At 42.3% G+C, this 68,163-nt stretch overlaps 1 protein-coding gene across 4 annotated transcripts; it reads left to right on the top strand.

Moving 5' to 3' along the window:
• Window positions 1-10,663: 10,663 nt before the first annotated feature.
• cuedc1b (CUE domain containing 1b) lies at window positions 10,664-67,631 on the top strand. Of its 4 annotated transcripts, none has more exons than XM_060944070.1 (11): window positions 10,664-10,680; window positions 46,003-46,614; window positions 53,055-53,182; window positions 54,608-54,734; window positions 54,912-55,113; window positions 56,836-56,886; window positions 57,000-57,089; window positions 57,179-57,273; window positions 57,964-58,021; window positions 60,610-60,679; window positions 65,311-67,631. In XM_060944070.1, coding segments are annotated over exons 2-11 (1,149 nt in total). In that variant the 5' UTR covers window positions 10,664-10,680; window positions 46,003-46,287; the 3' UTR covers window positions 65,312-67,631. The 4 variants fall into 4 exon arrangements, with proteins under 4 accessions (XP_060800053.1, XP_060800050.1, XP_060800052.1 ...); XM_060944067.1 differs by lacking the exon at window positions 10,664-10,680 and adding an exon at window positions 16,805-17,051; XM_060944069.1 differs by lacking the exon at window positions 10,664-10,680 and adding an exon at window positions 17,856-17,902.
• The last annotated feature ends 532 nt before the right edge of the window (window positions 67,632-68,163 follow it).

Here is a 68,163-nt window from a genome sequence, read left to right as displayed (position 1 = left end):
AGGATTAGCAGTTAATTTGAAGGTGAAATTAGAGTCAGGTGTTTTCAATCAATGGAATGACAATCAGGTGTGAGTGGGCACCCTGTTTTATTTAATGAACAGGGATCTATCAAAGTCTGATCTTCACAACACGTTTGTGGAAGTGTATCATGGCACGAACAAAGGAGATTTCTGAGGACCTCAGAAAAAGCGTTGTTGATGCTCATCAGGCTGGAAAAGGTTACAAAACCACCTCTAAAGAGTTTGGACTCCACCAATCCACAGTCAGACAGATTGTGTACAAGTGGAAGAAATTCAAGACCATTGTTACCCTCCCCAGGAGTGGTCGACCAACAAAGATCACTCCAAGAGCAAGGCGTGTAATAGTCAGCGAGGTCACAAAGGACCCCAGGGTAACTTCTAAGCAACTGAAGGCCTCTCTCACATTGGCTAATGTTAATGTTCATGAGTCCACCATCAGGAGAACACTGAACAACAATGGTGTGCATGGCAGGGTTGCAAGGAGAAAGCCACTGCTCTCCAAAAAGAACATTGCTGCTCGTCTGCAGTTTGCTAAAGATCACGTGGACAAGCCAGAAGACTATTAGAAAAATGTTTTGTGGACGGATGAGACCAAAATAGAACTTTTTGGTTTCAATGAGAAGTGTTATGTTTGGAGAAAGGAAAACACTGCATTCCAGCATAAGAACCTTATCCCATCTGTGAAACATGGTGGTGGTAGTATCATGGTTTGGGCCTGTTTTGCTGGATCTGGGCCAGGACGGCTTGTCATCATTGATGGAACAATGAATTCTGAATTATACCAGTGAATTCTAAAGGAAAATGTCAGGACATCTGTCCATGAACTGCAATCTCAAGACAAGGTGGGTCATGCAGCAAGACAACAACCCTAAGTACAGAAGTTGTTCTACCAAAGAATGGTTAAATAAGAATAAAGTTAATGTTTTGGAATGACCAAGTCAAAGTCCTGACCTTAATCCAATCGAAATGTTGTGGAAGGACCTGAAGCAAGCAGTTCATGTGAGAAAACCCACCAACATCCCAGAGTTGAAGCTGTTCTGTACGGAGGAATGGGCTAAAATTCTTCCAAGCCGGTGTGCAGGACTGATCAACAGTTACCAGAAACGTTTAGTTGCAGTTATTGCTGCACAAGGGGGTCACACCAGATACTGAAAGCAAAGGTTCACATACTTTTGCCACTCACAGATATGTAATATTGGATCATTTTCCTCAATAAATAAATGACCAAGTATAATATTTTTGTCTCATTTGTTTAACTGGGTTCTCTTTATCTACTTTTAGGACTTGTGTGAAAATCTGATGATGTTTTAGGTCATATTTATGCAGAAATGTAGAAAATTCTAAAGGGTTCACAAACTTTCAAGCACCACTGTACTTCATCCCTTATTTTCTGTTATGCCACCAACTCACTCATCTTCATCCTTTAGGGTGTTAACAATTTACCAATATCAAAAAATAATAAAAATAATGTACAGTTTCTGTTAGATATTTGATGGGCAAAATAAGAAGCGATGAGTTCTGTATAATATTCTGTAATGTGCAGCTGATTAGGTGTTTAATATAATCCTGTTAAATATGAAGCCTGACAAAATGTAGTTCAGAAAACATTGGGAATTTTATAGTATAGTCTGCATTACGTAAGTAACAGCCAAAATATAAAATGCTTAGTTACTCAATTAGTCAACAAAACGTCGTTTTCTAAACCCTGCAATGCATCAACGACCTGCACAGGGTGTACGCCACCTCTCGCCCAATCTCAGCTGGGATTGGCTCCAGCTTCCCATGTGACCCTGATGTGGTATACGTGATGGATGGATGAAGTTTTCTTGATGATCTTTTATTAGATACAAGTGCACTGTCCACCTGCTCATTTATGCAGTTATATAATTAGCCAGTCATGTGGCAGCAACACAGTGCAAAAAAAAAAACATACAGACAGAGCTTCAGTTAATGTTCACATCAATCATAAGAATAAGTGAAGAAGAAAAAGTATGATCTCTGTGACTTTGATTGTAGCATGGTTGTTGGTACCAGATGGACTGGTTTGAGTATTTCAGAAACTGCTGATCTCCTGGGATTTTCAAACACATTAGTCTTTAGAGTTTACCCAGAATGGTATGAAAAACAAAAAACATTGAGTGAGCGACAGTTCTGTGGGTGGAAATGTTTTGTTGATAAGAGAGGTTCGAGGAAAATAGCCAGATTGGTTTGAGCTGCCAGATAGGATATAGTAACTCAAATAATTGCTATTTGCAACTGTGGTGAGGAGAAAAGCATCTCAGCATGCACAAAGCATCAAGTCTAGAGGTGGATGAGCTATAACAGCAGAAGACCACATCAGGTTCCACTCCTGTCAGCTAAGAACAGGAATCTGAGGATATCATAAACACAGACTCGCTGAAACTGAACAGTTGAAGATTCAAGGGAGGAAAAAATCACCTGGTGTGTTTCCAGTCTTCAACTGTCCAGTTTCAGTGAGTCAGTGTTGATGAAAGCCTCAGATTCTTGTTCTTGGCTGACAGGAGTGGAACCTGATGTGGTCTTCTGCTGCTGTAGTTTATCCACTTCAAGGTTTTGTGTGTTGTGTGTTCTGAGATGCTTTTCTGCTCACCAGTGCTTATTTGAGTTACTTTCGACTTCCTGTCACACCAGACCACTCTAGTCATTCTCCTCTAAACTCTCCAACAAGGTGTTTCAGCCTGCAGAAGCTCCACACACAGGACTTTTTTTTTTGTATTTTGCATCATTCTGTGTAAACTCCAGAGACTGTTGTGAGTGAAAATCTGGGGACATCAGCAGTTTCTGAAATACTCAAACCAGCTCTTCTGGCACCAACAAGCATGCCATATGGTTAAAGTAACAGAAATCACACTTTTTCCCCATTCTGATGTTTGATACGAACATTAAATGAAGCTCTTGACTTGGCTCTGCATTATTTTATACATTGTGCTGCTGCAACGTGATTGGCGGATTGGATAACTGCATGAATGTACAGGTGTTCCTTTTAAAGTGGACAGTGAGTGTATGTACAAACACTTGCTCTTAAAGAGTTATGTAATCACTGTCCTGGCTTTAAGGTTATGTATTATAGGTGCATAATTATTTTTTATCAGAATAACCTCTTCTTATATATCCCAAATTTTTAACATCATATACAGTACAAACCCCATTTCCAGAGAAGTTTGGATATTTTCCAAAATGCGATAAAAACAAAAATCTGTGATTTGTTAATTCACATGAACCTTTATTAAATTGACAAAAGTACAAAGAAAAGATTTTCAATATTTTTACTGACCAATTTAATTGTCTCGTCTCATTATCTGTAGCCGCTTTATCCTGTTCTACAGGGTCACAGGCAAGCTGGAGCCTATCCCAGCTGACTATGGGCGAAAGGCAGGGTACACCCTGGACAAGTCACCAGGTCATCACAGGGCTGACACATAGACACAGACAACCATTCACACTCACATTCACACCTACGGTCAATTTAGAGTCACCAGTTAACCTAACCTGCATGTCTTTGGACTGTGGGGGAAACCAGAGCACCCGGAGGAAACCCACGCAGACACGGGGAGAACATGCAAACTCCACACAGAAAGGCCCTCGCCAGCCACGGGGCTCGAACCCGGACCTTCTTGCTGTGAGGCGACAGCACTAACCACTACACCACCATGCCGCCCCCAATTTAATTGTATTTTGTAAAAATAAATAAAGTTAGAATTTGATGTCTGCAACACACTCAAAAAAGTTGGGACAGAGGCAAAATAAGACTGAAAAGTTTATAGGATATTCAAGTAACGCCATTTTGGAAGATTCCACAATAAGCAGCAAAGGCTCAGTCTTTGCAAACAAGGATTGGTCGTGACTCACTCCTTTGTGCCAAAATTCATGAGATAATTATTAGTTAACTCAAAAAGAACATTTCTCAATGCAAGATTGCAGAGAATTTAGACATCTCAGTGCGTAAAGGGCAAGATCGGAAACCACTGTTGAATGTGTGTGACCTTCAACCCCTCAGGCACCACTGCCTGAGAAACCGTCATGCTAATGTGACAAATATAGCCGCATGGGCTCGGGAGCACTTCGGAAAACCGTTGTCACTTTACACAGTCCGTTGCTGCATCCAGAAATGCAACCTGAAACTGTATTACGCAAAGAGGAAGCCATTCATCAATTCTATGCAGAAGCGCCGCCGATTTTTCTGGGCCCAAACTCATTGCAGGTGGGCTGAAAGACAGTGGAAACATGTGCTGTGGTCAGATGAGTTCACATTTCAGATTGTTTTCGAGAAAACTGGACGTCAGGTTCTCCGTGCCAAAGGTGAACACAACCATCCAGTTTGTTATCATAGAAAGATGCAAAAAACAGCATCTATGATGGTATGGGGGTGTATCAGTGCCCACTGCATGGGTGATTTGCATGTCTGTGAAGGTACCGCTGACGCAGAGGTGTGTATTAGGATATTAGAGAGACATATGTTGCCATCAAGATGACATCTCTTCCCAGGAAGTCCAAGCTTATTTCAGCAGGACAATGCCTGGCCACATTCTGCACAGGTTACAACAGCATGGCTTTGTGTGTGTGCTTGACTGGCCTGCTGCCAGTCCAGATCTGTCTCTTATTGAGAATGTATGACGCATCATGAAGAGGAGAATCAGACAACGGTGATCACAGACTGTTGAGCAGCTGAAGTCTTGTATCAAGCAAGAATGGACAAAAATTTCAATTGCAAAACTGCAAGTAGTATCCTCAGATCCCATACGATTAAAAAGTGTTATTAAAAGGAAAGGTGATGTAACACCATGGTAATAATGCCTCTGTCCCAACTTTTTTGAGTGTACACTACCGTTCAAAAGTTTGGGGTCACCCAGACAATTTTGTGTTTTCCATGAAAAGTCACACTTTTATTTACCACCATAAGTTGTAAAATGAATAGAAAATATAGTCAAGACATTTTTCTGGCCATTTTGAGCATTTAATCGACCCCACAAATGTGATGCTCCAGAAACTCAATCTGCTCAAAGGAAGGTCAGTTTTATAGCTTCTCTAAAGAGCTCAACTGTTTTCAGCTGTGCTAACATGATTGTACAAGGGTTTTCTAATCATCCATTAGCCTTCTGAGGCAATGAGCAAACACATTGTACCATTAGAACACTGGAGTGAGAGTTGCTGGAAATGGGCCTCTATACACCTATGAAGATATTGCACCAAAAATCAGACATTTAGATTACATCCACACGACAACGGCAACGAGATTTTTTTTTTTAAATATCGCGTCCACATGGGCAACGGATCAGTAAAATATCAGGTTCATATGGCAACGCAACGCTTGCTGAAAATGATGCAATACACATGCCACACCTCTACGTGCGCTGTAAGACGGTCCCATTGGAGACACCAGAACAATAGAAGTAGATGCATGCACATAACTGCGCATCCACACAGTGACTATCCCTGTCACTGTCACACGCACACACTTTCTCACTCCCTATCCTATGGATATAGTCCCTTTAAATCACATGCTCGTTTTTTGAATGGAGACGCGGAAAGAGGAATGAACGGGGGTAGATGGAAGCCGGTACGCCAACATTCTGATATCCTCCAGAATTCTTTAATGGTCCGGAATAAATTGAATGCTACACGTTGATGGATTACTTTGTTCTTCTATGCCCTTTTTGAGGAATGTATTGTCGGACTTAAACCAACATCTGAAGAGGTGAGATGGCTCCTTTTTTTCCCCTATTTTTGCTGGCGGGATTGACTCTGCCCTAAGGGCTATTTTCTCACTCTCTCTCTCTCTCTCTCTCACTTTGCACCATTACACAATAAATATTCACAGTGAAAATATTTTGTAAGCACGTTTCATGAACCAAGTTATAGGATTTGTTGACAACTCGCATCGAGTTCGTTACACTTCTACCCGGCGTGAAGCACATGTGGTTGTGACGTCATCGTAAACAAATCCGTTCTACTCATCCAGACAACCTCCGTTGCCAGATTTTTTCACTCTGGAACCCGTTCTCAAAAGATTTCATTTTGGGGCACCCAAAACGCCAGTGCCGTGTGGACGCCAGGCCGAAACGATAAACAATTTTATCAGATTCACCTGAATCCGTTGCCGTGTGGACAGGACCTTAGTAGAATTTAGCTAGAATAGTCATTTACCACATTAGCAATGTATAGAGTGTATTTCTGATTAGTTTAAAGTGATCTTCATTGAAAAGAACAGTGCTTTTCTTTCAAAAATAAGGAAATTTCAAAGTGACCCCAAACTTTTGAATGGTAGTGTATTTTAGGCATCAAATTCTAACTTAATTTATATTTACAAAATACAATTAAGTTGGTCAGTAAAACTATTGAAAATCTTTTCTTTGTATTTTTAGCAGTTAAATAAAGGGTCATGTGAATTAACAAATCACAGATTTTTGTTTTATTGCATTTTGGAAAATATCCCAACTTTTCTAGAACTGGGGTTTGTATAATTAGAAAAGATAATGCAATAATCTGTGTAAACAATGATGAAACAGAATGTATGAGACAAGAAGGCACACTTGAGTCCCATGTAATGCATGTAACCATGAGAAGGGTCATCAGAAGCCAGCATGATCTCACATCCTGTTCCATTTTCCAGCTCATTCCTTCAGGGGTGAAATGTCAGACTGTCAAAACAAAAAACTAGAGGCAAGAAAAAAGATAGTTTTCTCCCTAAGCAATAATCCTGTTCAATAAAGTACTGCACAAATGTCCTCAGCACAAGCATTAAACTGCTACTGCTGGAATACATTTATAACCACTATTACTCTCAGTCAAGCACAATTACGCTTCGGTTCTATTTCCTGGACACAACAGAAGCTCTATTAAGTTGCATAAGGCTGTTTTATTGGAGGTACTTGATAGAAAATTGTTTATCTTTAAACAGTTATTCATTACTTCTATAAAATTGCTGGCTTTGAGAGAATAAATTAAATTGATATTAGAAATGTTGCACACTTTACATGTTCAACCAGTCCATAGAATTATGTAAGGCAGCTATAAGCTGAATTTTAGATATCATTTGCAACTCAAACCAAGACTTATTTGTTGAGATGAATTTATGTGTACTTTGAAACAGATATGCGCTAGTTAACAAACAAGTTTGTGCACAGATTTGTCACTTAACTAACTACTTCCTACCCAAGTACAGTGTTGCCAGTTTATTACTGAGTGTATATTTATTCATCTTCTGTTACGGAACAGACAGGAGAAGAGATCAAGTGTGCTCAAACCACAGTTTATTAATAATAGGGGAAAAGGGAGTTGGGAGAATGTGTGAAGTCCAGAGGCAGGGATGGCTGGTGGTGGCATCTGAGGTCTCCCATCCAAGTACTGACTGGGCCCGACCCTGCTTAGCAGCTGAGATCTGACAGGATCTGGTGTAGTCAGAGAGCTGTGGCTGTAGGCAGACAGAACTTGGGTTCCAGGCAGTCTCCAAGCGAGCAGTCCCTCAGCAGGCAGGAGTTAGAGAGCAAACTGGAACACAGAGTCAATGGGACAGAAGGCAGATCAGGTTACCAGGGCTGGAGAGCAGACAGAGTCAAACGGAACAGAAGGCAGGTCAGGGTACCAGGGCTGGAGAGCAGACAGAGTCGAACAGAACAATTTCAGGAGTCAGAGTAGTAGGAACACAAAGCAGGTTATCAGGCTGAGAGTTGCAGACAATCTGACACAGAAGCTTGGGAGGACTGCAGCTTAAATACACAGGGGGAAAACAGGTGATCGGTAACAGCCAATGACAGCCACTGGGAGTTAATAAGAGGAAGTGAGTGCGGGCGTGGCCGGTAATGCTGAGTGGAGATGTTACCTGAAGAGAGAAGCCCACAGGTAGGACCATGACAGAACCCCCCCCCCAAGGGACGGCCCCAGAAGTCCCTAGCCACAGATCACCAAAGACGGGCGGGAGGAGGGGGAATACCGGTGGAGGGTTAGAACTCCTCAGACCGGTCAGTGTCCATAGCCTCCGCACCCTCTTCACCGTCAGAAGAATCGTCATCCCAGGACCCCTGCCCAGGATTCAGTTCGGTGTCAGGCTCAGGCGTTGGAGCAGGGGCAGGGTCCGGGAGTGGATCCGCACGGTGAGAACCCCTACGTCGGCCCTGTCGGATGGAGGGCTGGTCGGGGTGTAGCCGATGGAAGTCGGCGATGAGGGCAGGATCCAGAATCCTTCCAGCAGGAACCCACTTCCTCTCCTCAGGACCATAGCCCTCCCAATCCACCAGGTATTGGAGGCCCCTGCGTCGTGACTTCAGCAGTCGCCGGACGGAGTAGACCGGGCCACCGTCAATGAGACGACGAGGAGGAGGAGCAGCTGGGACAAGCGGGCTCTCGTGTACTGGCTTGATCTTAGAGACGTGGAAGGTGGGGTGCACTCTCATGGACTTGGGCAGTCAGAGCCGGACAGCAGACTGGCTGATTATCCTCTGGACAGGGAATGGTCCGACGAACCGAGGTGCTAGCTTACGAGACTCCACCTGGAGGGGCAGGTCCTTGGAGGGGGCAGAGCTGGCAGGTGGAGTACGGGGGGTTAGAGTGGCAGCTCGTAAGCAGGTCCGGTGGCAGTCCTTGCCCCATTCTCTTATCGCGCCAGTGGCCCAGTCGAGGTGAGGACTGTGTTGGCAGAGCCATGGATAGCCCAGGATGAGAGGTTGGTCGGGGGAACGGAGCAGGTGAAACTGGATGGTTTCGTGGTGGTTGCCTGACAGAGTCATCGGGACAGGGGCAGTGAGGCGGGCGATGGTGCCAAGAAGATGGCCATCCAGCACCCTGGCTGGAACGGGAGAGGATAAGTGAAGGCTTTGCAGACCCAACTGGCACGCAAGCTCGGTGTCCATGATGTTCACCTCGGCGCCAGAGTCAACCAGGGCAGCCAGGGTGTGGGTGGAATCCAACAGACGAAGACGAACTTTGAGCATAGGTTTCTGGCTGGTGGAGGACTGGATGATCATTGAGCCCAGCCGGACCCCTCCCATGTCCAGTGAGCTCGTCGCTTTTACTGGGCAAGAGGCAGCACGGTGACCGTCACCCCCACAGTACAGGCACAGATTGGAGGTGATCCGACGCTGGCACTCTGCCGGGCTGAGGGAAGCACGGCCGATCTCCATGGGCTCTGCCTGGTCCAGAAGGCTCGGCGGAGAAGCAGCAGGAGACGTAGAAGGGGCTGGGTTACTCCATGCGCTGGTGACTGACTGAGTCTGGCGGGCCCTCTCTCGTCGACAGGTCTGGACCCGGTGGTCGATGCGGACGGCCAGGGCAATGGCCTCATCGAGTGTCGACGGTTGTTTGAGCGAGACCAATTCGTCCTTAATGTAGTCAGCCAGGCTGTGCAGAAAGGCGTCCACCAGCGCCTGCGTGCCCCACTTGCTGCGCCGGGCCAAGGTCCGGAAATCGATCGAGTAGTCAGCCACTGTTTGTCTGCCTTGGCGAATACTCATCAGTCCTCCGGATGCCTCTACTGACGATGAGCCCAGGTCGAAGACCTTAGTCATTTCCGCTGAAAACAAGGTGAAGGAGGCACACGCCAGTGTCCGGCGTTCATACTCAGCAGTCCCCCACAGGCGGGCGCGGCCAGTCAGACAAGTGATGACGAAGGCCACCTTCACTGCCTCCGACGCGAAGGTTCTGGGCTGCAGGTCGAACAGCAACCGGCAACTGGTCAGGAAGGCACAGACTTGGAAGGGGTCACCGTCAAAATGCTCCGGACTGCCAACCTTGGGTTCCGGGGCCTCGAGTGTAGCAGGAGCGCCTCCCAGAGCTGGCGGGTATGACAGGGGCTGATGCAACGAGGGACTGCGGTGGTTGGGCGGTGAGCAGCTGGAGTGCTTGGTCCAGTCGTTGTTGCTGCTGATGATGACCAAGCTGGATCAGGGCTGCAATGTCGGCAGACATCTGACTGACCTCTTCTTCGATGCGCTGCAGCTGGTCTAGGGCAGAGGGTTCGGGCACTGACTCCATGTTGTGGTCAGATCGTTCTGTCACGGAACAGACAGGAGAGGAGATCAAGTGCGCTCAAACCACAGTTTATTAATAATAGGGGAAAAGGGAGTTGGGAGAATGTGTGAAGTCCAGAGGCAGGAGAACTGAGAGGCAGGGATGGCTGGTGGTGACATCTGAGGTCTCCCATCCAAGTACTGACTGGGCCCAACCCTACTTAGCTTCTGAGATCTGACAGGATCTGGCGTAGTCAAAGAGTTGTGGCTGTAAGCAGACAGAACTTGGGTTCCAGGCAGTCTCCAAGCGAGCAGTCCCTCAGCAGGCAGGAGTTAGAGAGCAAACTGGAACACAGAGTCAACAGGACAGAAGGCAGATCAGGTTACCGGGGCTGGAGAGCAGACAGAGTCAAACGGAACAGAAGGCAGGTCAGGGTACCGGGGCTGGAGTGCAGACAGAGTTGAACAGAACAATTTCAGGAGTCAGAGTAGTAGGAACACAAAGCAGGTTTCAGGCTGAGAGTTGCAGATGATCTGACACAGAAGCTTGGGAGGACTGCAGCTTAAATACACACAGGGGGAAAACAGGTGATCGGTAACAGCCAATGACAGCCACTGGGAGTTAATAAGAGGAAGTGAGTGCGGGCGTGGCTGGTAATGCTGAGTGGAGATGTTACCTGAAGAGAGAAGCCCACAGGTAGGACCATGATAATCTTCAGTAAGTTTTTTTTTTGTTTGTTTGTTTGTTTGTTTTTTTATCCTGGTCAGGGTTGCAGTGGATCCTGGGAACACTGTGCACAAGGCAGGAATACAAACTGGAATTTGCATTAATTGTTATAACTGCTTATTTCAATTGGGTTGAACTTTACACAGAAGAGTCTATTATTTCTATTTTTACTTACTCATCACAGGATTGTTGTAAAATACAAGAAGGTGGGAATGATTCAAAGAGATCCAAGTGAGCCCAAAGAATCATAATGAATTAAAATTATCTGGGTAAGGTGGCACAAAATTCCTACTGGCACCTCTGCTTATCTAAGTTACCTGATGTTGTATGTGTTTCAAGCTGGACATGTCTCAGTTTCTTTGTACTGATTGGTTATTTGCGTAACCATGTGTGAATAATAAGCAATTATTGGACGAGGCTAAACAAAACATTGTGATTTGTTAGTGAAGAGCAGGCAGCAATTTGCTGATGCCAAAGGCAGAGTTCAATAATTCAAAAGTTCAATAATTGTTTTATCATTCAATTTTTTTTGAAATACTGATTATAAAGTTGCCGTGACGAGTCAAACAACAAAGAAATCAGATGCAATCACTGTTTTACTTGCATCTCACAGAACTCAAAATACAAAAGTGTGAAGTAACTGTGCATGAGCAGACCATTATGTATAGGCAGTTATTTGCAGTTTGCTCAGCCAATCAAAATGGCATAAAAATAATTTGAAAAATAATGCAATTTGTATGTATAATTCTCTTTAGCAGTATAGTCACATTGTGCTTAATAAAATCTGAGACATGTTGGGGGTGGTTTCAAGATGCCAGATCTGGCCAGAATTATAATACTTACAGTGGTTCTCAATGTGGGGTCTCTGATTATTTATTTTTGTTACAGCCATGGGAATCACAACACGCCATTATCAAAGTTATATTTATTATTAAGCTCTTATAGATATTATGTTTGACTGGTCTCTTGAATTATTAATGTTTTACATCCATTATACAAGTATAAGGAGTAAAATCCCTTGCCACTGACTACTTCCATAGCAGCATGTGCAAATGCAATGAAATAAAAACAATAATAAAACAAACAGTACTCGTAAAAATATAGTAAGAAAACAATGCAGGGACAATACAAGACAGTATATGAGACAGAGACAATGCACAAACAATACAAGACAAGTCTGCTGGTCTGGGCACTGAGGCTGTGGTACCTCTTGCCAGAAGGAAGCAGCACAAGCAATCTGTTGTTCGGGTGATTTGGGTCTCTGATGATCCTGTGAGCCTTCTGGACACACTGCTTTCTGTAAATGTCCTGGATAGAGGGAAGCTAACACCCAGTAAACCACTGGGCTGTCCTCACCATCCTCTACAGTGCCTTGCATTTGAGGGCGGTGCCAGTTCCGGTACCAGACCATGATGCATCCAGTCAGGATGTTCTCAATAGTGGCTTGGTGAAAGGCCCGTAGGCTCTTTGGGCCCATGCCAAATTTTTTTTAGCTGTCTAGATGGAAAACAGGCTAAACAGATTTAATCTAAATCATAATAACGGGTAAACAATCCGAAATTAGAAATAATGTCGGCTTGTACCTAATGTGTCCTGTCAGTGGAAAGTTCAGGAATGTAAAGCTCTATAGCATCAATAAAGGGGCAGAATATAACTGTATATATTTTTTTTAAAATGAGCCTAATGTTTAATAGTTTATAAAATAAGTATATGCGTTTGTGATTTTTTGAAACATCTTAAAAGGTTTGAGTAGGGGAGAGCAGGGAGACTTGGGACAAGTTTTCAGCTTTTGTAGATTGTGTGAAATTCTCTGCAGGTAGCGTCACGTTCATATTGCATTATTTACTGAGAGTATTTACCGTACCCTCTTCCCACAGTAGTAGTTTCTCAGCTTGTCACATATACTGACCTTCAGGCTTCACTGTTACTGTCATTTTTTTTTTTGCAGGGAGACATGGGACACTATGTTGGGAGACTTGGGACATAGTGAGGAGACATGGAACGAAAATAAAATACCAAGGCCTACATGTTTAATTTTTATTTATTATCAAAACTTGTAACATATGAACTGTATGAACACACAATGCTGGTACAGCGATAGAAAAATGTCAGTTTACCCAAAACCTGACGAGACACAACAGCTCCATTCTCAAGAAGGAATGAAGTAAGTTTAATCCTCATGTAGGTACACTCCCATATTTTTAACAAAACATTTTAAACAATTTTATATTTGAAAACCACAAGAAAAAAAAAAACCCTAATATGAACTGTCCCAACTCTCCCAATGTGGGCATTTTGAAAAAAAAAATCCTTAAAATGTTCTTTTATTCTCCAGAAGTTTAATAAATAATAGCATTTTTTTTTTCACGGTCTGGTTTCCATCAAATCCTGCGCTCTGATTGGCTGGCGAGCAGGTCCGTATCCTACGATACGGACCCCGGTTACAGACCTCTGACAACTCGCTCATTCACAGCAACAACAAACATAGTAGCAATTTTTGTCAACATTTATTTTCGCATCTCTCAGGAGAATAGAATTAATTTTACATTATGGATAGTGATAACGACAGTGGGCGGCACGGTGGTGTAGTGGTTAGCGCTGTCGCCTCACAGCAAGAAGGTCTGGGTTCGAGCCCCGTGGCCGGCGAGGGCCTTTCTGTGTGGAGTTTGCATGTTCTCCCCGTGTCTGCGTGGGTTTCCTCCAGGTGCTCCGGTTTCCCCCACAGTCCAAAGACATGCAGGTTAGGTTAACTGGTGACTCTAAATTGACCGTAGGTGTGAATGTGAGTGTGAATGGTTGCCTGTGTCTATGTGTCAGCCCTGTGATGACCTGGCGACTTGTCCAGGGTGTACGCCGCCTTTCGCCCGTAATCAGCTGGGATAGGCTCCAGCTTGCCTGTGACCCTGTAGAACAGGATAAAGCGACTAGAGATAATGAGATGAGATGAGATAACGACAGTCTTTACAGCGAAAGCGAGTTTTACTACCCTGAGGAAGAAGAAATAAAAGAAAACATTTCAGGAGAAAGCTAAAAACCTGTAACTGTTGCTAATGCCGAGCAAAAACATGGCTGAATCCTGAATGACTCAATTTTGTATAATTGGGGGACTACATAGGTAGCAAAATGTAGTTTTTTTTCCCTGCCATGGAAGTGCACTTGTATACCAAGGAGGAAGCCATTTGCATTACAGCTGTGAATGAGGATTCAAAATGGCAGCTCAGCTCAGTTTTCCCTTTCAGGCGCTCTCGTTTTCTGTTAGAATTTGGTAAAGAAAAAAATAAATATATTATTTACCAGCTTAAGGTTGGTCCGTATGGTGAAATACCGTGACCTCAGCCTTGAGTACTTTCAAGACCTCGGTCACGGTATTTCACGATACGGACCTCCCAGCTGGTAAATAACATATATATGGTAACTCTAGGCTACATACTTTAATTCCTAACAAATCCCAAATTCACCAGTGTACGGTACATTACAACACAGAATGGAGGTGGAGGTGAAGTAGAAAATATAAGTTTTGATCTGAACTGCACAAACCAGGGGCGTAGCTAGGATTTTTCAAAGGGGGGTCCACACACTGACTGGCAGCCTGAGTACCTTATGTAACAAAAAATAATTACCATTGCTAGTTTTAGTTAGCTTAGAAACTGGTTCTTCCATTATTGCCATTTCTTCCACGTTTTCTTGATGTGTTCTAGAAACGTCACACTAAAACTTAGCTTCGAAGCCACAAAATGCAACTTTGATGGAAAAAAATATATAATAAATTGCTTACCTCTCTTCACATCAAAAGAAGGAGGAAAGTTTTGCTTGTTTTGACATGGCGAATTATTAACACAAGAGGAAATACCGTAGTCAGCTGGGATACACTGCAAAAAGTAAAATCTAACCAAGATTAAATATCTTAAATCAAGACAAAATATGCTTGTTATTTGTCTGCCAAGATAATTCTCCTTTCCAGGCAGGTTTTGTGTAAGAGTATTTCACTTACTTTAAGCATTTTTTCCCTCAATTATCTTAAGGTATTATAACTTGTTATTGAGATTTTATTACTGGTTATGAATAAGTTCTGTCTTAAAATGAGACTGACCATAATTTCATCGGTGTTATATTAACCATGACAAGTTTGTCAAAGTCAGAATTTCTTATTTCAAGCATCTTATCCTTTCTTTTAATCTCTTAACACAAAACAGATAACTAAATGAAATGAATTGTTGTATTGTCAATCTGGCAACAAAAATAGGCTACAAAATGGATTGGTTTGTTGTTTTGATTTTAATTTATTTGGCGGTCTCAGTTGGTATAAACACTTACTTAAACAGAGCACACCAATATGTCCAGATATAGTCAAACTGTTGGTTGGGGGACAAAGTATCTAGCATGTTAAAGTGAGTAGTAGAAATCTATTTGTTTTTAGTATAAATACACTAGTTTTAAGACATCTGTGGGGTTTCTAAAGCTAGATATATTTACTTGTTTTTAAAAATCTTGCCAAGTCAAATTTTCTTGTTCTGTTGGCAGATAATTTTGCTTATTTTAAGTAAAATATTCCTCATTTTATTACTTTTTTTCCCTTGTTTTTGTAAGCCGGGTTTTTGCAGTGTAGGCTCCAGCTTGCCTGCACTGCAAAAAATGATATATTGTTAAAAGAAAATATCTTTAAAATGAGTGAATTTATCTAACATTTCTTATTAGAAGATTATTTGGACTCAAATATAAGATTATGTAGCTTGCTTTTAGATGCTTTTCTTCATTTCAAGCTTTAAATTGTCTTATTCTATTGGCAGATAATTTTGCTAATTTTAAGCGTTTAATTCTAGAAAGAAGCAAAATTATTTGCCAATAGAATAAGACAATTTAAAGCTTGAAATGAGCAAAAGCATCTAAAAGTAAGCTAAATAAACTTGTATTTGCGTTCTAATAATCTTCTAATCAGAAATATTGGATAGATTCACCTATAGTAAAGATCTCATCTCATTATCTCTAGCCACTTTATCCTTCTACAGGGTCGCAGGCAAGCTGGAGCCTATCCCAGCTGACTACAGGCGAAAGGCGGGGTACACCCTGGACAAGTCGCCAGATCATCACAGGGCTGACACATAGACACAGACAACCATTCACACTCACATTCACACCTACGGTCAATTTAGAGTCACCAGTTAACCTAACCTGCATGTCTTTGGACTGTGGGGGAAACCGGAGCACCCGGAGGAAACCCACGCGGACAACATGCAAACTCCACACAGAAAGGCCCTCGCCGACCCCGGGACCTTCTTGCTGTGAGGTGACAGCACTAACCACTACACCACCGTGCCACCTATAGTAAAGATATTTCCTCTTAACAATATATCATTTTTTGCAGTGTGTGACCCTGTAGAACAGGATAAAGCGGCTAGAGATAATGAGATGAGATGAGACATTGAATTTAACTTTGTAACATGCATGAGCAACCACACTGAGTCCTCATCTCATTATCTCTAGCCGCTTTATCCTTCTACAGGGTCGCAGGCAAGCTGGAGCCTATCCCAGCTGACTACGGGCGAAAGGCGGGGTACACCCTGGACAAGTCGCCAGGTCATCACAGGGCTGACACATAGACACACAACCATTCACACTCACATTCACACCTACAGTCAATTTAGAGTCACCAGTTAACCTAACCTGCATGTCTTTGGACTGTGGGGGAAACCGGAGCACCCGGAGGAAACCCACGCAGACACGGGGAGAACATGCAAACTCCGCACAGAAAGGCCCTCGCCGGCCCCGGGGCTCGAACCCAGGACCTTCTTGCTGTGAGGCGACAGCGCTAACCACTACACCACCGTGCCGCCCCACACTGAGTCCTGAAAGGTGATATTTTTTTCTTGTGGGAACAAATTATTTTGTGCACACTAGAAAAGAAAAATACCTTTAGGGACTTCACACATTTTTTTTTTTTGCAGAAAGAATTTCAGGAAAAGAAGAGATGGTTTTGGTCGAATACCTCGTGGTTATGTAGTAAACTTTGGGGACAGGGATGCATTTGATGTGTGTGTCCACTAGGCAGCTGTCTGCGCCTTTGTTCCTCTGAAAGTCTGATTTGAGCCCCCACAGTCTCTTCTGGTGTGTTTGATTCACCAAACACACACAACGCAATGTCGCTCCGTCGCGGGACTGGAGCACTGGGAACCGCACACACACACACTCTCTCTCACTCTGAGTGTGGATCAGTGAGGGTTTAAACCCGTCCCTGTTTCTGTGCAGATTTATTCCTCTGAAGGAAACGAGGCTAAAAATAATATTTTTCATAGCAGACTGGAAAGCTGATGTTGTGCCGCTCACCAGCTGCTCTCTCAGTTCCAGTAAGTAGCCGAGTGTGTGTTTGGATGTTAGCTTGCTAACCTTTTCTCTCTAGGGTTCCTCAGCGTGCTTCCATTATTATTACTGAACTATTATTATTTCATTCCAGAGCTCAAGGTGAACAGTGTTTTTATATATTTTTAAACTAATTATCACACGACTCTTTTCAAGCAGAGGTCCTGCATGTGTTGAGCTTCTTGTAATTGTCCAAGTCGAATCGTGAGGCCTCCCTTCATACCACAGTGTCTCTCTGCTTCTTCTTTATCTGGTCCTGAAAAATTAAACAACGTTTATAATTTAGCCAGAAATATACCTCCAGTCTGTTTGTGCACTAAATCGCTGCTAATGTCAGTTTACAAGCTATTCCCTTAAAACCAATCTCTTCACTTTTTCACCACAGTCCCTAGGTTGTATCCTAAATACATTCCCATTGGATATAAAGCTTCCCACATAGGCTGCAGAAGCCATTATTTTATACTCCTACGTAGTGCACTCGTGCAAGCAGTCAGGAGCCGTTTGGAGCCGAGCCCTTATCCCGGTTTGTGCTAATGCTAGCTAGTGTATGACTGTTTATATTTACAGCTCTGATAGAGGGATAGAGCTATGCAGTGAGTTATTTAATTCATCTAACAGATTTAAATCGAACAGATAAAAGTTTAAAAAGTACTTTTCATTCATCCTGGAGCAGAGGTGGACAGTAATGAAGTTTACTTGAGTACTGTACTTAAGTACACTTTTTGAGTATCTGTACTTGAGTATTTTTTTTTTTTGGAAACTTATGACTTTAACTTCACTACATTTGAAAAGCAAATATCGTACTTTTTACTCCTAGGATGAAATATCAGCAATTCAGGTGTGTTGATTTAATTTACTGTATTTTTTTTTTCTTTCAAAGTGGGTCTATAACACTGCAGCTCATTTATTTTCATGTGTGGTTGGGATTTTTTTTTTTTTGGGGGGGGGGTGTTTGAGAAGAAACCTCTTCTCTTTTTCTCTAACTTTTGTATTGTTTACAAGCACTTTAGATGCCATGTTTACTGTATGTAAATGTCTATGAGAATATTTAGTGAGTATTTTATCAATAAATAAATATTCCTATTAGAAAAATATCATTTATGCTTTTGCATTTTTTTATACTTGTTCACAGACCTCAAATACTACTACTACCAGAGGTGGACAGTAACAAAGTACATGAGCCATTCCACCGAATCGGTGCCATTTCCGTCCCTAGAAAATTATATGTATAAATGCACATAAAAATGTACTTTAAAATACATTTCCTTATTACACAGAATGTCCTGCACATTGATCTGATTTCAAATTTAAGATATATAATTGTAAGGATTAATAAAAACTACCTAAAACACTGAAAAATAGCATGTGTTACCTGTCCCCGCACTCTAACTTTATACTTAACTATGAAACATTATGATTAAAATCCTTCAGAAACAGTATTTCTTTTGCACTTGTGTGACTCCATATCCTATCCATGGTTTAAATATATTTTTTTCATAAGAAATCCACAATATCTTAGTTAAAATACACATTTTTGTCGTGTCCCTGGGTTTTCACTCAGTCCTGTTACCTAAACATATTACCCCATCTGACAAATTTGGAACATTCCATAAATCACATGCTCAACAGGAAGTTACATCAGTTTTGTCTTCTGAAGGCCATGGGAAGACCAAAAGTTAGTTCTCTCATTTACTTTTCTGTATATTTGATGATTTTTTTAACTTTGACTGATGAGGCCAATGTCAACATACTGTCCTGTTACTTAAATTATTTCTTAGATGATATTTGTTTATTTTAAAAATACAGATTTTTGGTAAATCACTAGAATGTGCTAAGTGTGGTCATGCTATTAGCGATGACGCCATGTGGCTTAATTCCATGTATTAGCTAATCCTAGGCTAAAAACTCAGTCCTGTTATGGCCCTTTTCCACTACCCTTTTTCAGCTCACTTCAGCCCGACACGGCTCGCGTTTCGACTATCTCAAAACAGCACGACTCGGCTCGCTTCAGCCCTGCTTAGCACCCAAAACTCGCACGGTTTTGGAGTGGGGCTGAAGCGAGCCAAACCGAGCTGAGTGAGGCTGGGGGCGTGAGGAGACACTCCCCTGTGCACTGATTGGTGAGGAGGAGTGTCCTCACATGCCCCCACACGCCCCGCGAGCACGCTGGGATCTGTAAACACCGTAAACCCGGAAGAAGAATAATTACGAATTACGAGAATTTCTGAAGCCTTATGCGCCTCGCCTCATCTATACGCTCTTGCCAGTATCTGTTGGCGTTGTCGGTGACAACAAGCCACAGCACCAAGACCAGCAACACTAACGACTCCATGTCCTCCATGTTTATTGTTTACTATCCGGGGCGTGAGACTACCGCTTAAAAGATCACTGATGTCACTGTTTGCGCCGCTTAACGACATCACGTGACGTCACCCACTTTCGCTAACTCCACCCAATGTGTCCACCCACTTCCAGCCAGCACGGTTCAGCGCGGTGGTAGTCGAAATGCAACTCCAATAGCCCCGCTCAGCTCGACTCAGCCCAACTCAGCACGGCATGGCTCAGCCCAACTCAGCCGCGTTTGTAGTGGAAAAGTGGCATTACTTTCAGTCCTGTTACTCATATAAAGAGTATGCAGCCATCTTTGACTTCCAAACCTTGTAAAAAAAAAATAAATAACATAGCCTGAGGTTGACCAATACACATTTTGAATAGTTAAATATGTGTGTAATTATAATCAGTGTTCAAAAGATATAACAAATTAAGTTTAATTTGGGAGTGGTACAACAAGCAAATGGCACCCATTTGGTGGAATGTCCCACATTTACTTGAGTACTGTACTTAAGTACACTTTTTGAGTATCTGTACTTTACTTGAGTATTTATTTATTTATTTTTGGAAACTTATGACTTTAACTTCACTACATTTGAAAGGCAAATAATCGTACTTTTTACTCCACTACGTTTCGATCAAGGTCCTCGTTACTCATTACTATGAAGCAGCTTTGAAAGTGGATGTTTTTTATTTTCTAAAACATGATTGGGTTTTTTTCACTGTCAGTAATCACTAGGGTCACGTCACACCCATAGACTGTATAAAATCAAGTTCAGTTATTTCTCAGCAGCATTATTTAACATGATCAGTTGATGATAGAATGGAAGGAGGCGGTTCTTCTGGGGAATGTACTCACCCATGGCCCATGAGCCCATGTTTCAGTTTTCTGAAAGGATTAAAGATCAGGAGCATAGCTGGGGGGGTCCTGGGGTGCCTGTGACACCCCCCTCCCCCTTTGTCGGACCATAAATTTTTTCAATAGCCACATAAGAATATTAGAAAAGCACCCACTGTAATTTTTCTAACTTTTTTTTTTAAAAACTAGATTGTCACCTCAGCCTCATTAGGGTTTCTATAACCTTGACTTCCTGTGGTTTGGGCGCGAAAACTCAGTTTGTCAGAGTGTGTGCGGGAGAGACGGATGTAAGTGCAGATATCTTAAATAATATAAAGTGCGTAAAACGCACGCAACAGGCAAACAGTCCGAAACAGCAGGCAAAGTCGTAATCGAGGAAACAGGCAGGAGGTCAATCGAGGCGTGGACAGAACATCAGAGGCAAAACTGTACAAGATCAAGGGACGAGAAACAGGAGTCGAAAAACCAGGAGGCAGGGCTCTACATTAACTTTTGAAACCACTTGTCCTGTCGGGCAAGTTGAAAGGAAATTTACTTGTCCAAATGTGAAGTTGACTTGTCCAAAGAAAAATTTGAGAAAAAAAACACAAACTATTTGTAATAAACTAATTTCACCAGAATTACTTGAACACAAAAATCTATTCACTGCAGAAAAAAATTGGACTCCATCAGTCATTAATTTATTCATGAGAAATTGAAAGCCAGAAAATTAAAATTATATATATTTTCATTTTTAAATTATTAACTTTGAATATATATCCTCCACTGATTAATTGTTGTCTAATTATTCAGTGTGGCTCCTGTATGGTATTTAATGGTTGCGATGAAAGTTGCGGTGTTTTTGTTGCGATTACATTGTGGGAGGAAGTGAAAGTTGCGAGAAATTGTTGCGATTTTCTCTTTGTGTGATTAAAATTGAGTGATATGTTAAATATTAAGTTATTACTGAAAAACTATTGATTAAAAAAACAGACACTGAGAAATGGTCCTATAAACAACTTCACCAATATAAAAGATTACTAGGACTACAAAAATGCAGAAAAATAGGCTTTACTTATCCAAATGCACCTGTTGGTTCAAAAGTTAGTGTGTAGAACCTCACAGCACAACATGAAGTTACCTTAAAATATAATATAAATGCCTCAGCTTTCATGTAAGAAAAAAAACTATTAATACTAGTACTGTGTGCAGGCAGTCTCTCCTGAAGACTAAATTAAACAATAATTATAAACTAATAAAATAAATGGCTCAGGCTTCATAGAAGAAAAAAAACAATTTGAACAGAATCTCACAGTATGATGCTGAAGCTGCCTAAACAATGGAAAATAAAATACCATTTTGGCAAAAATGTTGGCATCCATTAATTTCTTGTGTTCAGTAAAAAAAATAATGTAAAGTGCACACAGTCCTTCACTGTAAACATAACACACTTTCAGTAACAGAATTTAAGCCTATATAAACACTGACTCGCACATGCTGCTTCTTTTGAACATGGAAGTAAGGTGGAAGGTAGTTTGTCGACGTCACCTCAAGACGACACCAACGATTGGTCAAATTTGCGGGAAAATTGCAGTGATTGGATATAATTGCAACACCGCCCTGAATTCATGGGGATTGGTTGAATTTGCGTTGAAGTTGCAAATCGCAAAATCCTGGAGGGTCTGGTAAATGACCGTTTACTTTTCAGTTCAAATACACGAAGCGGTATTGTCCGGTTTTGCAAGCGGAATATTGCGCATGCACACATCGCTCTTTCCGAAGAGAAACATCCGGCGATTCATCAAAACAACATGTCAAGTGAGATGCTTTGAAAATCATGTGAATAAACTGATAAATTTGATATGTAACCCGAATATCGGCGTATTTTGGCACTTGTCCAATCGGACAAGTAACTGAGACGATGACTTGTCCGACATAAAGTATCACTTGTCCCGGACAAGCAGACAACCGTTAATGTCGAGCCCTGCCAGGAGGTCAACAAGGACAGGAAACAAGGCTTGGTAAGGCATACTAGACGCGACGTAATACTTCACATTGTCCTTGCATGGGCGCAGTCCTTAAATAGCCCAAACACAGTTCATTGATTAAAGACAGGTGTTCTTTGTTAACGGTGTGGATGCCGGAGTTCGGTAGGCGCACTTTGAGGTGCACGAGCCAAGGCACGCAGGACTGAAACAGTTCTGCGCAAGCGCAACACGATTGCACTAGAAAGCATGGTCAAGCTGCTAGTGTAGCTGCAGTCTTTTTAGTTGTGAATTACAAGTATTTTCTCTTGTGTTAATAATTCGCCATGTCAAAACAAGCGAAACTTTCCTCCTCCTTTTGATGTGAAGAGAGGTAAGCAATTTATTATATTTTTCCATCAAAGTTGCATTTTGTGGCTTCGAAGCTAAGTTTTAGTGTGCCCTTTCTAAAACACATCAAGAAAATGTGGAAGAAACTACAATAATGGAAGAGCTGGTTTCCAAGCTACCTAAAACTAGCAATGGTAATTATTTTTTGTTGTTACATAATGTACTCAGGCTGCCAGTCAGTGCCCCCCCCGAAAAATCCTAGCTACGCCCCTGAAGATTCGTTTCGTTTCAAATGTTTGCCGAAAACAAACCACATCACGGCCTACAAAAGCTCGCCATCCAACCTGCAGAAGCATATTGAGGGATATAAACGTTTTATTCCAAGAGGAAGCTTGCAATGAAGTTGTCTGTGCTTTTAGAGCTAGCGATAATGCTGCAATAGCTATGCAGTCTGGTTAGCCAAAGGACTTTCTATGGATTTGCCCACCAAGTTGCCATCGCCTTGTCCATGGCTAACGTTTACACATAGCTAGTTAACTTGGACACTGTTGGTTAGCATGTAAAAACAGAGTTATGCTAACATGAATAACGTTAACTTATCTGAAGTCCTTTCAGAAATGTTTTAGCATAATCTTGCCCAATAAACAATGTAGAAATATTTCTTTGCTAGTAGCATTAGCTACCCAATATGATTTCGAGTTTGAAAAGAGTTTGTTAGCATGTCAGGTGGAGTTTCACTGACTGACTAGCTAGCTTAACATTAAAACGCCATGATGGCACAGCATAAGTTCATTTTGTGAATTCACATTTCTGTTTTTGGTAACAGCATTAGGTTTTGTAAGCATTGTGGCAATAATCCAACAATGCGTTGACAGAAAATGTACTTTTAATACTTAAGTATTTTTAAAAGCAAGTACTTTAACTTAATTAAAAATTTGACTGGACAACTTTCGCTTATATTGGAGCAACATTTGATCAGTGGCATCTGTATTTTGACTTAAGTAATGAAGTTGGGTACTTTGTCCACCTCTGTCCTGGATTATGTGCTACTGCTCTTCTGTCATTCAGAAATGTAGTTTGTCCTTTAATAAGAGTTTTCCAGATCTGTTGTTATTGTTTTCCACATTCAAAACTCAAGTCTTACGGTATCTCTTCTCTCCCTGCCTCCCCTAATTTCCTGATCACTGATTTGCCTTTTTGTCCATTTCTTTTACCATGCTTTGAGCTAGTCTTGAGCTAGTCTTGCCCACTTTATTTGTGATTTATGTTGTATTCTTCCATCCTAACATCTGTCAGGATTTATTTGCTTGTTTGTTTGTAGTTCTGTTTTTTGTGGTAGTTTTTTTTTAAAAAAATCATTCCTCTGTAAAGCGTCCTTGGGTTAGTCAAAGGCACGATACAAATTTAAACAAGTTGTTTTTGTTGTTATTGCAAACATTATCCATAGAGGATAGTGCTTTGGTAGTGAAATGCTCTATTATTAGATCTATAGTATATCCCTTATTCTCATATGCCCTGTTTCCCCTTTGTGAATTCTGTATACTGAAAATCTACCACATGAAAGGAAAATGTCTGCTAGTTTGTACAGACTGATCTAAAGAGTGTCATGAATTCATGGTACTTTTATTGTACATGGTTGCGCAACACATGTAAACTTCCATTAGATGTGATCTGGAGCCTGGTTGCCTTTGTATTTTAGTTTGGAGTGCATTACAAATTTATGAGGCCTTTTAAAGTCTTGTTAGACAGGCAGCTGGTGCCACACCCATTCCCCATTAAAAGCTGTCTGTTTGTGTATGGCTAGTGTTCCTCTTTTGTGTTGCTGAAAGATGCCAGAAAAGCTTACAGGTCCATCTACACAGCAGACCATCCACAATAAAAATCAGTAGAGGACTACTTTTCCGATTACGCCTGAGACAGGAACAGGATGTTGGTGGAATTCTTTTGATAACCTCCCTATTCACTAACAATCAGTTTGCTTCTTTGTGTTCTCCCAATATAGACCTAATTGTAGTTCCTGGAAAGGAATATGTGCTCAGCCCTGCCATGTACATGACGCTGAGGCAAGTGGGTCACCATTGTCCCTGTTTCTCTTTTTTAAATACTAATCACCAAGAACGTTGTCAGGGGCGTAGCTAGGATTTTTCGGGGGGGGTTACACACTGACTGGCAGCCTGAGTACATTATGTAACAAAAAATAATTACCATTACTAGTTGTAGTTAGCTTAGGAACCGGCGCTTCCATTATTGCTGTTTCTTCTACGTTTTCTTGATGTTGTGTTTTAGAAAGGGCACACTAAAACTTAGCTTCGAAGCCACAAAATGCAACTTTGATGGAAAAAATAATAATAAATTGCTTACCTCTCTTCACATCGAAAGGAGGAGGAAAGTTTTGCTTGTTTTGACATGGCGAATTATTAACACGAGGAAATACTCGTAATACGCAACTAAAAAGACTGCAGGTACACTGGCAGCTTGACCATGCTTTCTAGTGCGATCATGTTGCGCTTGTGCAGAACTGTTTCAGTCCTGCGCGCCTTGGCTCATGCACCTGAAGGTGCACCTTGACTTGCGCGTGCGCCTACCGAGCTCCGGCACGCACGCTGTTAACAAAGAACACCTGTCTTTAATCAATGAACTGTGTTTGGGCTATTTAAGGACTGCGCCCATGCAAGGACAATGCGAAGTATTACGCTGCGTCTAGTGTGCCTTACTGAGCCTTGTTTCCTGTCCCTGTTGACCTCCTGGTTTTTCAACTCCTGTTTCTCGTCCCTTGATCTTGTATAGTTTTGCCTCTGGTATTCTGTCCGCGCCTCGATTGACCTCCTGCCTGTTTCCTTAATTACAACTTTGCCTGCTGTTTCAGACCGTTTGCCTGTTGCGTGTGTTTTACGCACTTTATGCTCATATCACACTGTGTATTATTTAACATATCTGCACTTACATCCGCATCTCCCGCACACACTCTGACAAACTGGGTTTTCGCACCCAAACCACAGGAAGTCAAGGTTATAGAAACCCTAATGAGGCTGAGGTGACAATCTAGTTAAAAAAAAAAGTTAGAAAAATTACAGTGGACGCTTTTCTAATATTCTTATGTAGCTATTGAAAAAATGTATGGTCTGACAAAGGGGGGGTCATGGGAACCCCCCAGCTACGCCCCTGGCTGTTACTCTATAAGTGACTTCTCATGTGCTTATTTCTGTATTTTGCAAGAAAGTATTGAATTTTCCCTCTCGTCATCTTTTCTGCCTCTTTCCTGTTTTTTTGTTATTTTCCTTTCTTTCCCCACTCTTTTCAGATCCCAAGTTCTTACCACCACATTTTATTCCTCTTTTTCATCATGGTTCATCCTCTTTTCCTCCTATAAAATTGTGGAATAACATTTTGTAAAATCTCACGATCTGAATTTTGCCCCTGTAATATTCTCAGACCCTGTCTTTTTAAAACTATTTCCCAGGAGGATTTCACTTCATTCCTAGGCTATTTTTCCTCTCTGGGCTTTTAAGTTTTCAGTTATTTGTGCCTAATTGAAAGGACTGCAGTATAGGAGAGGGCAAGCATGGTTATTTACACCTTTGTTAGGTTTCTCTTTTGGCGTCAAGATACAAATTAGCATGTCTCTTTCATACTACCGAACCAGGGCGTTACCGAGATGTGCTTTATGCCACTTACTAAAGAAAAAGAGTCAGTTATTGTCATCATTGTAAGATAAATACATCTGAAGGCTCACTTGACTGCTCAAATTAAAAAGATCAGCAGACAAATGAGGACAAAGATGGAAATTAAATTAAAAACTGTGGACTTCACACAGGGACTAACTTAAAAAATGTGCAAAATGTACTCACTGCAAGCACTTCCTTAAATAATAATCAGAGGCACAGAGGGACTACCAGTAAGTGACTGTCTCCTCTTTTTCTGTTCTTTTTCTAATAATATGCCAGTCAGTTTCACTACGACTTACAAATTATTTTGTATATTTCCCTGATCCTGGATCAAAAATAACATTGCAGTGTTATGCAGGGATGTGTTTGTTCCTGAAACCTTTCAACAGTTTGCCAATGTTTCAGCCTTGACTGTACTATGTCGTCATATTCTGTCTTAGCTCTGTTTTGCAGTCAGTTATTTCTTGCCTGGATGCCAAGTGGATACCAGTCAAGCAGTATGCTCTGTGTGGAGAGTGTCAAAAAAAAAAGTGTGGTGAATCTGACGGCCGCTTTCCAAGATCGTTCCCAGTCAGTCTGTTTAGTTCATGAGTTTAGCAAGCAGGCACATTTCTGCTTCTGCCTGCTCTTTTTACAGTGACCTGCAAGTACAAAACAAATGAACAAATCACACAGGCAACAGAAAATGCAACAACAAAAACATAATTCAGAAAGACAACTTGAACTCAAAATGGAAAGGGTGGATGTGTATTGAACATCACCTACTCGCTGATTTACACGACATGCATGACAAGGAAAAAGAATTAGACTTCTTCCGGTCTATTATCTAGTTAGTCTAGTGAAAACTATGTAATGCCAAGTTATTTATTGTGGGAAGGAATAATAATTCTTCTGAAGAATTCAGCTTCCTTTAGGTAGGTGTTCAGCTTTCATAAACTCATATTAATGTCATGAAAAGCAGATGGCACATCTAAAATAACAACATATAAATGCCACTGATAAAAATAAGAATGAGTAAAGATTCATTTCGGCTCTTATTTCACATCTCCCAGCTCTCTGTTTTCCGCAGTCACTTAGACTGACACACTGTAGTCAATCATCAACAATCCCGATCATGTAATGGCCAATAAGCAAGGGCCCACCTTTTTTCCGTTACAAGTTAATGTTGATGTGGTTTTGCGCTGTTGCGTTTGCTGTGGCGTTTTTTTTGTTTTTCTGTTGCATTTTTGGTTTAACGTTTTGTACTCGCAGGCCATTCTGCCTTTGGCTTGAGCATTTTACTGAATTTTTATCTAATGGTTTGATCAGTTTGCTGTTAAATACATATTGTATTACATATTCTTGTCCTGTTTTTATGTCTTGGCACTCAGTCATCCTGTGAGGCATCAAAGAAATTGAGCAAAATACAAATCTACCAGAGTACTTAAATACAAATATAAGTATTTGATTTGTGCAGTGTATTATGTAAGATCTGGTTTCTGTTTTTCTCCTTTTTTCTTGCTTGCTTTCTGCTCTGTTCTAGCTGATAGTTTCCTTTTCTCATAATTTCTGCTTTCATTGAGGAATTAATGCAGAACAGACTCACTTGCCTTTTGTCTGTTATTTTCGCTTCTTCAATATAGCTTTGTTTCTGTTTTAGGATTATGATGTGATGCTGTGTAGTCTGTACATATCTGCTAATAATGTAATGTAATCTGCTTATGCTGACATTACGTAAGTGGCATCCTTCTCTGATAAAGCACAGCTTAATAGTACCCTGATTTGGGTGTGTGAAAACGGACCTTATCCGCTCTATTTTGTCTTTGACAGCTGTTGAAACATGCTGATCTACAGACTGTTTGCAGATGTGGAGGCAGGAGTGTTGTTCTCAGTTTGGAAGTTGCACACAACTCAGAGCTGGCACCGGTGTAAAAACTGTAGAATGGCGTTAGTACAAAGTTAAAAGAAATGGATGTGTTGGGCTGAGAATGTTCTTGTAACACTCTGACAGCTCAGGGAATGAGGAACAAGCAGACAGACTTAACAATACAAAGTGCACTTTTATTTTTAATCTGGGAGGTTACTTTTCAGCAACTTTAGTTTCTTTCACACATGCACACATACATAGTGCTGGGTAGCTCAGCTCTCTCTCTTCCTCTGTAAGAACACAAGCCACTCAAATAGATTGTCCGTAATCAAACGCAGGTGAAACTCATGACATTACCTACCGGTTCTACCTGACTCCTCACTGCCCACAGCTGATGCTCAACCCTGCCCCCGCTGCCATGTACCCCCACCACCCATCTCAGGCTGGGGAGCCGTACAGCCTGCAGTCAATTCTCGTCCCCTGGCAGGAGAGGTAATCTGCCACTACCATCTGTGCCCCCTGCCCATGGACCACCTCAAATGTAAAGGGCTGAAGAGCTAGATGCCAACGAGTGAACTGTGCGTTGGCATTCTTCATGCAGTGGAACCACTGGAGTGGGGTGTGGTGGGAAAAGAGTGAAAGGGCATCCTAGCAGGTAGTATCGGAAAGTGAGGACTGCCCATTTCCCTCCTCAGTTGTTATGCTATCATTATTAGTTACTATCATTATACTTCGTCTTCAATTGTGTTATACTATTGTTATTAGTTACTATCATTATACTTCATCCTCAGTTGTGTTATACTAAATCTCTTGCATTGAGAGGTTGTGGCTGACCACAGGTCACTTCGCCTCTTCCACCATCTGGGACAAAACAGCCCCCAGCTCTCTGCCTGATGCATCAGTCTATAAGATAAAAGGGAGAGAAAAGAAGACACTTTTATTCTCATTTCATACCAGACATGATCAAGTGGTGTATGCCAAGAGTCAGGTTGGGCATTCAAGGCTCATCCATGTGTTTTTTTTATTTATTACTTTAATTTAATTAAAGGGTGAAGAACTACTAGCATGCCATTTTTGTAAGACATCATTGACATTCAAGCATATTTTACTTTGCTGTCTTGGTCTAAATGCCACAAGGGAATATTTTGACTCTCAAAATACTTTGGATGATGCTTTTAAGAAGGTGCCACCACAAAAAGGCTTAGAATTTGTCATATGTATTTTTTTAAAGCATCTCTCTTATTTGTTTATTTAATTTTATTTGTTTTACTTATATAAAAGTAACTATAATACCTTTTTAGAAATGCTCGTAATGATATAGCCTCAGGTGCTGACATCTTGTCTTCTTCGGCTTTATCCGGGGCCGGGTCGCGGAGGCAGCAATCTGAGCATGGAAGCCCAAACTTCCCTTTCCCCAGATCCCTTGGCCAGCTCCTCGGGAAGAACACCGAGGCGTTCCCAGGCCAGCCGAGAGACATAGTCCCTCCAGCGTGTCCTGGGTCTTCCCCGGGGCCTCCTCCCGGGGGGACATGCCTGGAATGCCTCCCCAGGGAGGCGTCCAGGAGGCATCCGAAAAAGATGCCCAAGCCACCTCAGCTGATTCCTCTCGATGTGGAGGAGCAGCGGCTCTACTCCGAGCTCCTCCCGAGTGACTGTGCTTCTCACCCTATCTCTAAGAGAGCGCCCAGCCACCCTGCGAAGGAAACTCATTTCGGCCGCTTGTATCCGCGATCTTGTTCTTTCGGTCATTACCCAAAGCTCATGACCATAGGTGAGAGTCAGAACGTAGATCGACCAGTAAATTGAGAGCTTCGCCTTTTGGCTCAGCTCCTTCACCACAACGGACCGGTAAAGCGACCGCATCACTGCGGAGGCTGCACCAATCTGCCTGTCGATCTCACGCTCCATCCTTCCCTCACTCGTGAACAAGATCCCGAGATACTTAAACTCCTCCACTTGAGGCAGGACTTCTCCACCAACCTGGAGAGGGCAAGCCACCCTTTTCTGGTCGAGAACCATGGCCTCGGACTTGGAGGTGTTGATTCTCATCCCAGCCGCTTCACACTCGACTGCAAACCGCCCCAGTGCATGCTGAAGGTCCTGGTTTGAAGAAGCCAACAGGACAACATCATCCGCAAAAAGCAGAGATGAAATCCTGTGGTTCCCAAACAGGATTCCTTCCGGCCCCTGGCTGCGCCTAGAAATTCTGTCCATAAAAATTATGAACAGAACCGGTGACAAAGGGCAGCCCTGCCGGAGTCCAACATGCACTGGGAACAGGTCTGACTTACTGCCGGCAATGCGAACCAGACTCCTGCTCCATTTGTACAGGGACCGGACAGCCCTTAGCAAAGACCCCTGAACCCCATACTCCCGAAGCACCCCCCACAGAATACCACGAGGGACATGGTCGAATGCCTTCTCCAGATCCGCAAAACACATGTGGACTGGTTGGGCAAACTCCCATGAACCCTCGAGCACCCTATTGAAGGGTATAGAGCTGGTCCAGTGTTCCGCGACCAGGATGAAAACCGCATTGTTCCTCCTGGATCCGAGGTTCGACTATCGGTCGAATTCTCCTCTCCAGTACCCTGGAGTAAACCTTCCCTGGGAGGCTGAGAAGTGTGATTCCTCTATAATTGGAGCACACTCTCCGGTCCCCTTTCTTAAAAAGAGGGACCACCACCCCAGTCTGCCACTCCAGAGGCACTGTCCCCGACCGCCACGCGATGTTGCAGAGGCGTGTCAACCAAGACAACCCCACAACATCCAGAGACTTGAGATACTCAGGGCAGATCTCATCCACCCCTGGTGCCTTGCCACCGAGGAGCTTGCAAACCACCTCAGTGACTTCGGCTTGGGTAATGGACGAGTTTACCTCTGAGTCATCAGCCTCAGTGGAAGACATGATGGTGGGATTGAGGAGATCCTCAAAGTATTCCTTCCACCGCCCGACAATGTCCCCAGTCAAGGTCAACAGCTCCCCACCCGCACTGTAAACAGTGTTGGCAGAGTACTGCTTCCCCCTCCTGAGGCGCTGGACGGTTTGCCAGAATTTCTTTGAGGCCGACCGATAGTCCTTCTCCATGGCCTCCCCGAACTCCTCCCAGTTCTGAGTTTTTGCCTCCGCAACTGCCCGAGCTGCGGCATGCCTGGCCTGTCGATACCAGTCAGCTGCCTCAGGAGTCCCGGAGGTCAACATGGCCCGATAGGACTCCTTCTTCAGCTTGATGGCATCCCTTACTTCTGGTGTCCACCACCGGGTTCGGGGATTGCCGCCACGACAGGCACCGGAGACCTTGCGGCCACAGCTCCAAACAGCTGCGTCCACAATGGAGGTAGAGAACATGGTCCACTCAGACTCAATGTCCCCTGCCTCCCTTGGAAGCTGGGAAAAGCTCTCCCGGAGGTGGGCGTTAAAGACCCCCCGACAGAGTGCTTGGCCAGACGTTCCCAGCAGACCCTCACCATACGTTTGGGCCTGCCAGGTCTGTCTGGCTTCCTCCTCCGCCAGCGGATCCAACTCACCACCAGGTGGTGATCAGTTGACAGCTCAGCCCCTCTCTTCACCCGAGTGTCCAAGACATAGGGCCGGAGATCAGATGAAACGACGACAAAGTCTATCATCGACCTCCGACCTAAGGTGTCCTGGTGCCACGTGCACTTATGGACACCCCTATGCTCGAACATGGTGTTTGTTATGGACAAACCGTGACTAGCACAGAAGTCCAATAACAAAACACCACTTGGGTTCAGATCGGGGAGGCCGTTCCTCCCAACCACGCCCCTCCAGGTGTCACTGTCGTCGCCCACGTGACCATTGAAGTCCCCCAGTAGCACAATGGAGTCCCCAGTCTGAGCACCTCTCAGTACCTCTCCCAGGGACTCCAAGAAGGCCGGATACTCTACACTGCTATTTGGCCCGTAGGCACAAACAACAGCAAGAGCCCTCTCCCCAATCCGAAGGCGCAGAGAGGCGACCCTCTCGTTCACTGGGGTAAACTCCAACACATGGCGGCTGAGCTGGGGAGCTATAAGCAAGCCCACATCAGCCCGCCGCCGCTCACCATGGGCGACTCCAAAGAAGTGGAGAGTCCAGCCCCTCTCGAGGAGCTGGGTTCCAGAGCCCAAGCTGTGCGTGGAGGTGAGCCCGACTATCTCTAGCCGGTACCTCTCAACCTCCCGCACAAGCTCAGGCTCTTTCCCCCCCAGCGAAGTAACATTCCACGTCCCAACAGCTAGCCGCTGTGTCTGGGGATCAAGTCGTCGAGGCCCCTGCCTTCAACTGCCACCCAATCCACACTGCACCAGCCCCCTACAGCTACCTCTGTGAGTGGTGAACCCACAGGAGGTCGGGCCCACATCACCTCTTCGGGCTGAGCCTGGCCGGGCCCTATGGGGAAAGGCCTGGCCACCAAGCGCTCGCATACGAGCCCCAACCCCGGGCCTGGCTCCAGGGTGGGGCCCCGGCTGCGCCATACCGGGCAATGTCACGGTCCTTGATTGATTCTCCATAAGGGTTTTGGTGAACTGCTCTTGGTCTGGCCTGTCACCTAGGACCTGTCTGCCTTGGGAGACCCTGACAGGGGCGTAATGCCCCCGACAACATAGCTCCTAGGATCATTCAAGCACACAAACCCCTCCACCACAATAAGGTGGCAGTTCTAGGAGGGGGGTGCTGACATGGTATTAAAAAAAAAAAAATCACTCACTCTAGCATCCCTGTGAACGAACATACGAATCATGTTTTTCAGTATTTGATTAAATTGTTTGATCAGCCCATCCGTTTGTGGATGGTAAACGCTGGTACGATGTAATCCCCAGTAATTCGTACAATTGGTGAAGTTGGCGTGACGCAAACGTTGTACCTCAATTAATCAGGAATTCTTTTGGAATTGCAACTCATGAGATAATGTGGAAGAGTGCAATACTGCATGCAGAAATGTTGTGCAGAGGCGCTGCTTCTGGGTATCACATTGCATAAACCACTAAGACTAACACAAAGCAATACCCTCATGCAGATCTTTCCGATGGCCCCAGGAGATGCATGTCAATTCTTTCAAAAGGGATCTCAATCAAGGCTAAAGGGTGCAACGGTGCTTTTGGGGTGGCCAGTGGATTCACCAGCTGACATTTTCAGCAGGCTGTGCACCACTTGCGAACATCACTGCAAATGCTCAGCCAATAGAAGCAGGCCATGAGACGGTTCAGTGTTTTATCCTGACCTAAATGCCCCGCCATGGGATTATGATGAGCCGCATGAAATAAAAGTTCCTTATGGCTCTTCGGGGCCAGCAACTGGATCGTTTTCCATTTGATTGTCCTGCGTCCCTTGATAGGCTATATCTTTAATAACAGAGAAGTATGGGTAGGAGCGTTAGACTGGAGGTTTTGACTATCGATTACTCTCAGTTGGTCAAAAGTGCCCCACAGAGTTTCATCTCATGACTGTTCCAATGGGAAATCCTGAAGGGAAATCCCGATGTAGTGGCAGAGCCCTCCCCACTCTGTGTCCTCCTGACACAGAGCTGACACAGATGGACTTGGGACCGCCTCCTCAGATAATGCTGCACCAGAATCCCACCTCAAGGTGCACTACAGCAGGACCCATCCACAAATAAGTGCTTTATTAACATTTTATACTCGAGCCAATACTGTATGTCCGCAGGATTAGTGGACGGATGAGGCGAGGACTAGCCACCACCTCCACATTATGCTTTTCACCCCTGAAATGGATAGTGATGGGCACCAGTGGCTTGGCCCCCGTTTCTGTGGTGCAGTGGTAGGGGAGGGATGAGAAGGAGCAGTATCACCTGCTCCCAAAAATGCAGCCAGATAATCCTCCACCAGCCAGACCACCTCCTTCAGTGATGCTGCACGGTGGCACTGAACCCAGGCTGACATTTCTCTCAGTTGAACAACAAACTGCTCCAGTGCCACTCGGCCGATGATATCCTTGGCATCACACACTCCAGTCAGCAACCACCATTGGCAGGCGTGTCTGAGCTGTTGGGTGAAGGTGAATGGATGGCCGATCTCACTGTATGCCAGCACGTGGAAGAGCTGGCAGTGTTGGTCTGGTATGCGACTGACCTGCTGCAGAATAGCCCACTTCAGGTCCGGATACTCCAGCAGGCTGATGCAGGGGTGATAGCGTTCCGGTGCCGCGCCGGATTTCCGGCGTACCGTGGCTGGGGAAAAAAAAAAATCTAGTTCGCCCATTGTCCTGTGTCATTCTGAGATGCGCAGATAGACAGTAAAGGGAATTCGCATGATATGGAACTAGTGGGAAAAAAGTGCCGTCACGGACCGACGGCACTTTTTTCCCACTAGTTCCATATCATGCGAATTCCCTTTACTGTCTATCTGCGCATCTCAGAATGACACAGGACAATGGGCGAACTAGATTTTTTTTTTTTCCCCAGCCACGGTACGCCGGAAATCCGGCGCGGCGCCGGAACGCTATCACCCCTGCTGATGGCTGGGAGCTGTTGAGCTGCTAGCTGGGTTTCCCCTGACAGGAGTGACAATTGGTGAACTGTCCACAGCGAGGTTGACCATGAGCACACTTCAGCGACATGCTCAAACAGCTCCACAAATGCTTCTGGATCATGCTGTGGCTCCATCTTCAGCAGAGGGGTTTGGCCACAGTATTCACAGTAGTGGCTGCTGGAGTACCCACTAGCTGGACCAGGCTTGAGAATACCTGCTGGTCCTCTGCCTGGGCCAGGAGCAGAACCTGGAAGCACTGTTCCTGATCTGTGCACAGTACGATGAGGGCCTGATGTTGAGTTTGGTGGTTGCCGACGAGGGTCTGGAGCATCACTGTGACTGGTGTGGACTCCATTGTGGCATTTTTATTCCTCACGCCTAGGTTTCAGCACCAGTCTAACACTCAGACAGCTCGGGGAATAAGGAACAGGGAGACAGGCTTGACAACTCGATGTGTGGTGTGGGGTGGGTTGGTTTGGGGTTGGGCTTTTTATTTTTTAATTAATTAATTTTTTAAAATCTGGGCAGTCACTTTTCAGCGACTTTAGTTTCTCTCTCTTTCTACGCACACAAATGCACGCGTGCACACGGTGCTGGGTAGTTTGTCTCTCTCTCTCTCTCTCTCTCTCTCTGAATACCAGTTTCTCCTGCAAAAACATAAGACACAAATAGATTTCCAGTAATCAAACACAGACAAAATTCATGACGTGTTCCCTGCCGGTTCTACCTGGTTCCTCACCACCCACAGCTGATGCTTGACCACGCCCGCACTGCCACAGTTCTCTAATGTGGTGTGTTTATTGTTTCTCTGAGGTTTGTGCTGCAGTTGTGAAATGATTCGACTAAAGCTGAGGACATCCTAATTCACTCCTTATGGTCTCATGATTGAGGCATCTAAGGAATTTTTAGAGGATTCATTTACTGTCTAATTTCACCAAATACATGGAGTACACTTTATATTTCAGCACAGTTTTAATAAATATAATTTATATCCAGACATGTTGATTGGGATTACACAATGTCCATAACCCTTTAGAATGAAGATAAAATTTAGAAGTGAGCGAAAAATCCTGTGCATATGTTAAACTGATGGGTAATGGTGATGCTGGCAAAGTTTCTGACAAAGTCTGCATGGTATTAAATACTCCAACATCTGGAAAAGTTTCCTGGCCCACTGCTGGCTTACAGACAGGATGTGATAGGTTTTTTTTTCTTGTTCTCCAATAACTTGCATCACACACGGAGTCTGAACTTTTTCGATAGTGTTGGATGAATTGGCTGAATTTTACATTTACTGTCTCATGATAATTTGATTCATGAGGATTTTTTTTTAATTACTTCTTGTCCTTCCAAGTATTCTACACTAGATTCCAAGCAGTTCGACCAGCTTAATGGGTTCGTAAAAAAAAAAAAAAAAAAAACACAACAGATTACTTGGGCTGTTTGCAGCAGTGTTTTCTCAGTCAGTGACTTTACTGCTTGTTGTAGCTAAAAATACGCTCTGATGTGCTGTGGCTCTGCATTATTTTCTCTTTGCAGCTACCTTTGCAATTATTAATTTAGTAAATGCATTTATTCAAAACAAAAGCAGAAAGTGACCCATAATTAAAAAAAAAAAAAAAAAAAAAAAAAAAAACACCCACCTTAACTGCTTGGCTCTGTGCTTACCACCTAGAACTTTTCTCTGTGATGACTGTCAAGCTGCAATACACAAATTACTACTTGCTACTACTCCCCAAGTTACATGCATCACCAAATATTTTGATAAATTAGGCAAAGTAACAAGTAAGTATTAAATTGTCACTTGATATTAAACTGTTGTTATCTGACCAGCAATAATGAGACTATGAAGTTTGCTGTAAACTAAAGTTCCAGGTACTTGTCACAAAAACTTAGTGAATGAGCTTCGTTGTAGTGAAGTACTGAAATGTTATCACATCAGTGCTAGTAAAAATCAGTGTACATATTTTTGGACATTAGACTTCTGGGTATTGATGGAGAGAGTGGTAGTTTTTGTGAGGAAATGTAAAGGCCTGCCTACTTTAGCAAGAACTGGTCGCTGGACTAACATTTACCATTAACTAACCACTGACTTTTCCAATGGCTCATCAACAAATATAAAAGGATATTCTTAGTCATTCTGTGATAATTATAGGATTCTATGATAACTGATAATTCTGTATTCTGAGGTCATTGACACTTCATTTAATTTAAAAATTAAACAACCGTTTGTTCCTGTCCACTAATTTGATTGGACAAGCAACATTGCAGTTAGCAAGCAACGCTCCTGTTTAGTATAACGACACTGGGACATTTCAGTGTTTTGTATTATTTTGATTTGTCTGTGTTTGCTACATAAACTACTGCTAGAATGAGAATTTTATTACATTGAAACCATTACTAAACTTAGTAAGGGCTGTCAGTTAGTCTGTGCATTGCACTATCCAAGTGTAGCTTCTTTGGGAACAATTTTTGTTTATTGAGCAAAAATAGAATATTTGTCCATACTATGTCTGAAATGTCAGTTAAAACAACTTAATTTCTTGGTTATAGAGCAGGTGTATAAAAGCAATATCGCATGAGCGAGAGTGCTGCTGTACTGAATATCAGCACAGCTGTGATTCCCACCTTATGTACAGTTTTTCCAGCATGCACTCAGAATCCAGGATAAAGTGGTTACTGAGTGTCGTGTACTACCTTTTTTTTTTTTTGCCTCCCCAACAAATAGTAAGCTTGCTGGCAAATTATGTGACCTTTCAAGACAGCTGCAGAGATTCAGCTTGGCCAGTACATCCGAATCCAGTCCTGGGCCCTGGCAAGTCAAGAATAAACTAAGCCATGACTTTCTGCCAGATTTTTAAAAATGAGAACAATCTTCCAGAGAGAGAGAGAGAAGGAGAGAGAGATGGAGGTCATGTCTCTCATGACAAACTAGTTTCACCCTTAAAAAGTTTTCCAACCCCGTGTTGATTTCAGGACACCACTTAGCCAAGAACTTGGTGAAGGTTTCTAGCGTTGTCTCAATTTGAGTACTTCTGTACTTGCACTTGCTATTTTGTGCGCATAAATGTGTTCAAGCTGACGTGTGGCATGCAGTACACTGTTAGCCCTTTTCCACCAAATCAGTTCCAGGGCTGGTTCGGGGCCAGTGCTGGTGCTGGTTCACAACTCATTCAACTTGTGAACCAGCTGAGAAACAGTTTGCTTTTCCATAGCTCGGGGTGCTAAGGGGAGCCACGTCATAACGTCACTGTATACGTCAGTTACGTTGCTGCGTTTGCATAAACCTTGGCGCGAACATCGAAGCAACAACAACACTGAGAAGAAGAAGAAGAAGCAGCAACAACAATAATGGATGACTGCTGCTTTACTGCATCCATGATATCTTGTCGCTTATTTAAAAATGATGCCCTCTCGCGGTCTTGCTATTGTTGTTGGTCTTAACAACTCCCCCCCACCCACCCACCCACACTGACGTAAGCAGTTCTTTCCTCTAGCCCAGCAAAGAGCTGGTGCTACCCTGGAACCGGTTTTTCTGGCCCAGAGCCAGTTCTTTGTCAGTGGAAACAGAAAACCCGGTTCAAAACTAAGCACTGGCCCTGGAACTGATTTGGTGGAAAAAGGGCTATGTGAGTACCTGGATAGTGCACTCAAAAAGGTCAAAATGTTGAGGGTGCAACACTGCACATTTCTGACCCTCAGTGGTCGCCATCTTGTCGATGTCACGGAAGGGTAGGGACCACCGACCTACTTTCAGCCAGTCAGAGGAGGGCATGTCAAATCTTCTGCTTCAACTCTTCATGACATGGATTGCACAAGATGTTAATTTCTTTGAGATTTCAGTCCGTGTTTTTGGGCACAATTGCAGTGTCCAATTCCAGTAGATTTTTGAGGTTAGATGATACAAATTTCCTGTTCTGCCACATCCCAAATGTGTTCTATTGAATTCAGATCCAGTGACTGCGAAAGCTACTGCAGAACATTTGAACTCATCATGTTCATGAAAATGGTTTGAGATGATTTTTGCTTTGTGACATGGTGCATTATTATGCTGGATGTAGCCATGAGAAGATGGGTGAATTGTGGCCATGAAGGGATGCACATGGTCAGCAACAATACTCAAATAGGCTGTGGCATTCAAGCGACGATTGATTTGGTATTAACAGCCCCAAAGTGTGCCAAGAAAACATTCCCCACACCATTACACCACCTCCACCAGCCTGGACTGTTGACGCAAGGCAGGTTGTGTCCATGGGTTCATGTTGTTGGCCCTACCATGTGTGTCTCAGCAGAAATCAATATTCATCAGACTGGATTATGTCTTTCCAGTCTTCAACTATCCAGTATTGGTGAGCTTGTGCCCACTGCAGCCTCCAATTTCTGTTCTTGGTTGGCAGTATACTTGAACTGTCTTATCAACAAGGCATTTCTGTCAACAGAACTGCCACTCACTGGATTTTTTTTCTTTTTCTCTCCTTTATTGCACCATTTTAAGTAAGCTGTAGGGATTGTATGTGAAGTTGGTGTTTCTAATAAAGTGCTCAGTGAATGTCAAGTAAAAATTGTTCGGTGGGATCAAGGTCAGAGCTGTGTGCAGGTCATTTGAGTCTTTTTGCGCCAACCTTGGCACTCCATGTCCTCGTAGACCTCACTTTTCTGCACAGAGGCGTTGTCATACTGGAACAGGTTTGGGCCCCTTAATTCCAGTGAAGAGAAATCTTAATGCTACAGCATTACACATAATGGTGCGATGAGCGGATGTCCACCCCTCCTTGAATCACCACCTTAATGTGGTGGAGGGGTTTGAGTGTCTCCGTGATTCTAGGAGCTATGTTGTTGGAGGCATTTGCCCTTGATAGGGTCTCCCAAGGCAAACAGGTCCTAGATGAGCGGTCAGTCAGAGTGTTTCTGAAGACCCTTATGAAAGAAACAGCAAGGATCCGAGTGCCCTCGCCTGGACCAGGGATACCGGAGCCCCACCCTGAAGATGGGCTTGGGGGAAGGGCTCATCGGCGAGCGCCTGGTGGCCAAGCGTATGTCCGTGGGGCTCGGCCGAGCCTAGCCCAAATGAGCAACACGGAACCACTCTCTTGTGGAACCACCACCCGCAAGAGGTGCCATAAGGGTCTGGTGCATTGTGGATCAGGTAGTAGCCAAAGGCGGAGGGCCTGGCATACTGATCCCTGGCTGACACAACTGGCTTTTGGGACCTGGAACGTGGGAAAGGAGCCTGAGCTTGTACGTGAGGTTGAGAGGTACCGACTAGATATAATTGGGCTCATCTCAACGCATAGCTTGGGCTCTGGAACCAATTTCCTGGAGAGGGGTTGGACACACTTCCATGCTGGATTTGCCAACGGTGAGTGGTGCTGGGCAGGGGTGGGGCTATTGGTAGCCCCCCAGCTTGGTGCGTTAACATCGGAGTTCTCCCCAGTAAACGAGAGGGGTCTCTGACTGACTGTCATTTGCGCTTATGCACCAAATGGTAGTTCAGAGTACCCAGCCTTCTTGGAGTCCTTGAGTGGGCTACTAGACAGTGCACCACGAGGGGACTCCGTTGTTTTACTGGGGAACTTAAGTGCTCACGTGGGCAAAGATGGTGAGACCTGGAAGGGTGTGATTGGGAGGAATGGCCTGCCCGATCTGAACCCGAGCGGTGTTCTGTTATTTGGCTACTGTGCCATGCACGGTTTGGCCCTAATGAACACCATGTTCGAGCAGAAGGGTGTCCATAAGTGCATGTGGCACGAGGACACCCTAGGCTGTAGATCGATGATTGATTGACTTTGTAGTTATTTCATCTGATCTGTGACCGTATGTCTTGGACACTTGGGTGAAGAGAGGAGCAGAGCTGTCAACTGATTACTACCTGGTGGCAAGCTAGATCAGATGGCGGGGGAGGAGGCTGAACAGACCTGGTAGGCCCAAACGTGTAGTGAGGGTATGCTGGGAATGTCTGGCGGAGGCTCCCGTCCATCCGATATTCAACTGCCACCTCTGGCAGAGCTTCAAGTGCATACTGGGGGAGGATGGGGACATTGAGCCCGAGTGGACCATGTTCCATACCTCCATTACTGAGGTGGCCGTTCAGAGCTGTGGCTGCAAGGTTGTTGGTGCCTGTCATGGCAGTAATCCCCGAGCCCAGTGGTGGACACCTGCGGTGGTGGACACCTGCGGTGAGGGGAGTCGTCAAGCTGAAGGAGTCCTATCGGGCTTGGTTAGCCTGTGGGTCTCCAGAGGCAGCTGACAGATACTGATGGGCCAAGAGGAACACGACTCTGGTGGTTGCTGAAGCAAAAACTCTGGTGTGGGAGGAGTTCGGTGAGGCCATGGAAAGCGACTTTCGGTCAGCCTCGAAGAGATCCTGAAGGTGCTGGATGTTGTTGGGCTGTCTTGGCTGACGCGCTTCTTCAGCATTGTGTGGAGGTCAAGGACAGTGCCTCTGGATTGGCAGACTGGGGTGGTGGTCCCCCTTTTTAAAAAGGGGGACTGGAGAGTGTGTTCCAACTATAGGGGATCACACTTCTCAGCCTCCCTGGGAAAGCCTATGCTGGGGTGCTGGAGAGGAGAGCCCGGTCAATAGCTGAACCTCGGATTCAGGAGGAACAATGCGGTTTTCATCCTGGTCATGGAACACTGGACCAGCTCTTTACCCTTGCAAGGGTACTGGAGGGTGCATGGGAGTTTGCCCAACCGGTCTACATGTGTTCTGTGGACCTGAAGAAGGCCCTGTGGGGGGTGCTTCAGGAGTATGGGGTTCGGGGCCCACTGCTGTGGGCCATTCAGACCCTGTATGACCACAGCAGGAGTTTGGTTTGCATTGCCGGCAGTAAGTCAGACTTGTTCCCGGTGCATGTGGGACTCCACCAAGGCTGCCCTTTGTCACCAGTTCTGTTCATAACTTCTTTTTTTTTTTTTTAAATGGACAGAATTTCTAGGCGCAGCCAAGGGGCGGAGGGTGTCCAGTTTGGTGGCATCAGGATCGCGTCTCTGCTTTTTGCGGATGATGTCCTTTGGCTTCATCAATCTGTGACCTACCGCATGCGCTGGGATGGTTTGTAGCAGAGTGTGAAGCGGCTGGGATGAGGATCAGCACCTCCAAGTCTGTGGCCATGGCGCTCAACCGAAAACGGGTGGAGTGCCTACTTCGGGTCAGGGGGGAGTTGTTACCTCAAGTGGAGGGGTTTAAGTATCTCAGGGTCTTGTTCACGAGTGAGGGTAGGGGGGAGCGGGAGTTGGACAGACGGATTGGGGCAGCATCAGCAGTGATGTGGATGCTAAACCAGTCTGTTGTGGTGAAGAGAGAGCTGAGCCAAAAGGCAAAGCTCTCAATTTACTGGTCCATCTACATTCCTACCCTCAACTATGGTCATGGTGGGTGGTGACTGAAAGAATGAGATCGCAGATGCAAGCGGTCGAAATGAGTTTTCTCTGCAGGGTGACTGGGCCGTCCCTTAGAGTCAGGGTAAGAATCTTGGTTATTTGGGAGAGACTCCGAGTAGAACTGCTGCTCCTCCACATCGAAAGGAGTCAGTTGATGTGGTTTGGGCACCTTGTTAGGATGCCCCCTGGACATCTCCCAGTGGAGGTTCTCTGGGCATACCCCACCGGGAGGAGACCCCAGGGCAGACCCAGGACACGCTGGAGAGATTACATCTCTTGGCTGGCCTGGGAATGCCTCGGTATTCCCCCGGAAGAGCTGGTGGAGGTGGCCGGGGAGAGGGAAGTCTGGGCTGCTCTGCTTAGACTGCTTACCCCCACAACCCGGATAAGCGGCAGAAAATGGATGGATGGGCAGATGTCCACATACTACGCTATGTAGCGTATGCTGTGAGCATGTAGTGTAAGTCATTCCACATTTAGTGTGCCATCTTGTTTCTTATTTACTGTTTGCAGGGGACCTGAGGCTTGAGTATGTTTCAGGGAGATCTTCCCTGCTGAAATGGCCATTAACTGTACTGTGACCTCCATATCCGAAACAATGAGAAATGTAAATCAAAGTTTTAAAGGAAAAACATTTGCAGAAGTTAGTTTTAGCTGCAGGAGTTCTTTACAGAGAGCAGAATTTACATTCACATTGTTGGGGGGGGGGGGGGGGGAAGAGATGAAATTGTCATTTTAAAGTGACGTACAGGAATTTCCAGGAATTCTAAGGGCCTTATATAGAAAATCCCATTTGAAAATCCCTTGGGGCCCCCTAGCTGCTTTGAGAGGGAAAAAAACTTGTATAATAATCCAGTAGAAGGCAATGGGAAACCACTCTTTCCTAGAAATTTTGATGGTTGGAGCCGTCAGAGTGCCCACGTCCCTGCAGTGATATGCCAGATAGATAGATGGACAGAGAGAAAATCAAAGTACTCTAAAGGGTTTACAAACATTTTTAAATATAAAATTATCTTAAATCAAACTGAAGTTTTGGTAGCCTTTCTCTCTAAAGGCATCTTTGTGTGTTGTGGAGGTATCATACTCCCTGACCAGAATGATTAATTAGATACAGTTCAGAGGCCATTAGTTCAGAAGAGATCTTGGACAATATCTTTTGATTCCAAAACAACTCTCAAGCCACAAGCATGGCCAGGCAACTACAGCTTGCCTCACAGCTTGCCTCACAACCTCAAAACACAGACTACATATTCCCATTTTGCATCCTGTTTACATCACAAACATGAGGTTGGCAAGGCACACTGGGACCTGGCAGTGCCATGTGGGCCTGGCTTCAGCTCAGCCTGCCTTATTGTTTCCCCAGAGCCGGGATTTCTCTACCCAGTACTGGGGGAGGGTGAAGAGGGAGACTGAAATGGCCGAGGGGAACAGGACAACATTACAAGGAAGTTACACTGGCCTTCTACAGGCGCTCACCTTCTTATTTAATGTTGTTCTGGATGTGGTAGGACTTAATAGATGGATTCTGTTTCAGCAAGTTATTAGATATATGAAGATGAAACCAAAATGCACTGTTGTGTTGGTAAGACACTTCTTACTTTTCGAGATTAACTCTTAACGTTCATGTTTTTATGTATGGACACGGTATGTGCTCAATAATTGCTACAAATCAGGCACTATACAGTACGTATAACATGGTATTTTATAACCTCCTGAGATGTGTAGACTAAGAAACATGAATATATTCATTAGATTTGCTTACTGTAGCACTGTTATGCTAAAATGCCTCTCAGGTAAATGCACTATGTAGCTATATTGTATATTAACTTGCTTCTAGAATTGAAGGGCTTGTCCAGTATTTGGATAGGTACAATACTGTGTTTACTTGCTGGAAATCTATTGAACAGAAATGTCTTGGGCAAATGGTATCATGCTTTCCCCCCGCAATAGTGGGTTCCTTACTCCGAGCACTTGTCTCTACAGCTGTTCCACTTTGGTCTGTGGCACCAGGATGTAGACTTCTGTGGAGGTTTAATGTCTCACTCTGGTGAGGCTGATTGCTAATCTGGGTCAGTGTAATGTCATTTCAGGTAAATTCAGCTAAACTCGGTTTTGTGTAACCTATATCTTGCTGTACATTTTTAACATATTTAGTTAGTAAAAGTTGACATATTTTTTAGTGTTGGGCTATTGCATTTAATTCACACCTTTTCCCCAAATAATTTACTTGCTTCACCAGCCTCATTTTAATGGGGCTAAAATATTCATGTACATTTTCTACAAATGTAGCTGTTCTACAGTGGTCAGTCCTCCATAGTGGCAGGTGGGGCACTAAGCTTCTACCCCACCATTTATATCAGCTGTACAACAAATGTTAATCTTCATAAAGTCCTCATATACAACTCCATACATTTTAAATTCTGTGGAAGTATTGATTAGCTCTTTTGAGTGACCATCTGCTATTTGACAGATATTTGTTATTCCATGAAATCGAGTTGTACATGAGCTGGCAGCCTACAAGTCGTGTAGCACTGAGTTGGCTATAAGCCATGTATGACAAGATGGATTGGAATAACCTGGGGTTTTTTTTCTATCCACGTTCACTGGATTTTAAGAAACGGAGCATTTTTATTTTTTGCAAGTTCGATAAATAACTTTATCCACAACGTCCGACAAAATAATTTCCGCTTAGAATGTAAACAAACTGGCAAAATAACGTAGCAATTTGTGAAAAATGCTATAATAATAATTCTTGAAAAAAAAAAAAGATGCAGCTTACTATCAAATAATTTTATTCCATATTTTGTTGCTTTTATTTATTTTGGGGGGTTTTATTTTCGAGTAGAGTTTTTATGTCATCCTCAGTTGGTTCAGCAACACGCTTCACCATTTTGTTCTTTAGGGGTGTGGTGTGGGTTATTTATTTATTGCACTTGGCAAACCGAATTAAAGGTGCATTACCACCACTGACTGGGCTGGAGTGTGGAACAGGAGATATTGGGGGGGGGGGAAGCAAACTATATTCTGTTTACTGTTTCGGTTTCTTTGAAATACTTGATGACAAAGCTGCCATTTTGTTTTTTCTACTCACGGTATATGAGCTGATAGCCTGGTAGTAGAGTAGCTAATCGGAGTGCATGGATATCAGCTTTTATTAGATTTACATTCACTAGATATGAGCAATCAAATTAGATTAGATCAATAAAGTTTAATCTAATCTAATTGCTCATATCTAGTGAATGTGAATCTAATAAAAGCTGATATTCGTTTGATTACTCACCTTTCTAGATGTTGCACAATCATGGCGCAGCACACTTAATGTCCCACTTATCTCCATACAGTGATTATTGCACCTAGTGATCAAAAATGGGAGTTGTAGCAGTAATGCTAACAGAGGTCCATTGGGTCAGGAATCATGCTGCCCCTTGCTTGAGGGGGAAGAAGCAGTAGACAGGACCGCTGATGACAGGGCTTGCCAGGGTCACTTTTTTTTAAATGCCAAACTGGGCTTCAGAAACATTTTCATATTGAAGATGGATATTAGTTTATGAAATCATCATTTGTAATTTCAGCCTTATGTAAATAGCAAGCCATTTAGCTACTGCAATGCAGCTTGAAGAGGCCATATTCTGACTTGATTTCTTTAACATCTGGTTGAGAATGTCTAAGTGAATTTAAGGAGCAAGCTTGATTTGGCCAGGCAAGTTGCTTTGTAACTCCCAAGGATGTCGCTAAAGAGATGCTCCCCAGGGAACATTAATCTGCACCTTTTTCAGTTTTCATGCTGTTTTATCAGCTTGTGGAGAGAGTGACTCATTATAAGCTTTTTTTTTTCTTTTTTTACCATCTTTCCATCTGCTTCACTCTCTGGAGAGGAGAGCTTCTGTTCAGTAACAGTTTGTTGATTTGGTCTGTAGTCAGAAACCTTAAAATTAACTTTTGTGTGCAAACTAGTGAGGCACTAAAATGCAAAGCATTTCCAAAACCGCTAGTCGGCAGAGTTTATTTTTGGTAAATCTTCTGCTGATTGCTCTCTTAATCATGTTGTTTTCCGTTCTGCCTTTGAAGGTCCTGATGAAGCTCCAACTCTACTGGAAACTTTTGGAGTCTTAGGCCACTGCATGTTGAATGCCATTCTTCCTCCTTGAAGTGACGCCATTACTGCTATTTTGGATGCTGTTGAAAAAGCAGAAAAGGAAGAAGAATCCCAGTGGGTTAACCTAATTGGACAGTGATGAAAGAGTGAATAGGCTTGAAAAGCTGTCTTGCTCTAAGACAAATACAAGTGGATATAAGAAAGAAAATACATTGGAGTTTGTGCCATCATTTCCTTGGGTGGCTTAGTTGGTCAAGATGACTAGTCTGTTTCGGCGGAGCAGCAATGGCGGCTCTCGAGGAGGAGGAGGATCAGGTGGAGGATCAGGTGGAGGAGGTGGAGGATCAGCCACAGGAGAACTGAACAACAGTAGGCCTAACCGACAGGTGCGGCGGCTAGAGTTCAACCAGGCCATGGAAGACTTTAAGACCATGTTTCCCAGCATGGACTATGAGGTGATTGAGTGTGTGCTGCGGTCCAACAATGGGGCGGTAGATGCCACCATTGACCAGCTTCTGCAGATGAGCATCGATGAAAATGGATCAGATGACAGCTCAGACTCTGATGACAGCATCCCACCTGAGGTAGCAAGACGCACACTACACGCTGTCAGACATGTTAGACTGTATAACCCTCTCAAGCCACACAAGTGAGCTTTGTCAATTGTACTTTTACCATCATTGCATATAATTTTAATACTATATTACTACTTTACCTGAGTAAAAGTACAAATTGAAAATAAATATACTGTAAACCATAGATGTCAATGAATTTACATCATACATTTCAATGAATTTCAAGCCTTTTAACTAGGCATGTAATTTTGGGTTCAAGATGAAATTTTCCCCTGATATTTTTTGGGGAAAAAAAATTAAACAATTATTTTATTTCCAAAAAAGGCAACTTTTATTTTCCTATTCTTTATCAGCTTAAATATTACTTTTGTTTAATTAGGGGGGAAAAAAGTTTGTTTTTTTTAAATAGCCAACAATAATTATTTACCCACATGTAAATATTGGAGTAAAATATAATGGCCTATTAGCTAAAATACTAATTTTAGTAAAATTTAAATTAACAAATAGGCCTTTTCTTAAACTTTTATGAACATTTGTACTCCCTCCATTTGTTTTCTTTTCTATAGCTTTTGGCAGTCTGTAAAAAGAGCTCAGATTTCTTGTTAAATCTATTTGTACAGTCACTCACACAACAGCGCTTTCCCAATTTATAGCTGTTTTGTGTGTGTTCACAGCATTAGAGCTGTGTTACTTCTACCAAGGGTGAAGTCACACGCATTCCCGCTAAAGTACGTTATTAAGTATGCCCTCTGATGTCTAAGCAATGTAATTACAGCTCAGAAAAACTAAGATTACACAGCATGATGATGCTCACGGTTCATTTATCTTAATTGATTGGAATAGTCAAAAAATGTGATTTACATGATATTGCATGCCTACATTTAACTACTACCTGCACATCACAGAACCATGACTATATTAAGCCAGTCTACTAGTGCACTCAGTTGTGTTTCTGTGCATTTTTGCATTATTTATTAACTATCGTTACAGTATCTGCAGGGGCGCAGATACGTTTTTTGAACTGGGGGGGACAAAGCTGCCAGCAAACCAACCCCACCCCCAACATGTGTTGTGCGAGGAATATACTCTGATGCACACTGTGTAAAGTGTAAACCAGTGCATCCTGACTTTCTAACTATGCCTGTGTGTTGCGTGAGCGGCAGTCAGTCAACAACTCTTCGCAAAGTTTCCTTATGAAACACTATGCTCGCTGAAATTATGGCAGGGAACGCCAGATTAAACATTAAAACTGCCTTCTGAGCACTATATCTACAGGCTACCACCGAAAGAAGGAGGCTACCAGAAAGGCATCTCTACTCCGTATGATTTTACTTTCACTATGACATTACTTTGAACAGACTATCAAAAAATTGCAAGGTGATATGATAAAGTAAGGCACAGTTTACTTACAGTCGTTGTTTTTGAAAAAACGATGCAATCGTTTTCTGCCTTTTTGGTTTGGCACCCTTCATCATGCCGTGTTGGGGTCCTGAACTAGGAGATGTTCCCGATATGCCTGTCAAACTTGTTGTGGGTAACCATAGCAACCAAGCTCGAGCTCGCAACCTGTGCAGTCTGCGCAGCTCAACCAACCGAATATCAGTCTTTGTTTTGTTTTATGTGAGTTGTTGCAACTATGTATACACTGCTGTGCACCTCAATAAACCGAATGGTAATTAGTCTTTTGATTTTTCCATGAGGTTTGCCTTATGCAAAGAAAGACAGCATAGACGTTTTTTCCTCCCTATAAGTGGGGGCGACCGAACGAGGTGAATTTAAATCTGGGTGGGACGAATCCCACCCGTCCCACCCTCTGCGCCCGTGAGTATCTGATCAAACCCATACTGATTTACTGGGATACCCAAACCAGTCTTTTTTTTGCACTATGACCACCTGTTTGTCTTGAGCAATGTTTCCGGAGGACATCTGTTGATTATGATGCATTCACATGGGATTCACTCTGTACAAATCACAACGATGGGAGTGTCTTCACACACAATATATATATATAAAATGTGGCTATTACAGCAAAAGTTCTTTGCATAAGGATGTGCACCTTGTGTCTTTAATACAAACTAATGGTTGTAACCTTTTATTATATGCACTTGTAGTGTTTGTAGCACCATAAGTTGCACTTGATCACTAGTAGGTCACATAGTCATAACATGTACAAGGATGAGTCAAATGAAAACCATGAACCTAAAACTTTGACCTAACTTTTTTTTTTTCCTAGAGCTAACCAGGTACTTGTTCAGTGATCCCATTTGCTTCAGTGCAAGTGTTGATTATATAGAAAAATGCTACACTTTTGTGACATCTACTTGCAGTACATAATGCAAATGAGATTAAGGTTTTCTAATGACTCACCCTTGCATGTAAACTATACCTGTGCTAGTAACTTATCTAAAACCCCTGGAACTGCCAGTGTTGCCTTTTAAATGTAATTTATATTTTTCTGTTTAGTTTTTTAAACTTGGACAAAACTTTGATTTGGTTTACATGGGAGGGGATAGAAAAGAGTGACTACTCCATGGAGTGACTTTATACTGAATAAAAAGCACAAAACCTCTTTTTCAACAGGATATAAAGGAATTTTTACCGACATGTCAGTTCAAACGGTATACATTTATTTGACTGGTGTTCATTTCTACTGGTCATTGTATAGAACATAAAATACTCTAATCTTTCTAGGTACAGTGCTCAGCGTAAATGAGTACACCCCCTTTGAAAAGTAACATTTTAAACAATATCTCAATGAACACAAACAATTTCCAAAATGTTGAAAAGACAAAGTTTAATATAACATCTGTTTAACTTGTAACGTGAAAGTAAGGTTAATAATATAACTTGGATTACACATTTTTCAGTTTTATTCAAATTAGGGTGGTGCAAAAAATGAGTACACCCCACAACAAAAACTACTACATCTAGTACTTTGTATGGCCTCCATGATTTTTAATGACAGCACCAAGTCTTCTAGGCATGGAATGAACAAGCTGGCGACATTTTGCAACATCAATCTTTTTCCCATTCTTCAACAATGACCTCTTTTAGTGACTGGATGCTGGATGGAGAGTGATGCTCAACTTGTCTCTTCAGAATTCCCCAAAGAAAATAATTTCTTTACACCACAAAGGTGAAGGCTACAAGAAGATCAGCAAAGCTTTACTTATCAGTCAGAATACTGTAGCAAAAGTGGTACAAAAATTTAAGAAAGATGGAACTGCAACCATCTCACAGAGACGTCCAGGTCGTCCACGGAAGTTAACACCTCGACAGGAGCGTCTTCTAATGAGAAGGGTTGAAGAAAATCGGCATGCAAGTTCACTGGAGTTATCTAAAGTAGAAAGCCAAACTGGGGTGACTATTTCCCGTGACACAATACGGTGTACACTGCAGAGGAATGGCATGCATGGATGCCATCCACGAAAGAAGCCTCTCCTCAAGCCCAGGCACAAAAAAGCCCGCTTAGAGTTTGCCAGGGCCCATGCTGACAAAGATGAAGACTACTGAGACTCTATACTCTGGAGTGATGAGACCAAGATAAATGTTTTTGGAACTGATGGCTTCAAAACTGTATGGTGTCGCAAAGATGAGGAAAACAAAGAAAAATGCATGGTGCCTGCAGTGAAACATGGTGGTGGCAGTGTCCTTATGTGGGGCTGCATGAGTGCTGCTGGTGTCGGGGAGCTGCATTTCATTGATGGCATCATGAATTCACAGATGTATTGCTCTATACTGAAAGAGAAGATGCTACCATCACTCCGTGCCCTTGGTTGTCATGCACTTTTCCAACATGACTAAACACACATCTCAGGCCACTGTTGGATTTCTGAAGAAGAACAGGGTGAAAGTGATTCAGTGGCCAAGTATGTCTCCTGATCTGAACCCAATCGAACACCTATGGGGAATTCTGAAGAGACAAGTTGAGCATCACTCTCCTTCCAGCATCCAGTCACTAAAAGAGGTCATTGTTGAAGAAAGGAAAAAGATTGATGTTGCAAAATGTCGCCAACTTGTTCATTCCATGCCTAGAAGACTTGGTGCTGTCATTAAAAATCCTGGAGGTCATACAAAGTACTAGATGTAGTAGTTTTTGTTGTGGGGTGTACTCATTTTTGCACCACCCTAATTTGAGTAAAACTGAAAAAATGTGTAATCTAAGTTATATTATTAACCTTACTTTCACGTTATAAGTTAAACAGATGTTATATTAAAATTTGTCTTTTCAACATTTTGGAAATTGTTTGTGTTCATTGAGATATTGTTTAAAATGTTACTTTTCAAAGGGGGCGTACTCATTTACACTGAGCACTGTACGTCCACGGAGTCCAACAGGACCGATGTACTCCAGTAACAATTACATTACCTCACATCCCCATGTAAAACTAATCCAGTCCAAATAGGGCTCTGATTGCTGTTCGTGTATTAATACTACATTTAATGAAAGAACCTGAGCTCATGGAAAAAAGATGATACAAATCCAAACAAGGGTAGTGTGGTTGAATTTCATTTAACTTGCATCTAAATGTGAACACGCTGCTATTCTTAGCTATTGAACTTTTCATACAAATTGAGTTAAATAGTGAAGAATTAGCATTTGTGAGGCCATGTTGGAAAAATATCATTTCCAGGCATGTGAAATTTCCGCGAAAACCCGCGCTTTTGAAAGTTAATTTTCGCGTAAAAAGGTCATATCCGCGTATTTCAATCTCGTTTTAAAAAAAAAAAAATTATCGCGAAATTTCGTTTGGTATTCTCCGGATTTTAACTGGGCCCGGAATTCGACGAGATTTCACGCCATTCTAACCTCCGTACAGCGACGCTGTAGTGACTAAGACGAGCATTATTGAAGCACGCGGTGCGAGGAGTTTGCCATCATCAACATGAAAACATGGCGAAAGTCGAGTGGAAGTCCGATGTCACGAAAATAGTGCATGAGATCCTAGTGCTTACTGAGAAATTGTCAACTCCAGTGCTATTCATTGCACAAGTATGTACATGTATTTTTTAATACTGACAATGTTTTTGTTTTAGTGTTCTTTTAAGAGAAATATGTTAAACATTTTAGACAGAGTAGTTTCTATCAGTCATGTGTAATGCTTAGTGTACCTTACTTAAGTGTTCAATGTTTTTAGTGATATATTTTTCATGTCTCACTAGCTGTATGTTAACTATGCTGATATGATTGAAACATTTAATCCTGATGGACATAAATGTTAAGTTGTGTATGTAACTGGCAATTCCTTTTGTCACATTATATTGAGAAATTCTGCAACATAGTGTGTTCTTAATTTGAGTTATTGAAATGATTATGACAGTGCTTTATCAATTTTTCATTGATGGTTGTTTATGGTTGTTTAAGAAATCTGAATTGAATTCAAGCTAAATGATTCAATCATTTTACAGTCAATAAATGTTTTAATGGTTACTGAGACTTGTATTTTCACTGAAATTGGCATATTTTATTCTGTCATTTAGATTGCTCTTTAAATTGTCTTGATAAGGCCTCAAGTATGCTTTAAATGGCACCATTTAAGCTTCATTTTGCAAAACTTTTCCCAGGGGAGGCCCCCCGGACCCCCCCTATGGGAGGGCGCACCCTCCCATACCCTCCCCACAACAACTTGCGTTGTCGGGATGACCCCTTCGGGGTCATCATCTGACACTAAAAAAATTTTCCTCTTTTTTTTTGGAACCTTGCTCACATGCCTGCATTTCTAATTAAAGTAAAACTATTATTTCCTTTTTACTTTGAAATATCTGTACATTTAAGCGTGGACATTTTTTAACTTTCAGTTAACACTAGTACACATGCAGCATGTGCTTGTGTCTAAAACTGTGCATGTCTGTAATTATTTTTGGCAACATGGCTTACATTCGTGCCTTTTTTTTTTTTCCACCACCTCAGTATTCTGCTGGACTTGATATCACAAGCCTTGAGGTTGAAACTACATTTAGGCAGAATAAAACATGAAATAGAAGAGAGAAAAATAGACAGTAACTAATTCTGAAGCTTTTTAAAATATTTTTTGGCATAGATGGGAATGTCCAGCAATTTCAGACTTTGGTGCAGAGACACATTTTCCACTTTAACCCATACTGTAGCCTGTCTCTGGCTCTATATCCTTCATGCTTACATTTTTCATCATTCATCTATTTTTCATAGCTTGGTGAAGACACTGAGCCATGATTAAAATCACACAATTTGTCTCAGTGAATGTCATTTCAAATTCTGACGACATATTTATTAAGAACATATTACTTTAGTACATGCATTTGGGTTTTGATGTAGTTGTAGGGTTTGTTTTTAAGTTCATTTGGTGATGCAAATTGTTGTCGAAAGGAAAAAAATGTAGGGAGTATTATGTTTTGTTGTTTTTTTTTATCTGGTATTTTTAAGTTTTGAAATCTAATGCCATATCCTTTTTATATCTCATCTGTGTCAGATTCTGGACAGGACCCGCGAACCAGACAGCTCAGATGAAGAGCCACCTCCAGTCTACTCTCCACCCACATATGACATGCACATATATGACAGGAAATATCCTAATGCCCCGCCCACTCCTCCCCCCAGGTAAAAAATAAAATATGGAGATTATACAAATATGTTATAATAACAGGAACCAATTAAATATTTATTGTAAGCAGTTCTTAAAATTCTGGAATAAAATTGATTCACTTCTGCTCTGTGTGTAATGGGAATTTCCTGCTCTTTCCCTCCTGATGCCCCCTGGTGTTCAGGACTCGTACTGCTGGGTCTAGTCAGCACAGAGTTGCCTTTTTTGGGTGTGTGAGAGGAATAATTACCATTGTGCCACGGGTAATCACTGTCCATCTAAATCAGTTTAGCTGTGGTACAGGTACCCACAAATTTAGATAATGTCAGAGTAGCTCAGCAGACGTAAGTACTTTAGATGTGGGTCAAAGTAGCATCAAGCACTAGTTCAACAAGCTAGTGCTGAGGCACTGTTTCGACAAGTGGCTTGTCATACAGTACAAGATGAGAAATGTACTGGAAAATGAATTAACTTTTAAAGCTTTGCTCTTTTTTGGCAGGTGATAAATGTATTCCTAAGAGCATGATGATACGTTTATTTGTATGGCAAAAACAGCATGAGCAAACAAAATACTTTAATTTCATTAATAATAATAATAATAATAACTTGTGAAATTCCTCTCTGCATTTAACCCATCTGAAACAGTGAACACACACATGCGCGCACACATACCCAGAGCAGTGGGTAGCCATGCTAACAGCACCCAGGGAGCAGTTGGAAGTTAGGTGCCTTGCTCAAGGGCGCCTCAGCCCAAGGCCATCCCATATTAACCTAACCGCATGTCTTTGGACTGTGGGGGAAACCTATGCAGACACGGAGAGAACATGCAAACTCCACACAGAAAGGCCCCCACCGGTCGCTGAGCTCGAACCCAGGACCTTCTTGCTGTGAGGCGACCGTGCTAACCACTTACACCACCATGCCACCCACTGAAATGTAATATAATACATTTCTGTTCATATTGGGGTTTTTTTTTGTATATGAAAATACTCTTAACGTTGAGCTTTAATTTCTCCATTAGTACATTTAACGCTAGGTTTAAATAGGTTGAATTTCGTAAACAAGTAATTCTGATGCAGCTACTAGCAGCTGGATAACTAAACAGCCAGTTAGTGTTAATTCAAGCACTTTTCCTTGTCTGTCTTCATGATCTTCTGGCTTATAATGTAGTAGTGCTGCAATCACCTTTACTTTTGGTACTGTAAATTTTCATGAGATGGTGAAAGTCCTCAAACATGAAGTTCCTTTAGTTCTTTTTGGGTCTGTTCATTTTTTTGAGTGTGTCGTAAAACCACCCATTCACTTCTTCTAATTAACACTGATAGTTAATGAGTGAATTCATTGAAGGATGAAGCTCAGATTTAAATAAATAATGGTTTATACATGTTAAGTAATTAAATTTTAAAGCCTGATGTAAACTTGACATCGATGAAATGTTGCAGGTTCGAAGTGCAGCCCTCAGTGGGACAGCAGCACACACAAAGTTACAGGAACTGGAACCCTCCATTACTCGGTAACCTGCCTGATGACTTCCTTCGAATCTTACCCCAGCAGTCAGACAGTATACAGGTGCAGAATTAGACATTGACCTCATAAATGGTGCATGCTATTTCATTTTCCTAATGATGATGGGCTCTTTATCTTGCATATAAGCATTTCTGCTTCTCTAAGAACAGCACCTGTCCTTTAATTTTCTCTTAAACTATGCCTTTCTGTATTGTGTATCTATTACGTTTGTTTCTTTAGAGCTCCCAAAGCAGTGTGCGTGAGCCATCATCCTCCCTGGCGTTACTGCCTCAGCAGGCTGCCTGTGTTGCTGGAGCCTCTGAGCAGGAACGCAAGCTCAAACAGTACCTGGAAGATGAGCGCATCGCTCTTTTCCTCCAGAACGAGGAGTTCATGAAGGAGCTGCAGCGCAATCGCGAGTTTCTTGTCGCACTGGAACGAGGTGCTGTGAGGTGTACACTATAAAACTGCTTTCACAAGGACATCTTTCTTTGACTTTAAATAAGTGCTAAAATGTGTGCATTGGATTAAAATTGCACCCCGTAGTCAGTTTACAAGGTTCAGACTATGACATGACCATCTGTCAGCCAGTAAGAGATATTGGGACAGAACTTCATGCAAGTGTAGAGCAAAATGGGGAGATTTGTATAGTCCAATGATCCAAATATATTAGGACAGCTCCGATAGCATTAAAATAGTTAACCAGTGCCTTATGGGTGCTGTTCTATTATTATTATTATTATACCATATCAGTTTGAGACCGTAGTTTGAATTTGTATCTCAATTCCTCGGGGGGGGGGGGAAGAGAAACAAAAAATATTCACATACCGACTCGACAACGCTTTTCAGTGCATTTTCGGATTGTCCCTATAAAAGCAGTCAAGAGGCTCGGTGATATTTGGTACATCATACACACTACATGGATATAGTAGTGAGCACAATTACAAACAACTTTGGCTTTAAAAAGCCATAAACAATCGCTTTTAAGATTTTATTCATATTTGAACTGAAATACCGATTAAGCATGGGAATGTATTAATTGGGAACTGAGAAATAAAAATGTGAAGCATCAGCATATCCATATTCAGCACCCCCATTGAATTGGATCATCTCAGTACAGTGCAAAGAGTAATGTCATGTAGTATATGAATATGCACATTATCTAACAGGTATAGCAATTTTTGACTGTCGCGGGTAAAGCAGTGACGCTGCTTTAACTCAGATAAGCTTTTGCTTATCTGCTTTTGCACAGACTGCTGGTGCTTGGGATATTTCCATAGTCAATAAAATGACAAGTGTTTGAGTTATGATTTAGGAGCTGGCTGGCAACACTATGTTCAATTGATGTGTTGTCATATGGGTTCTCGCCACTAATGTCCTGGAAATGTGATTTAAAACAAATTATTTATTTCTGTACACAATGCAATAAGTCCCATAAAGTAACAAAACATTACTTTAATTATCTAATGTATGTGCACGATTGGCCCTTGCGCTCAGTGAAGGAATATATTTAACATTTTCTCTGTAAAGCAGTGTTAAACTGTATTGCATCATAATTATCACCACTTTGAGTGATTTTACATTTCCTTCAAATTACTTGTACTAAGACCTCTCTAACTGCTGTTTACAGAAGCCAAAAGTGTGTCCACTTGAATAGCTATAACAGAGTATCCCTCCAAGTATTGACTGATACTGACATCCTCACAGTGAGTGAGCTTGCGCTTCTCGTGTTTCAGCTTCAAAGTTATGCAAACCATCAAAGCCATGATGGCAACATGGATTAAAACAAGTTGTGTCCTGTGTCCACAAGTGACATCTGTGTTAATCATATGCATTTACAGCATAAAACATGTTCGTGAACTCAAAAATATCAATATGAAAAATCAAGTCCCTTATTAATCCAGGGTTTTAGGCCTTGATATTGATGCTAGGTTCCACAAAAAAGCAACCGATGGTACAATTTCAGGTTTTCACACAATACTTTCAGTTCAACAGTGCAGGTTCTATCTGTGTATATCCGAGTTAGAGCCTTGGCATTGTTTTTCTTTGATAGTTTTCTGTCCTTAATGTCACTAAAAGAGAATTTTCATGATTTTTCAAAATGTAGACCAGCAAACGGTCAACCTTTTTATCTCTAATACAACATTCATCTTGTCTGTTTCAGATCGACTGAAATACGAATCAAAGAAATCTAGGTCAGCTGGTAACTCAACAGGTAAATATCCTGCACCTGTGGTTGGATTTGTGTATGGTTTAGTGACAACATGGATATTTAAAACTTCAAGCAGGGTGCATTTTCAGTGACGTTGCATGTCCTCCATATGATAGGTAATCACTACACTCCTGGATCGTTTGAGGCATGCACGGTAGTGTCAGATGACGCTCTGTTCAGAGACAAACTGAAGCACATGGGAAAATGTAAGACCCTTAATTCTAGCAAAAGAAATCACAATTCCAGAAATGCAATGTGACCCATTTCTAATGTAACCGAAACATTGCTTCCATAGCAACCAGGAAGAAGCTGTTTGAGATCGCCAGAGGGTTTTCAGAAAAGACAAAACGAAGAAAGGCCAAAAGAAGGACCCTCCTGAAACATCATTCATATCCTTCACAAGGCTGATTTCCAGCTCTGAACATTTTAAGATGACTAAATATGGACTAACCAAAAAAAAAAAAACCCTTCTCATTCATCTTCAGTCACAGCTTTAACTTGTGGTGGAGCCAGAGATTATTCCAGGAATACTGAGTCAGCCCATTGCAGTGTACTATGCAAACACACAACCACACATTCATTCACACCTAGGGGTAGTTCAGAGGAGCCAGTCCTCCTACCTGCATGTTTTGGGGAGGTGGGAGGAAACCAGAGAAACTGGATGAAATCTATGTGGACACAGGGAGAATTTATGAAACTCATTACAGGCTGTATCCAGAGTTCAGGATCGTAGCTTTGAGTTGTGGGGTAGCAAGGCTATCCACTGCACCAACATGCCACCAAATAGAAATAAATAAAAAAGAAAGTTCTTATAAATAGAAAGAACTGTGTTTTCAGTGTTCTCATTTAACTGAAACTTACTGACTGGCTACAGTACAATTCGGCATATAGCTGAGCGGCTGGGTGTTACTGGTGCGTTACTTTTAGTAAATTTGAACTCCAATTATCTGATTAGCCTAAGCTGAAATCTGTCGTCAGTTCTGTGTCAGTGTACTGTTATTTTAATAACATTTATTCTAGTGGAAATCACTGTAACGGTGATGCTGTTTAGTATATTAATTGCCTTAACAGTCTCTCAGACTGGGCACTGCCAATTCCACTGCCAATCTGCTGGATGATGTGGAAGGAAACCCCTGTGGTAAGAATAATTTTATATATGTTTGACACGAGTGTTTTACTGGGAAATGCTCCACTTGTATCTTTCATACAAACTGCATCCAGGACACTGAGTAACACATTTTCCAATATCCTCACTCGTGAGGAAATCGATGAATTGTTTTGATAAATTTGGGTACTTTGTGTCTATATAATAAAAAGAAAATTACAAGTTAGCTTGAAGATATGACGTTAATCTCCTTGTGTTGAAAAACTCACATTTTTCATATGAAATGCATCCTGGACCTTAGTGACACATTTCCCGATATCTTCACTCCAATGATGCCATGCCCAGTGTTTTCCCTCTGACTAGATGCGTTTTTGTCAAAATGGCGAACTGGTTTAAACTTAAAATTCTTTTGATTAACTTGCGTATGGGGTGTTGTTTTTTGTTTCTTTGTTTGTTTTTTGGTGTGGATGTGTCTATATAATAATAAGAATATTGCACAGTGGCACGAAGATATGAACTGTATTTTCTCATGTTGAAAAAACGGAGGATTATGGAATGGCCTAGTCAAAGTGCAGATTTGAACCCCACTGAAATGTTATGGGGAGATTTGAAAAGGGTAGTACATGCAAGAAAACCCTCGAAAATCTTGCATCTAAAGGAATTTTGCATGAAAGAGTGGTCAAAAATTATCAAACTGATGTCAGAGACTGGACAACTGTTTTCAGTGACTACGTTTACATGCACATCCAAATCGAGCTGAAGGTCCCAGCAGGGTGCCAGAGAAATCCAATCCTACATGCACACAATGAAATCGGGCTATTGTGTGAGGTGCATTGTGCACCTGAGCCACAGGTGGCGCTACACGCCCCATCGTGTTGGTACACTTCCGGTTGTCATGAAGAAGAGCTATTCAAGAGTGTAAACAAAGTTATCAGTTCCGTGTTCTCCATTGCATGTTTTTCTCCCGTCCATGAATTTTAATATATTCAACTCCTTAAGCTGAATGAGCATGAACTCTGTCTCCTCATTGCTCCAGAAGTGCACGTTTCTGCTCGCCATTTTCTCTTCTCCGTTTGTTCCTCCTGACCTCTTCTGCTGCTCGCTACTACTGTTGTCATGCCGACCGAGGCTGTTGTGTTTCCCGCTTGTGGTTTCGTCACTCGTCACTTCCGGAAGGGGCAGTAAGTAGCTCGACTACTAGCTCGATAGGGTATACATGCACTAAGTAGCTCGGCAGAAATCGCATAATCTAGGTTGTGTAGCTCGATTCCGAGAAATCAAGTTCGGTTCAATTTCAGCCGAATTAAGGTGTATACATGGCATTTTGAACTTCGATTTCAGTCGAGCAACGGCAGAAATTCGATTCTCTCTATGTGCATGTAAACGCACTGAGGCTACGTTTACATTACGTCGAATCAGCGGATCATCAGATTAACGTTCTTAAAATGATTTGCGTTTACACTAAAACCGTTAGCCGTGCACACAGCAACACCAATACGCGGATACGCTCGGCTCCGCAGGCATCCTGCGCTCCAAATCACTCCACCCTGAACAGCGAGTGCCCTCTGGAGGGTGCGCACTCCGGCCCTGCGCAGCTCACAGAGTGCGCGAGTGAAGTGAACAAGCCACGATTCGGGACTGAGCCGCTGTGTGTGAGATCCCAGCGCATATCACTTATTACTTGCAAGTGGAAGGATGGCAAGCCTAAAGACAATCATAACTACACAGTGGGCAGTATTTGCATCAGTATTTGCAGTATTTTCATACTTTTATACTCTTTAATGAAAGGTGATACAAGGCGGAAGTCCGCGCCGTTTTTCAGCAGTCGCGTCACATGACCAACGCCAGCGAATCAGGAAGGTGGATGTCACAGTGACGTTGTCCAATGAGACGCCAGCTAGAGCTCAGCACAGCGTATTCGCGTATTCTGAATGTTTACACAGCACCGGAGCTGATACGATCTAGATTGAATACGTGGACGCTGGCGGATTCCCGTTTCCCCGCTTTTCCAGGGGGGTTAATGTAAACGGACAGTGCATCCGCGAAGAAAACGAGACAGATACGGTCTAGTGTAAACGTAGCCTGAGTGACTCACAGGAGGACAGAGAGAATCAGCATTCCATTGATCACCTTAATGGGCAATCCACTGATCACCCTAACGACTCTTGAGGCCGTTCACATCCAGCCCCCAGTGACCCACACCAACAGGATGACTCTACGACATGACACCTTAGACCTTTCATCCATGAGAGGATAAATGCCTGATACTCCCTACTAGTCAGACAGAACTGAAGAAGCCTTTCGGATGAGAGGTGAAACGTCTTCAAGAATCTTCAAGCAAGTCCAGTTGCTCTCTTTTACCACCCACATTGTTTGCTTATATAAATATGTTGAGAGAAGTCTACCATTTCCATGGGGTGTACTTATTTTTTGACCCTTTTGATATGGTGCTATTTCATTTGTGTAATTTCATAATTTTTGTAATGTCAATTTTTTGCGCAGTACTGTGCGTGTATGTCTTTTAGACATACGTGTGTACTGTGCAAAAAATAATGAAATTACACAAATGTATTATTTGGTCACAAAGCTGTGTGTGTGTGTGTGTGTGTGTGTTTCTTTAGAGGAGGAAAGTCAGCTCAGAAGACTGGCCATGCAGGAAGAGGAGCGGCCCCATAGGGAACCACTTTCATGGTGAGGGGTTATGCCACTATTCAGAGAATGGAGACATATTTCTTGGGGATTAATTGGCAAATCTGTATTTGAACAAATAAAGCTGAAGAAATAAGTACAAATAGTACACAGAATGTCATTTTTATTTTTGTGGTGTTTTTTGGTTTAATTTTGGCTGAAATTATTTTTTTTTTTTTGCAGTCAACAAGTAAAAGAAACTTATGTTCAACCAGATTCACCAGAACCTGAATAGTTTTTTTTTTAATGTTTAAAGTTTTCCAGAAGTACATTTACAGATATTAAGAATTTTTTTAAATCTTTTGTACAGTTATAGTTTCAATGATTAAGTTTTCTAACAGTGATGTTTAAACCTTTGATATTAGAGATGTGTTGTGCTGTGCTTGACCAATACTCGGTTCGATTAAAGCTAAGCTTTTTAAATTTTATTTATTTTATTTTTTAATTTGTCCAAACTAAATTTTCTGCATTTAAAATGGGTGGATTTGCACCTAATACATTCAAATTCAGGATTTGCATGACATTTTAAGTAGCAGTAATTTACACAATTATTCATTCAAACAATTCACTGGTCAGTTTAAAGGTGACATTATACCCCTTTTCCACAAGCCGACAGTTTCCTGTGGTCTTAATGAAATGTCTGAGACGTGCTTTGGTCAGAATACCATGAGGAGAAAGCACCACAGCTCCTTTCTCACCCTGTTCCTAAACAGCCCTGTTCAAAATGGCTGATTTGAGTGCCTGCGCTTTTAAATGATAAGCCACTGCTCACCCCACCCCCTTTCACCAACCAATCAGGTAGCACATTAATCATGAATATTCATTTGTAAGGGCAGTTGTCAAGTCATGAGTGGAGATAGGGGAGGCATAATTCTAAGGAGTTCCCATTATGACATAGAAAGGGGAGCCAAATCTGAATAGTCTGAAATGGGCAGCACAAAATAAACTTGCTGCGTTGTCTTATTTCAGAGTTTGTGGGTTGATTGGAACTCCAGATACCCAAATGTATGTGCACAAGCAATGAAAGTGAGGGTTTTTTTTTGGTTTTATCCCCCCCCCCAAAAAAAATGTGTCCCCTTTAAGTCCAGAATCTTTAAATTTGCAGTTAATTTTGTTCTGCAGGAAACCCCACATAACCCATGGAGCTGGAGATTAAAATTAGCCATTGTTAACAAGATTAGGTTTGTTATTTGGTAATTAATTATGGCATAGTTAACATTTGGGTTTGTGAGGGCGCAATCTCATATATTTTTCTTGTTCAATATGCAACTGAATCCTTTGGGAACATCAGTGTAATATCTGTTAAATCTGTTACAACTAAGATCATGATTTAAAACTGCACTGACAATCGATGATAGCCGACAATAAGTGGGGTAAATATTTTATGGTGGTTTTAAGATTGTGTGCAGAACGTGTAACACAGTTAAACCCTGTTAAGACCAAGGGTACATTCAAAACTACTATTCTAAATAGTAGTTTCTAAATAGTCAAGTGTATGGTAATGCGTAGTTTTGGACCTGGCTGAAGCACTTTCTTAAAACATGCGCTATATGGATGTTTATTGTGGACACCTGACTATCACACCCATATGTGCTATTTGAACATCCCATTCCAGATTTAGTCCCGCTTTTGCTGTTATAATAATCTCCACTCTTCTGGGAAGGCTTTCTGCTAGATTTGGAGCATGGCTGTGTGGATTTGCTCATTAAGCCACAATAGCATTAGTAAGGTTGAGGGTGACTGGGGTGCAGTTGCTGTTTCAGTTCCTCCCAAAGGTGTTCAGTGGGGTTGAGTTCAGAGCTCTGTGCAGGCTGCAAACTATGACTTCGTGCCCAGTGGCATTGTCATGCTGGAACAGGTTTGGGCCTCTTGAATTCACTGAAGGGGAAATTATTATGGTACCGCATCCAAAGACATCCTATATAATTGTGTGCCTTCAACTTTGTGATATCAGTTTAGAGAAGAACCACACATGCACTCAACACTTTATTTGCAACACTATGCTAAAACTGGGTAGGGTCTACCTTTGCTCTCAAAACAGCCTCCATTCTTTGTAGCATGGATTTCACAAGCTGTTAGAAACATTTCTTTGAGATTCTGATCCATGTTGACATTGCATGACATGATTCCTGCGGATTTTTCAGGTGCACTTTCCTGCTGTGAATCTCTAGTTCTATTGGATTCAGACCTGGTGTCTGGGAAGGTCACTGAAGAACATTGAACTCACTGTCATGTTCATGAAATCAGTTTGAGAACTTTTGCTTTATGACATGGTGCATTATCATGGTGGAAGTAGCCATTAGATGATGTGGCTGTGGCATTCAAGTGGTGATTGACTGGTATTAATGGGCCCAAAGTGTGCCAAGAAAATGTTCCCCACACCATTACACCACCTCTACCAGCCTGGACTATTGACAACAAGGCAAGTTGGGTTCATGCATTCATGCTGTTGGTGCCAAATTCTGACCGTGCTATACAGTATGTGAGCCTCAGCAGAAGATTTTTCCAGTTTTCATCTGACCAGTTATGGTGAGCCTGTGCCCACTGCAGCCTCACCTTTCTGTTCTTAGCTGACAGAAGCGTAACCCGACGTGGTGGTCTGCCGCTATTGCCCATCTTCCTCAAGGTTCAATGTGTTGTGCGTTCTGAGGTGCTTTTACTGCTCGCCACATTTGAACAGGTTGATTGATTGAGTTACTGTAACCTTTCTGTTAGCTCAAACCGGTCTGGCCGTTCTCCATTGACCTCTGTCATCAACTAGATCAGGGGTGGCCAACCAGTTAGGCAAAGAGCCACATCATACACATGGGCACACGAACATCACCCATCCCTTCCCCTCTCTCTCACACACACGCACCTCTGCTCAGCCAGATTAATAGTAAATGTCACACACCAACATATTTACTCCTACAGTACTAAGACCACAGGCTGAGGCCAGTCATTTTTAACAATGAACATTGTGTGCACTTACTATGCATGCTGCTTAGTGGGACTCATGGCATTACCAAAAAAAAGCCACACCATACACATGACCACACATGTGTACCATACATGTGACCCCCCTCGCTCTCTCTCTCCCTCACAGACACACACGCTCAAGCACGCACCTCTGCTCAGCCAGATTAATAGTAAATGTCACATGCCAACATGAGAGAAATTTACTCCTTCAGTCAGTACTAATACCACAGGCCAGTCATTTACAGCAATCAATATTGTGTGCACTTACTATGCATGTTGCTTAGTGGGACTTCTGACATTCCTTGCCTTGAACAATCCTCTTCAAATCTGGCTTGTATTCCGTCATTGCCACTCGAAGCAGTTCTTTCACATGGGTTTCAGTCAGAACAGAACGATGCTTTGACTTCATGTGTTTCATGGTAGAGAACACAGACTCGCAGACGTATGCTGACCCAAACATTGACAGTATCTTAAGCGCAGCCTGTTTCACATTCGGGTATTTTTCCAGTGGCACACTTTTCCAAAACTCAATGGTGCCTTCCCTCAAAACAGGTTTCAGTTGGTCTTCCTCACGAAGATCGATCATCTCCAACTCAGCCGCAGCCTCATCTGTGACAAGCGGGGCTTTCAAACAGTCCGTCTCCGCATTGAATGGGTCGACAAGGAACGTAACCTGTGGCCTTTTCAGTTGTATATCACGGAACCGGTTGATTAATTAATTGATTAATTGAAAACCCTAAGGTTTTCAATTAGTGTTGCATATCTGGCTCCTTGCTTATTCAGGGAGGCGGGAAGCTTTGAAATGAGCTAATGACGACTGACATATAAGGCAGAATGGCTTGCCATTACGTTCAACAAAAAAGTATAAACTCTCCCACTCTGTTAAAAATGTCCTATGTTCGTCTTCATATTTTCGTTTTGCTGTGCATTTTTTCATTGCCATTTTGAGAGGCTACTTGACACAAGATACACCTTGCCCAAAAACTTAGCGATTATCTCACGCACATGCGCATTTGACATGACCTGAAAATACCGTAATGTACCCAAGCAAAGCGAAGATGTATTTGACGAAAATACCATACTGAACTCAAGCAAAGCGCACACGCACATTAAAAAAAAACAAAAAACACAAACTTCAATATGAACGTAAGAGCCGCATGACACCGGGCAAAGAGCCGCATGCGGCTCGCGAGCCGCGGGTTGGCCACCCAAGAACTAGATGTTTACATTTTCGGAACTGCTGCTCCTGGATGTTTTTTTCTTTATTGCACCATTCTGAGTAAATTCTAGAGACTGTTTTGCATGAAATCCCAGGAGATCAGCAGTTATAGAAATACTCAAACCGGTTTGTCTGGCACACAGAATCACTGAGATCACATCCTGATGGTTGATGTGAACATTGCCTGAAGCCGCTGGCAGGTATCTGCATAATTTTATGCCTTGCACTGCTGCCACATGCTTGGCTGACTAGATAATTGCATGAATGTCTCGTTGTACAGGTTCCTAATAAAGTGCTCTGTGGGTGTGATGGTCAGGTATCAACAATCCTTTGGCCATATTGTGTATAAAAGATTTGCTCTCAGTTCTGAAGTGTGCCCCATATTTTTCCACCAAAGTGCAATTGAAAATATTGTGGACTTGAAATTTTGCTTAACGTGTTATTGATCATATTTCAGATCCCTCCTGTCACCTGATGTATTTAAAGTATCTGGTGAAGGCAGAGCAACCCGTGGCAGACTGCCTTGTGGCTCTGTGGTTCCACGATGATGGTGCAAGCCAGTCATCCCTGGCTCCGCCTACATAGTCTCCACTCTCACAGGTTTCCCTCGTCACAGGAAGAGACTAGAATTCTAAAGCAGCATTGTAACAAGCCTATAATAATTATCTGCAATATATATATTAACTGTATGTTAACTTTGTTAATTTTTATATGTAAAACTGAACAAATACAGTATTAAATGGTTTGGGGTTTTTTTTATCTCAATTTGTGCTAGCTTCTTTGGATATATTCGTCCTTTGATTATTTATGGTTTAAGAAGAATGTGGCTTGTTACATATAATTTTTTTTATATCTTTGTAAAATATTTATATTTCTTCAAACTGATCTTGACCAACCTGATGATCATCTAACATGTAGAAAACTTTTCAAATGTCCAAGAATCCAATCCTTTAGTTATACAAAAGGTTGCCACATTTGCTTATGTAATCCATTTGTCATAACACCAAAATGCCTTTTAAAATCTGTACTCCATTCTGTCTGACTACAATATACTAAGATAAAGGTTCAAATTAAATGGAGGAGGAGGATGCCGTCTCGATCATGGGTAGAACTAATAACCAATTCAGCCTGTATAAGTGCCCTTTTATCCAGCAGGCATGAACTTGTCCTGAATCTCTACTTGTCCAGAGCTGAAGCATTCTCTTCCGTGGCCAAATGATGCTGTTACAGTGTTTGAAATAATTCTTATTTGTTATAATGTAATATCAGCATTTTTCACATGAACATGGGAAAGGGCAACAATCTGTGAATAGACTTATAATTGCACTGCCACTTGCATTTCGTAATCCTGTTAAGATTCTTTTGTAGGTTTCCTACAGTAAAACTAACAAAAACCAGTATTAATATGATTTTAGTCAGTAATGTTTTTGTCGAGACTGTTGTGTTTAGGATCACCTGACTATGTTGAGGAGTTAGGTGCACAGAACAAATAGAAAGATACCATCATGTTGGTTTAATGTGCTGTCTGTTTCAAGCAATGTGATTTTATTGTCGGGGGGGAATTGAGAATGTGACCTACACTTAGTTTGTGTTTTAGTTAATGCTAGAATAGAGTTCTCTACTGGGTTTCTGTGAGTAGAATCACAGGAATTCAATACGTTGTATTTTTGTGCTATTATGCAATGGATTCTTAGTAAATGTAACAAAGTATCTCCTGGGTTTTTGAGCAGAGACCATTTTTCTAAACACTGTTTAGACCTTTATTCTATTATTCCTGGTTCTAGATAGCAGATTTCTCTTTCTCCATCTCCACGCCACCCATAGGAGGTATTGCACCGTCCAGCACTTTCCATGATCCTTACAGCGCTCACATTGTCATTCATGACATGGGGGTTAATAAACTAGGATATCCAATCCAATACCGCTTATTTGAAAGAGGGGTGGGACTCTATGAAAAAAAATTACTTTGACATCTTTGAATTTTCTTTGGCATTTAAAAAAAAAACCAACAAATTATAAATGTCTTCATTTATTTGTTTGGTTAGGGACACTGAATATTTCTTCAAGAAGTCATTTAATGATTGCTCTTTGCCTTCATTACTTTATTGCTATTAAAATTGTTTTCTCTGATTTTTCACGTCAGAAGTTTGGTCTTTTAAAAGCAGACCACCCTGTTTTAAAACTCTCATACAATTATAATTGTATGTTCCTCCTCACTGTGTGACCATAAATTTGGTTCATCTTCCATATGATCTGTTAATGCTAAAACATTTAGCCTCTCAGGGAACTTAACCATTTAACTATTTTGGTACAAGCACAGCTTGAATGGACATAAAAATGAATAGAAAGACATCATTTTAAAAGCTTCATGTAGCATGTTCAGATATGGTTCATAATGCAATAAAAACTGTTAACCAATAGATTTTTTTTTTATGTCAGTATTTTAGGATTCTTTTGTTCTCAAAGACGTTAATTTCAATTTCCTTTTGGTATATAATAATCAATACAGTGTACTCTGAGTATTTAATTTTGATCAAATTAGATGAAGTATTTTATTAATGTAAAACTAGCTTAGTAAATTGAATTTGTAATTTAAAATTATTATTATTTGGGAGATAATTACCTTTATTTCTAAGACGATGACTGTATTTCCTCCACTAATAAGTGTAATGGTTCTGTAACCCATCATACTCTCCACACTGTATCTGAATCTAAAGTTTTCTTACAATCCTATTACATTCATTAGTTATTTAAAAGGAATAAAATTGTTACATGGTGTCCTGTGGTGTCATTATTTCAGAGGCATCCTATACAGTTGTGTGCTTCCAGTTTTGTGGCAAACAGTTTGGGGAAGGTCCACGTACGGGTATGATGGTCAGGTGTTTACAAGTTTTTTGCCACATACTCCTTCCTGTAGTGTACTTCAGACTTATTTATTTATTAATTATTATTATTATGGTAATTTTTTTAACAGTTTCACGCATATTGTCTTTACATAGTCCAGCCACTAGGGGGCAGTGGGTATCCTGGGTTTGGTTCCTTTACCAGGAGTTTTACAGGAACCTGACAGACCGGTGTCACTCCACATGTGAATATTTCATATCAGTATCAGAATTCATATGATATATTCATATGATATTTCATATCAGTATCAGAATGACTTCATTCATCCCTGGAGGGAAATTCAAGTTTTCTACCAAGCTCCTGAATCAAAGAAGTAGTAAACATGTCTAAAAATAGAAGATAAAATCGTTTGAAAAAAGAATAAATAAAAATAAAATAAATTTAAATAAGTTCAATAACTTAAGTA

The sequence above is a fragment of the Neoarius graeffei genome, chromosome 17, assembly GCF_027579695.1.
Source record: "Neoarius graeffei isolate fNeoGra1 chromosome 17, fNeoGra1.pri, whole genome shotgun sequence".
Classification (NCBI taxonomy): Eukaryota; Metazoa; Chordata; class Actinopteri; order Siluriformes; family Ariidae; genus Neoarius; species Neoarius graeffei.
The sequence above is the reverse complement of the archived record's forward strand: the minus strand, read 5'-3'. Positions and strand labels throughout refer to the sequence as shown.

What these genes read in the sequence shown, in the direction of transcription:
- cuedc1b (XM_060944070.1), top strand. Translation starts at nt 46,288, where the DNA reads ATGACTAGTCTGTTTCGGCGGAGCAGCAATGGCGGCTCTCGAGGAGGA. An exon ending in AGCAGTCAGACAGTATACAG is followed by an intron (nt 54,735 to 54,911) that starts GTGCAGAATTAG and finishes TTGTTTCTTTAG; the next exon opens with AGCTCCCAAAGCAGTGTGCG. An exon ending in GTCAGCTGGTAACTCAACAG is followed by an intron (nt 56,887 to 56,999) that starts GTAAATATCCTG and finishes TCCATATGATAG; the next exon opens with GTAATCACTACACTCCTGGA.